We start from the raw sequence: 71,371 nt of genomic DNA, 5'->3' as shown, positions 1-71,371 counted from the left end.
ACAGGTCAAAGATTAGACCAGTATCATATTCAACATTGCCCGAAGAAATGAGATATATTCCTTGAAACATCTACGAAGTCTTTGTAAATCTAAAAGTTGAAAGATGGTTTCTCTGAGCATCGTTGTCAGATGTTTCATATACAACCTGAAGGTTTTGTAGTTTGCAACGGCACCAGCGCTACTTGCACAAGTGATTTCATTGGGCCAATCTGTGTTTTTTTGTAGTAAATGTGGAGATTTTGAGTAGGAAATGAGCCAAGAATTGAGGGTTCTGGGAGGTTGACCGTGTTGTAGTGTTTAGAACTTACGAGAATGTTGAGCTCCTCACAGGTCTAGCGAGGGAGTGTATTATGTATCGCGGAATTTAGTCCTTGAATTTCATGTGCATGGACAATTGCGCGGCTTGGTAAGTGAGTTTGCGATCGAAAAGAGCGCAAGGATTTCGATATTCTTCGTCGGAGATGGCTATGGCTTCAGCTCTGCCAAATGCTGGGCCCGCTTCGTTGATGAACCAGAACTCTGGGAGCCGTCGGCTTTCGAGTTCCAAGTCAACCATACTAGGGCACTCATTCTTGCTGAGACATCTTCCCAGCAAGACACGCTCCAGGGGAATCCAGTGGTAAGGGCTTGAACCCGTGCGGTACTTGAATGATAGATGTGGCACTCTGAAGTTTAGCAGTTTTGCACCAACGCTCGGAAAAATAATATCTGATTTTCACGGAACTCATGTTGCAAAATGCGGATTTCAATGTTGGAATTGTTGGAGAAACTGCCGAAAGTCGTCGCCTGTTTTATTTGTGCTTCTCTCTGCGTGAATTCGAATACCCTAATCCTATAGTATTGTATGACAGCGAAGTCGCATGATAAAGGACAGTCTTAGTTCTTTTGAACTTGAATCAAATAAATACATAAGAAAGAAAGAGAACGAATGAAGAAATTTCTCTCCGAGGGAGGCATGATTTTCCTTGCTCTTAGCATTAGTTGTATTGGTCTCGAAGTTTGAAGACAGATCGCAAGCCGGAAAATGAAAGGACCCTGCTGGACAATGCGAGCAATTTGCTGACAAATCTGTTGAGCGGGGGAAACATGGGAACCATGCCCATAGCTGAGGGTGCTGTGTCTGATCTCTTCGGACGACCACTCTTCTTTGCTCTTTACGATTGGTTTATGCAAGTACGTTCGGATGAGATTCCAACCTATCGTTGAGACTAATCCCATGCATTGCTTACTTCTATCAGAGGTTCTACTAATTTATGACCAAATTCTTGGTTCTTCTTACATTTCTGAGCTAAATAGATTAGTCCAGAGGTTATGTAGGGAACCGCGACTCTGGATCTGATGTGCTATGTTGTGGTTAATGCAGCATGGTCCAGTTTACAAGCTCGCTTTTGGACCAAAAGCATTTGTGGTCGTCTCAGATCCCATTGTCGCTCGTCACATCCTCCGTGAGAACACATTTAGTTATGACAAGGTTTGTCTTGGATTACATGGTTCCTTCCACGATTTCCTCGAACCGAGTATAGCGTGTAATGAATTTTTCGCTCTGAACTGTAGGTTTTGAACTTTAGTTTGCGATGTACATCCACTTTCTAGGCTTTGTTGTTGTGGCTTGACGGCAACTTTTGGATTTCAAGCTTGGCTGAATTGTTTGGGGTTTCCGTTTGCTGGACGGAATCAGGGTGTTCTAGCAGACATTTTGGAGCCAATCATGGGAAAGGGACTTATCCCTGCTGATCTTGAGACATGGAAAGTGCGAAGGCGAGGTCTGCCGTCTGTACCAGTCCTGTAACGAATCAACCCTTAGAATAGTTAGCGTAGCTGTTATTTTCAATCAGATGTTGATTATACTAATATTTTTACTTCTCTTTTCTGATTTAAGAGAGCTTGTTGTGCGCTCCCCGCAACACACTGTATCGTGATTCATTCCTTGTGTTATTTCAATTATATGCATTCCTGGTTTATAATACTCAACGGTGACTTAAATTACTTTCATGGAATGCAGCAATTGTGCCTGGATTCCATGCGGCCTACTTGGAAGCTATGGTTGAAGTCTTTGATAATTGTGCCGAGAGGACAGTAGAAAAAATTGAAGGGCTGTTAGACGCTGTTCAAAAGGAATGCAAATCGCAGATTGAAATCGAGATGGAATCTGAGTATTCTAATCTTGCACTTGACATCATTGGGCTGAGCGTTTTCAACTATGATTTTGGATCCGTGACGAGGGAGTCACCCGTGATTGCTGTAAGCGTCTCACATCTTCAAGTAGTGAGAGAACTTCTGATGGCCATTTTCGATTAGATAGCTGCCTAGTTCATGGTTAGCATTTGTATGTCTTCTTGGACGGAAGAGTAACACAAGGGGCTTTTTTGGGGTGTGTATGAATAGATTCCTTAACTCTTGTATGACACATCCATGTACGCAAAATACGTTTGGAATTTGGATTGATGTTGAAACAGTCATTAGATCAAGTCATTCACTGAAGGTGTTGTCTTTCCAAAAGTGGCAATAGCTTGATATTATTATGGTGTGATGAATTACATTGTCAGCTGTGAAGACTGTTGTAAATTGCGAATTTTCTGTTTCATTTGACGTTGTAATTTGATAGGATACAATTGTGATTGCTTGTTTTGCAGGCAGTGTACGGCACGCTTTCTGAGGCCGAGCATCGGTCAACATTCTATATTCCTTATTGGAAATTTCCGTTATCGAGGTGGCTGGTTCCCAGACAACGAAAGTTCAACGAAGATTTGAAGGTTATTAACGACTGTCTCGATGACCTTATTAAGAGGGCGCAATCAACTCGACAGGTAGGAATGGTTGTTGATACCCTGTGTTGATCACTTCTTATCTATTACAAACCTCAGCGTTTTTGTTACTCTCTTTGCATTCACGCAGAATTAGAGTTCCAGAAGGTTGAGATAAGTCATTGTCTAATTAACGCTAGAAAGGTAACAACCTTGATTTGCAGAAACTGTTGGATGTGACTTACTAGTGTATCTTTCGGATGTTGAGCACAAATACTTATTCCACCTAGCGGCAGCTCTTATGTACCAGATTGAAGTGTCGTTGTTTGTAAGCTTTTGCATTGGATCTGCTTCTAAATGATAAGACATTGTTATTTCTGATGCAGGAAGAAGACGTTGAATCATTGCAACAAAGGGATCTTTCAGCAGCCCAGGTATTTGATTAACATTATGTAATGTATTCATGTAGTTGGGTTCTCAGAGTCCTTGCTAAACCAAAGTTTATAAGACAATATACACGATCAAGTTGTGTTTAATTTCTTTGAGTCAATTTTGTTGTCACCAGTCGCTTGTATTAAGGTGATCTTGTTGTGTATGATTGATTGTCGGATCCTCGAAACCTAAGCGTCTAAACCTTAACTCGAGCAGCAAATCCTTTTTTGAAAGAACGAACTCATTGACGTGGTACAGAACTATTGCTTGTGATGTTTTAAAATTCTGAGTTTTGTTTATGTAAGTTGATCACGGGAAAAGTTCATTAAGTTGGTCCCCATATTGACCATCTTGGGTTCTTGTATGTGACAGGACTCCAGTCTGCTGAGATTTCTCGTTGATATGAGAGGAGAAGATGCTACTAACAAGCAGGTTAGTTATTTGACTACCTCAAATTGTATTGTTGTCGATTTGTAGCACTACTCTTGCGGGCGTGTTGGAGCAAACGCGTGGAATCAATGTGGTCAGCTACAGTTTTACATGTATCTGTGCTTGGTGGGTGATGGCACAGTTGAGGGACGACTTGATGACCATGCTCATTGCTGGTCACGAGACCACAGCAGCTGTTCTTACATGGGCAACCTTTCATCTTGCTCAGGTGAGGCTTCGTTTATTTTTCTGTTAATTTTTTCCCATAATATCTGGATCAGTCGTATGAAGTTGTTATGTTCGCGATAAATAGGGAATATTGCTGGATATTTTGTTTTCACTTCCGTTTTGTCGCCTATTCTCGCGCTTGTCTCCGGAAAACCACCACTTTAATGTTATGTGAATGGAACTTGCCTGCATATTGTAATGACTGGAACCCTCTGACAAATTGCTTATTTGGTTTCCAGAATCCTGATATGGTTGCCAAGGCACAAGCTGAGATTGACAGGGTACTTCAGGGACGAAGGCCAACCTTGAAGGATATCCAGAACCTAACGTCAGTTCTCTTATGTATCTGATGCTTTACTAAACGTAATTGATTATGTGTTTACAGTGCACTTATGTCTTTAAATGCCAACAAGCGGAGGATAGTGGCATTTCACATTTTTGTGGTGTGATGAAACTGATTACGAGAAACATATTTGCAGAATAATTAGATACCACTGAATACGACTGTATAAGTCAAGAGGAAAGTAGCATAGAATTCAGTGACATGAAGTTATAATTCTTACCGTTGAATATATTCAACTTACTTACTTTACCTATTCTCATGTACATAACTTTATTCAGGTATATAAAGCTGATTGTGGCTGAATCATTGCGCTTGTTTCCTCAGCCGCCCTTGCTCATTCGTCGCTCACTTCAACCCGACACTCTTCCAGGTTTGTTTTTTAAGCCAGAAATTGGATTTAGGTACCGGTGGCGTACTGCTTTGGTGGTATTCTGATTCATTCATCACAAATTTATCCTGCAGGTGGCCACAAGGGTGATCCAAATGGATATTCCATTCCGAAGGGAGTCGATCTTTTCATATCTGTAAGTTTCGGTAACATTTACGAATATCTAGCTGTTAGGCAAGTTGTGATAACATTGGGTTAGCTTGTTTACTTTCACTACGTATATTCCTTGTTTATTGATCAGTTCTACGCTATTTTTTGTGATCGTGATTGTGGCGTGGTCCGCAGGTCTATAATCTTCATAGGTCTCCCTACTTCTGGGACGAACCAGAGAAGTTCAATCCAGAGAGGTTTTTGAAAGCGAAACTCAGTGATGGCATTGAAGGGTGGGCAGGTTTTGATCCAAAACGTGGTCAGGGAGCGCTATATCCAAATGAGGTTTGGGAAGCTTATTTAATTGATTGTTGCACTTCTGCTATTACTATACATGTTTATGATGAAGGTATTAATGAGTTGTGCTATGCATGTACTGAATTCTTAATGTCGGTCTGGATGCACTTGCATGTGACAGGTGATGGCTGATTTCGCATTTTTGCCATTTGGCGGAGGCGCTCGAAAATGTGTGGGCGACCAGTTTGCCTTGATGGAATCTACGGTGGCACTTGCGATGCTGCTTCAGAAGTTCGAAGTTGAGCTTCGTGGGAGTCCCGAAGATGTGGAATTGGTGACTGGTGCCACCATCCACACAAAAGATGGGTTGTGGTGTAAGTTGAGCAGACGGAAATCCATCACTAATTTGAACTGAACTGAGGCAAGTTTTTTCATCACTCTATGCGCTGACCTCATGTCAAGTCCAACTTCGGATTGGTACTTATTACTTCCAATGTTTTAAGCTTTTTTTATTCTTTTTAACAGTGGTTTGTTTACCAGGATGCACAAACTTGCGAACATATTTGATTTATCTATCTACAATCATCAACCAGTTGGTGAAAATGAAAATCCTTTCATCAAACAGCCATCAACAATCAATCATCATTCGATCGAGTGTATTGTTTAGTGTACGCACTTGGACGATCTTTTATCCTGAGTTCTTGTAATTGCATTGTTGATTCATCATTGAATGTTTCTATTTACCAAATTTTAAACAAATAAAACAGGTCTAGTTCAATGCAATTTAGTACTATGTGTCCTTGACACGTTCTGCATATGGTCATTCACATGTGGATATGTTGACATTAAGACGGGTTAAATACGAACTCACTTCGATGCAAAGTTATACCTGGATGACTGTAAACTTATGCCAGTGTGAGGTCTGCTGGGCTCAAGCAGTCTATTTCAAACACTAGTATATTGCTCATCTGCTCCAGACACAACCTGGCAGCATGCAGATTTTATCCAGGATCTCTCATTAAAGCGAATCTCTTGTATCCTTCCATTTTTCGTCCACAATGATCCTCACATAGCGTGGTCTAGCGGACTACTAGTGTGGTTGAGCCCATGATTAGTGTGAGATCCACTTCAGCCACGCAATCAACCCGCTAACAATCGAATTTAATGTGCAGATACTTAAAAGGAATTGGGCCAATGCCCATCACTGTCACCTTGATCATCACATTTGAATATGTGGCAGACACAGGAAATGACACTTAAGGTTGTTGTGACAAATACTATTTTCGGCAGCGCTGTGGCGGATTCAGAATCTATCGCATTTGACTGAAGATGGTTGGAATGAGACGTTGAATGGTCACTCGCCTCATGTGGAGGTCCTGTCGAATTGGGTCACCTCATACAACTAATTCACCGCCAGAATCTGAATGAATTACGTTCGGTACTGAATTGAACTGATCTCAATGATATTCACATCCTGCACATGTTTTGAACACAGTTTTTATCATACAAGAATGAGGACCTCGCACTATGCCTGACGGCGTTACAGATATGAGGCTTCAATTCGACAATAAAATGTCAGGTAACTTGACAAATCTCTTGATTCAACCGCAGCTTGCCTACCACTTCGCCATCCAGCTCTCGCCTGAGCAAAATTCACAATGAACACCAACGGAGACCGTCAGCACTATGGCCACAACATCTGGCATTCAAGCAAGTTTCTGTAGTGATGTTGGTGTTCTGACGACTGATCCGGAACGATATTGCTGTTGAGCTTGCAGCACACATTTCCAAAAAACGACTCCCAAGCTTTAAATTTGGATTGATGCCAAAATTAGAAGTAATGCAAAATGAATTCTAGTGATTAGAGTTTCTGGCATGAAAACTTGGACAGTCCCTCAATGCAACTCCTCACACCACATCAACGTATCCACTGTCCTTGGCTCGTTTGGCTCTGCAATTGCTTAACCAAAACTGTTGTAGTGCTCACCTGCACCAACAATCCATCTCTGCTGCAAGTATTTGCACTGCATAACTACTTGTGTTGCCTTCAGTAAAAGCAGTTCACACAGTGAGGATGATTTTCACTTCCGATTGTTGATATTATTGTTGTTTTGTGAATCTTTCCGTCTTCTACACAAAAAGATGTCACTACTCAACATCCAGTTTAATGAGATATTGTCCGCCTGTCGTGCTAATAGAGACATATTTAACACTAATGAAAATCTCGTAATGAATGAATTAAAAAATATATATATATATATTTAAATTAACTACAACAAACCATTGACTTAAGTTATATATATAGATATATATATATATATATATATATATATGATGTACTAAAATCATTTGTAAAAACAATAATACTACTAAATAATCACTAACTTAAACCAACAATGAGAAGAAAACATTTCTGATTATTGACTAGATACATTAAAAAATATCAATATTAATCTAATTATTAACAAAAAATTGCAATTCTAAAATTTAAAAAAAAAAGATAAAAAAGCATATACCGATTATTATAGAAAAAAATTGTTAACTTTAGGATAATAGATTAAATAAATATTATTAAATTTCTAATATTCTTTTTAAATTTTTACATTACTACTCATATTAAAATAAAATAAATGAAAATCTAAAATAATTAAATAAGTACTCATAAGATAAAAATTAAACCTAAGATTAAAAATATCTTTAAAAAATTAAGACTTATGTTTTATTATATTCATATATAACTCAATTTTTATTTGTTAAATATTCAAATCAAAGAACCAAGTCTAAATATATACAAAACTTAACATTGGAGTAGATTATATATCTATAGAAAAATCTACTTTCTCTTAATTTCTATTTTATTTCTTTTTTAATACCAAAGATGTATATTTTAAATTATATATACTTAAGATAATTATCTTGTTAGCTTTTTAATTCTTAGAGAACAATTGTTTGATCTTTTTTTCAATTAGCACTTATAGAGGTAAGATTTAAGCTATTTTTTATATTTTCAATATTATTTATTTTATCTAGTATTGATTTCAGATATACAAACAACTTTTTAAGTAAAACTAACCAATCTAATATGATGTAATCTTTAAATTTTGTATTCTTTAGGTTTTTAACTTTTTTTCTTTAACTTTCAAAATATTTATTAACTTTTAATACATATGTAGAAATTTATGTTTTTCAACGTTACTATAAGAAATATATATATATATATATATATATATATATATATATTGAATTTAAAAAAATTTACTTGATTTAGGAAATATATTTTTAAATAATCAAAGCAAATTTCTTTTATTAATAGAGTTTTTTTAGCTTGAAATCCTTGCAAAAAATGTGTTTGGTAGTTGTACAAGTGTTTTTTGAATTTTGTTGAATTTTGTTGTGCTATTAAACAAGAATTGTAAGTAATAGATCCTAAGCACGTCTTTTCTTAATAAAATTTTTATTTGGAGTTATTTGGCATCTAAACCAGTTTCCAATATGATATTTCAATGATTGTAGAATTGTGCATTTGGTATTTTTGTAAATCATTTGGTCGGAAATGCAAAAGAGTTGATAGAAGAGTGGTTCAAAAGTAGAAGAGAATTATAAATTTTCAATATCACTCAAAGTTATTTTACTTAGATAACATTAACGGAGAAATACCTTATAAAATCCCAAAAGTATAACAATGCCTGATGGTTAAAAAAAGAATTTCTTGATTATTTTTTAACATTCTTCTCACAAAATGTAATAAATGCTTATTTTGAACAAGAAATTGTTGTTGATGATGGAAACTATTTTTTAATAATCTTAAAATCAATCACTAAAGAAATTTCTTAAGCTATATTGTTCAGTGAAAAAGAAGTGATCATTGGAAATATTACAATGAGATCCTTTTTTTCTTATTACAAAAAACTAAACAATCATAATAAATCCATCATTTTATATAAGGTGACTTTCAAGAAAATAATTTGATTTGACTATGATGCTTCTCTTTTAGTATATGGCCTATTGTTTTAGCACATTTCTTAGACAATGAAAGATAATTGTTATTGTCTTAGAATCACTGCCAAAATAAAATGTTTGTTTCTAAAAGAAACTTCAAATTTATCTCACATTATTTATGCAGCACATTGCAACTCATTTTTGACATTATGCATTCATATTGGACATTTTCACTTACCGCCAATGTTTCCTTTAATATTTTAAAACACTTCCATGTAGACTCTTGAATTTTTAGTTTCTCTTGTAAAAGCAATAATAAATTGCTATTATTTTACTTATTAGCAAATCATTATTCAATGTCACAATGAATTTTTTTAATTTAATGTGCTTCAATTGAAATAATAAATATAATTATGTCATCAAGCAATAGAGCAGCAACCATAACTAGTTGTATCCAAGGATCTTTAACAAGAATTACAGCCAAAATACTATCTAATATGTTTTATTGCATTTGGTGCCTAAAACATCAATTTAATCTTCTTATTAAAAAAAACCTGGTGTAGACATTTGTAACTTGAGTGGTTTTGATTTTACAACTTTGAAAAGAAAAATTGGTTAAATACATTGTCAAAAAAAATTCATATACTACATGAAATCAAATGACTGTATAATATTAGTATTTTATGCTAAGTAAAGTTTAAAAGTAGCTGTTGGTAAATCCTCAATAACTTTCTTTGCATGTTAACAAGAAAGAAAATAATGCATTTCCATCAAATACTTATGAAATTACATTTTATTTCAATGTTGTGCTCAGAATGATTATCTGCTCCAAACTAATGCCTCTATTTTTGAATGGTAATATTGCTATCTTTTAAAATTGATCAACAATTTTCAGATTCATGTTCTTTATATTCTTTATTCGTATTTTTTTTATTATATTATTTAATATGGAATAAGTAGGACAATATCCTACATTAGAAAGGATTACATATACACATACATTTATACTTGAGATTTTATATTTTATATTTAGATTTTTTCTTTTTTTGTAAAATAGAAACTTATAAAAAAAAAATCAAGAGATAAATTATCATTCATATATTTTAAGAAATTAGATTTTAATTAAAATAAACTATATTGAATCTACTTATAGTATTATTTATTATAAAATTTTATCTAAAGGCAATAACTTTTGGTCTCAAAATGTCCATAAAATTTTGCATCAATTTCAAATATAAAAATAATTTAATAAATAATATATATATATATATATATATATATTTAAAAAAATTATAAATCATATAGTCCACACAAACATATATTACTTTAGATTTATGTTTTTCTTTAGGCAACATTTTTTTTCTTGAATGTCACAACATATTATAAGAATTTTATATCTTTTATATATTTTTTTAATATCTTTACAAAATAAATTTAATATACATTTATACTACTCAAGATCATGTATCACCATAAATATAATATGTAACAATTTGTTTTTTGTAGTATACTACAATGTACCACTTGTTGCAATTTTTGTAGGGAATTATTCTTACAAATATGTAATGATGTTTATTTCTACTTTAGTACTACAATTACCAATGTAAAATGCATAAAGAGCTTCAAATGTGATATTAATTTTATTTATCTTTACTTAATTAAATATCTAATATATTAAAATAATTAAAAATTAAGCCTAAATATATACATATATATATTTGAATATTTATTCATTTGATAAAATATTTTAATTAATAAAAAAAATATTCAAATCATGTGCAAAATGAGAAAAAAAAGAAAAAAAAAGAAAAAAACACATCAATGATATTTTACAATCAACTTAATACATTAGTACATTAAACAAGTACGTTTTTTTTTTTTTTTTTTTCAAGTCTTTTATACAATACAAATAATTACTTCTTATAAATTTATCAATATTAAATAAACCTTTTTAGAATTTTCAGAATACCATTCTAAATAAGATATTAAATGAGATACAAAATAAATACTTTATTTATAAGAGTTTATTATATTGACCTACTATTACTAAAATTAAAACAATCGTTATTTCAAGTTGCTCCATTTTAGCCTTTTCTAAGAGTTTCATTTACTACCTCTCACCTCCTTGTCAAACCAACACATTATCTAATACAAAATTGAAGAATTATTGAGAGAGTGCAAAGCCTTAGATCATGTGGGAATAGACCAAAGAAAAGATATGTGGATTGATTTAAGTTTTAAGTTGGTTGATTTTATATTCTTTTATTTATATTCATGTAAGAAATTATATAAGTAGATATTAGAATACTTATTCTACTTTAAAGATATGCTTATTCTATAAAGTAGGGCCTTTTGTATGATTCTATAAGCCATTGTGTTTTACCTTATGCTTTATTTATTTAGATTTTTAATAAATTTTATTTCTCAAAACTCCTATTAAAAAATCTAAGATATTAAAAATGAATAAATTAAGGCACTCTCTTATTGTTAATGAAACTAAAATAAATAAATAATGGATGATCTATTCAGCATCTTTTACAATTAAAAATATATAATTTCTACTTAAAAACTAATCTGCACATTCATATATGCATCTAGTTTTTAATCTAATTTGAATATGAATAGTTTTTTAAATAATCATTTTAAAGTAGTGATTGGATACTTCTTTAGTTGATACAAAACTGGTATAAAAACCATGTCTACAGTACACTGGTGATATTTCATAAAATTATGTATCTTAACAAGATTCAATTTTAAAGTAAAAACTTAAAAGTAATCAGCCGATGGATATAGCAACAATGCCCAGCAATCAGTTGAATTCTATTCTTGCTTCAACAGTGGGTTTGTACAACGAGGTACTTCCATTTGCAGAAATCGCGGCAAAGTCACAAGCAAGAGTACATTTATAACTCAATTACCTCTAGACTCAGTGGCGATATCAATATAAAGAGGCTAGACGACGAAAGATGTTGACTTTGGGGTCACTAATGTTAGTTGACGCCGTTTGCGGAGGTGAATCTGCGCTCCAAGTGAATACCCCTTCATCGCCTCCTCCCTCCAACTCATGATGAATACGGCAATTTAACTTGTTTGCAAAATGAGCCTGAGTACTTTGGCTGCAATAGGCGGGGTCTGAAGTAAATGGTCGATTCCCTTATGTAGTAGATGAAGACTCCCTTAGATTTCGCCATGATCCAGAGACTGGTGCCGCACCGCTCCGGCGTAATACTCGCCTGCCGTATCCCGCCCACTAGAAGAGGCCGGTGAGAATTCCCGAGCGGCATCCGCAAACTTTCAGACGTTACCGCCGAATGAACCGATTAAGGATTCGTTGTGCCTTTAATTTGTACCACCCTAAATGAAGAATATCGATAGGGTCCTCATCTTGAAAATCCTGGATGAATGACTCAGAGGCGTTGGTTGAGGGCGAGTATGAACTTTTCGGTTACCATCTCTCTAACGTCGTCAGACATGTATGTAACTAACCGGACCTAGCTCTTACTAAGATTCGAAATGGTTGTGTCAGAATTTTGGTTGAAAACTGGTTTGGTTCTGAGAAAAACTGAATAAAATTCCCCCCAGCTAGAGAGGTCTTCTGAGTCCCTCAGCTTGAATAGCTCAAGAAATGTAATTGTATATTTTTATTTTGTTTTGAGGTCGACGAGCAAGTTCAAAGACGACCCTTGGCAATTTTGGCGGGCTTGTGTTCACCTAAACAAAAAGAATATGCGGCTGAAATAAGAGGACGAACAAGGATTCTACTGATCACAGAGCCAATTACCTGGCTGATCGCTTGGGTTGTATAATTTAAACGGTATCCATTTGGCTTTACACTTGGCACCGTTCTGATGAAAATTCGTGATTGCCACCGAAAACTAAAAAAGCACTCAAATTTAATTTGTTAATCTCTAACTTAGGAACGATCTGGAACTGGAGGGGCTGGTACCTTTAACGGGAGCAGTATGGTCCTTGGATTGTGCCGTGGACTCCTCGCCTCCGAGGGATGCTAAGAAAACGCCGAACACAAAGAATGTAAATTTATTACTGAATAAGCCTGTACATTTTCAAAGCAATTCTTCCGCTCCACGTCAGTCGCTCGTGCTATTTCCAGGAACTTTATATAATTCACATGTTCTTCCTCGTTCACTCAGAAGTCCTCGATCAGTCGATGTGTGGCGTAGGAAACCAGCTCAATATAATATGTTCATGACGCATGCCAGTGTCCTGCCTGTGTACCTTAAATCGCTTATACGCATTCAGCTCTTCGGATAGTTTGCAGTGTCGTTCCTTCGTGTATCATCCACAGTCATCTGTGACAGTATAGTTTGAAGCATTATCATGCTTCGGTGTTAGGATTGGTGCACTTGTGCATATCTGCACAGAAACATCTCGATGTCTTCTGGGGTTGCTGTTATCAGGAACGAAGCATCAAGCAGGTAGGGCGACGGGGTAAATGATCTGAGCTGGGCTTTCTACGCCTTTCGTGCTTTTTCTACGTGGTTTTGCACTCTCAAATCTAAGTCAGAATGACTTCAGCCATGAGAAAATCTGACACACGGCCTGTGGACCTCGCACTTCTGCTCGGGTTGATTATCATCGTCGCGTCGACCTGGACCTGCGCTAACGCAGGAGCGTCTACAAATGATTTTACGGTTGATGACTCAGATGACCGGGATTTCGACTCGTTCGCGTCGCAATACTACACGGCCTCTGAGGAAAGTGGAAACGACATTCTCGACACAGAGTCGAACAGTGATTACATTGATCCAGGATCAGATCGAATAACATTGGCTTCCAATCACCCTATCCAGCCGACTCCGGTGTGGAGAGGCCGGTTCGTTCAGGCGAGAGGCCAGCAGTTCGTGTTGAATGGAAAAAGGCTATTTGTGAATGGCGCTAATATGTACTACCTAATGACTTTAGGTTCGTACCCTGAAGGAAGGCGTCTGGTGACGGAAATCCTAAGGGAATCTGCTGGCCTTGGTGTTACCGTCGTTCGCATCTGGGCTTTTGCCGATGGTGACGCTAACTACAACCTCCAAACGCGGCCCGGCGTCTACACAGAAGCTGTATTCCAGGTACTTGCTGCATAATAACACATTTCCAGCTTTCTTATTTCGCTGCATCCCGAGTTCTTACCCAGTGCATACAAATCCTAACTGGTTAATACTGCTCTCTTCTTCACAGGGTCTAGACTATGCGGTGGCCGAGGCCAAGAAGGTCGGGATTCGGCTGATTCTGAGTTTCGTGAACAACTATGCCGACTACGGTGGCAGGAAACAGTATGCCACATGGGCGCAACGCTATGCAGGGAAATGGAACGCTAAAGAAGACGATTTCTACACTGATGGCACCATCCGGCAGTGGTATAGGAATCACATCAGGGTACGGTTGCACATCTTTTTACAAATGTGTGGTCTATGCTGATTGCGGTTGACAACTATCAAGTGCACATTTACAGTCATTGGTCAGTCAGGTGCATTTCATGAACCGATCCGCATCGGTCGATCCCATCTCTAATACTTGCGATATTGGTGATAACAGAAAGTTATTACGAGGGTTAACACGTACACGCGAGTGGCCTACCGCAACGAGCCTGCCATTTTTGCTTGGGAGCTGATGAACGAGCCCCGTTGTGAATCGGACAAGAGTGGGAATGTCTTGCAGGTGGGAATCTGTACTTCACATATGCATGTTCTGCCTCTTTTCTTCCCATGCTTGAGTATATTGCCAGTCACGAGTGCCAACGCCCCTAAAGCGGTGGATTGGGATTCCCTGTGCTGCAGAGATGGATTCAGGAAATGGCTAGATTCGTCAAGTCCCTTGATAGGAATCACATGCTGGAGGTCGGACTGGAAGGGTTCTACAGCTCGCAGGTGGCTCCGGATTCGATCTATTCACAGAAAGCCAATCCCGGCCACCCATCTAATTATGCTTCTCAATTTGGAACCGACTATGTTCGCAACAATCTAATCCCCGGGATCGATTTCGCCACCGTGCATTCATACCCCGACAGCTGGTAATCATGCAGAATTACTCCCCACATGAAATTCCTCCGATAGTGTCTTGTCGTTTGCAGTAGTTGTTTCTCTAGCATTGACCGCACAAACATTTGCGGCGATGCACTGACCCTCTCAGAACGTCCCTATGCGGAATCCGAGAGTCACGAAACTAGTCGATTACCGAACTTACACATGCGCAATCGATTGAATGCAGGTTGCCCAACCGCAGCGAGTATGATAGGAGGGCGTTCATGGCGTTGTGGATTAGGACCCACATCAGCGACGCGAAGTACAAACTAAACAAGCCTGTATTGTTCGCTGAGTACGGGAAGTCGGACAGGACCCCAGGCTACAACCCCAGCAATCGATACAACGACATGGCGGACATGTTCAACGCGGTGTATGCGTCGGCGAGAAGCGGGGGCCCAGCCGCGGGCGCGATGGTCTGGCATTTCGTCCCTAAGTCTCTGAAATACAATCTCGCAGATGGTTACGGCATCGTTATATCGGAAAATCCAGCGATCGCCACGCTTATGCACCGCCAGTCGGCCCGGATGGCGAGACTGCGCTAGGCCCACCGACTACTGTCCATACCAGCATGTATATTAGATCTCACTAAAACTGCCGCACCATCACCATTTTTGTTGTAGCAGCAGCATCATGTGTTGATTCTATTGCTACAACCTGGAGCCCATTTGGAGGCAAGGCCGATTCGCAAAGCCGCACGGTTACCTCCATCTCGTGGTTTCCCCCTTTAGACTAGCCCATTTGAATATCGATCCTTCCGAGAAATGATATCAAACTTCTATACTTACATAATTAATGAGTGTATTCTTTATCCTTTGTCCTCTCTGTAGATGATTGTTATCACACTGTTCGGTTAGTTTGTTGAGAAGAACGATGTTATGTTGTCCTTGTGTGAGTGCCGCTGTTATCTCCATGATGAGAATCAAATGTGTAGTTTTAGTTCTATCCTCAAATTGTGTGCGTATTGATGCACACTTCTCATTGACTTGAGCAGATTTCTCTTTTTATGCGCACTTGAATGTTGATACTTTTGTGAACTTGTGGTTGGAACAAACAACAGCAAGCATTCGTATACTGGCAATGTTTATGTTGATTTTCTATTTCTTGTGAATTTTCTTAGTAAAAATTATGAATTGGTGTTCCTGTTATTTATTCTGAAATCTTTGGGTAACTTGGTGGCACCTCCCAAACAATTGTATACTTCCAATTGATATTCAAATAATTTTTGTAAGTAAATTCATAAATTTTTAGCTTGCTTGTACATGTTATCAGAAGAGAAGGCAGAGTTGGTTATCACTAAATTTTCTACCTGCATGCCTTAGTTGCTAGTAGGAGAGAAGATAAATGATTTAAATCAATTAAACTTGTTTTGTTGTCAAGATTGTGCACTGTAGATTACATAGATAGGATCAACCATAACCCAACAAGAAATCGTGGATAACTTATATTTTTACCATGACGTCATTAGCAACCATAAGAAAATTAATAACCACAACATCCATATTATGCATACCATTCCCTGCCAATTAGACTTGATAAAATTGTGAAGCATATTACAATTTAATTACATAATTAGATTTGATATTTTGGATAATCACTATAAATTAAATTTTAAGCATGAAATTATTATTTTTGATATTTTATAATAATTGCTAGTATCATATTATATAATTTTATTGTGCACATTTTTCAAAAATTCACATCCATGTAGATAAGTTGTCCAAGTATAAAATTCTTATTTATGATGTTAAGAATAATTCTTTTAAGTCTCATGATACTTCTAAGTTTGAGTTCAAGAATAATCTATTCTATTTTGAAGGTCAATTATATATTCCAAAAGGCAAAATACAATTGTGTGTTCTACAATCTCATCACAACTTTCTAGTAGTCAAATATTTTGGATACAACAAGACTTTAGAGCTAATGCATAGAGATTTTTTGTGGCTTCAAATGTGGAAGGCAATTAAAGACTTTGTACATTCATATGACATTTATTCAAGATAAAAAATTCATCATCAACAACCTTATAAGCTTCTTCAACAATTACTTATTTTTAAAAAATCATATTCTTCTATTTCTATGGATCTTAGTGTATATCTTTCAATTTTAGGTATTTATGATTCTATTTTTGTGATAATAGATTGTTTCACCAAGATGGAATATTTTGTACTATATATAAAATCTATTGCAAGTAAAGAAACAACTAAGCTTTTCATTGATAGTATGTATTGCTAAAATGGATTACTAAAGGATATTATATTAAATAGAATGACTTATTTTGTATTAAGATTTTAGAGAATTCTTTTTAAGCTTCTAATGATAGATATAAATCTATCTTTGGCTTTTAATCTTCATTTCAATAGACAAACAAAGTGCATAAATCAAGTTTTTGAGCAATATTTGAGGTGTATTATCAACTACCAACAAGATGATTGAACAACTCTTTTTTCATTAGTAAAGTTTCTTATAATAATATAATATATTTTTCTATGCAACAAACATTTTTTTTTTTTTGCTAATTATGATTATCATCTATAACTTAATACTTTTGATTTCTCAAAAGTTGATGATCTTGCCGCAAAATATTTGACAAATTATTTATTTAAACTACATACAATAATGAAGGCACAACTAAAAGAAACTCAAGAACAAAAAAAGACCAACGCCGATACCTATCGCAAAGAGCAACTTCAATTCTATATTGACAACAAGGTAGGTTATTTCATTGCAATATCAAGACTAATTGCCTTGGTGACAAGTTGGATTAATGTAGATTTGGACCATTTCATATATGTGAATAAATCAAATTTTAACCAATCTAAAAAAAATTTAAAAGAATTTACAAAAAAACATAAATAATTTCTAAATTAATCTCAAAGAAATGTAATAAAGAAATCCTAAAAAAATATAAAAATAAATCTTAAAGAAATAAAAATTATCTTTTAAAAATATTATAAATAGAAAATTTTAAAGAAATAATAAAAATATCTTTTAAAATTAATAAAAATAGAAAACTTAAATAAATCCTAAATAAATTTTAATCAAGTCATAATTTAATCTTAATTGAAATCTTAATTGAAATCATAAATCTTGGAATGTGTTCATTAAGAGATATTGGAAGATTAAGTTCTTGGAAGGACTAAAAAACGTAGTCTAAATAAAGTTGACTTTATAAAATTAAAACACGATTTATTTAGAAGTGTGAGCCGAAAAACTTAAATCTCCTAAGTGTCAAAGAATATACAACTAAGTCATCATTTAGTATCTTGGATCTTCGAAAAACAAATATTCCTCACATGCTTTATTATCACAGAGAAAATACAGATCACATGCAGAAGCACAAACACACCACAGGCTATTCAAAGTAACCCATATCATAAGCCTGCAGAAAGTTATTTGGCAATGTGAAGGTCCAGATCTCAATTCCCTGCACTTTTGTACACTACTTAGTTTCAAGGTATTCAGCACAAACGCGGTTTACACAGGAATGTTGTGGTGATACGTTACAATTGGAACTGTAGAAACTTTGCAGACAATACCGCGACCTGGCATGTTTGGCACTGAACCTAAAAGTGCAGTTAGGCTGTTTGTGCAATGCACCATTTTGTTAGATCTTTGTTGTTGAGCTGCTTTTGCATGTCATGACATCCTTCGCCTTCTTGTAAACAAGCTTGTTTATCAACGAAAGATCTGCTGTACTGCTCGACACGAGTGGCCAGCGTATGCGAGCATTGGTCTTCTTGCCTTGCTGCTCAATCAAGTCTGCATTCTGATCATTCAAGAGGGTATCTGCGTTGAGACATGCAACTGAAGCAGATTAGGGTTTCACTCGATAACCTAACATGGTAAAACAAAACCTATCCTTCTCATTGATATACGTCATATCAGAAGGCAGAGTTGAAGGGTTGGGATAATGTTTCGGTAGGCAGCTGATGAGTTGAGATTTTCTTATCACAGCCTCTCAGTTCTAATGCTGTGAATTTAAGGTAGAAAAGATGAGATTGAAGCATTTTTCACCTAGTAGAGGATCTGAAGATGCAGGTGGTGTCAGCAACTTTCTAGTTGCAAGCGAATGTTGAGCTCTTAAAGTTCTGACCACTATCTCCTTTTCTACCTCCTCCCTTACACGATTCCTTGGCTTCCTTTGCAACCTTGAATGCCTGGACCACCTGGTGGTACATTTCGCATCTTCTCCACCTTTTCCTTCTCGAAGTATGGAACCAGCGCCGCTATCTAAGTCCGAGTGAGGGGGCAATGTGGGTTTCCGTAGACTTGTATCCCATGCGTTTTCTCTCAACCTTCTCGAAGCTCTCCTGCTAGGAAAGTCATTCTTCTGGAGGGACTCAGAGTCGAGGGCGTCTTTTGATAGAATTTGAAAGTTCTTGGTCTTTGGGTCGCTTCCTCTCCTCTGCGTTTTGCTACTAATCTGCAGCATGAGCGCGGAAGAATCGCCAGGTACTGCTGCGGTAGGTTTCACAGATAGTGACGGTCTTGTGACCGCGGCAGCCTTTGAATTGGCAAACGGTGCACTCAATCTAGCGTGGAAGTTGTGACGATGTTGCTCCCCTAAGTGTTTCAGACTCATAAACGTCCAAGATGAGAATTCGTTGAATTCGGCGGAATCAGAAGTTTGGGTTTCCGAGAAGCTCGAACTACTCGATGCAGCATTCCTGGGAAGGTCACGATGAAGAGCTGGGGTGGACAGAGGCTCTTGTAGCTCTTGAAGAATGTGTTTCGAAGGTTTGTACGATACGAGTTTGGTTTTCGCCTCTGGAAACTTCCCACTGTACAGGTGGAAGCTGACAGGCATTCCGAGATGCTTTTCGAAGCGACCTGTGTTTAGAAGAGAATTGGATCTTCCCAGCATGTAGCCATCGGTACTGGCAACTGCCATTACTCCCATCCTGACAAGCAGTGGTAATGGTTGTGAAAAAGTTGCACGCTCCCCAAAGAATACCAATGAGCGACACGCACTATCGACTTATTTCAAGTACAGAACAGGAAGATCATATTTTCAAGTTTTGGCTAAGACGAATGGGAGCGTCTCAATTCAAGAAGGAGATGAAAATAAGACTAGAAAACAGCAGATGTGTAAAGAGAGATGAGTGCGCACCCTTCACAAAACCAGCAGGGATTGTTAGAGTTTGTTGAAGTTGAATGGCTATTCTTCGTAGATGGTTCCATATGCAAACCTGACCCCTTGCATCGTGGACACTTCGATGGCTCTCCGTCTGCCTTGCCAAACGCCTCCGCAGCATTCTCCGCAAGCAAACGGGCTGATTCGAGCTGCACATCAGTTGCAAATCAGAACGGACATTTGATCATTGAATGTCGGAAAGTACAGTAACTTGTGAAGCGAATTTCGAAGCAAATGCGCATTCTACAACTGCGTAGTGTCACGGTAGCTTCAGAGTTCGAAGAGTAATTCTCTTGTGCACAAACTTCTATTGTGAAAACTTCACACTAGAGATAGAGAGATTGCATACTAAATATTTGTGCCACTAAACATTGATACTGTAATAGTAATTTCGCACGTTTTTCTTTTCTTAATAAGAACCGATAGATGAAGCGAAATGGAATTACCAACACGCCCATGCCGCCCAGAAGCAGGAATCAAACTTCAGGTCCCATGCCTTTCAATGAGACAACGAATAACAATACACTGAGGAGGACGTGGTTATAAACTCTGGTGAAGTGTTGTGCAACAGAAACCCACCCTCCCCTCAGGCCAGGAGCAATTACGCAATAAAACACAAAAAAGAAAAAAAAAAAAAACTTGGAATGCAGTACACGTTTCAGTAACAAATTGAAAACTTGACAATTGATACACATCACGAAATCTGTGATGACCTTTCTAGAAAACGGAACGGTTTCAAAGCAACCGTGATCAAATCAAGAGGTCTCCTCATACATGGTGACCACAACACGTGATCTCTATTCCTTGAAACTCTATTAAACATTCCTCTCACGAAGAAGATTGAGACATGGTGAGGAACTAAGAGCACTAACTTTGAACTCTCGCTGCCAGAGAGCACCTAAAATTAGTATTCACAAAGCACGGACAAGATAAGCTAATTGTACCAGTAGCAAATTCCCAGCGCAAAAATTCCTCGAACTCCACAACCAACACGATGCCCCTTCTTCCCTACAGAAATCACAGATTCTGATTCACCGAGCACTGCACCTTACGTGAAGGAGATTCTGATACCCTGCTATTGCCGACGTCGAGTATGAGTGGCAATTCTCTAAGCAGTCTAATGAACAATGTTCCTATGCAGCAATTCCAGTGATGGATATCGACCCACACGCTTGCGATGCCCTTCGTGCAGCTGTAAATGCGATCCGAGGCGCTGGAATTGGGCGTGGCGATCAAATGTAGACCTCCAACGTCAATCCACTGGAACATGCGGCCTCCATCGAGCCTTTCACTACCGCCACATACGTGTACGTATGTATATGGGTACTACTCTCACAGCTTTCGTTCGCGGAATTAGCTGCTATGTTTTTCAACTTAAAAAGGGTTTGACTCTGTAATTCACATTTAAAATACACACCTGAATATTATCATCGGCTTTATAAAAGCGGAAATACGATTTTATAATGTAATAGAATGGATGAGAACTGCGATGGAAATAGTCAAAGTGGCACGACCTTCTTCTCTTGTGCACTAAGGGTTCCAGACAAGACACTAGGGTGGGATTCGCTTTTGATTCCTTGGCATAGGATTTTGTGGTGCAGAGCCGATACTCGGGATTGGGATTGAAGACAGGTCGATGGGACCAAGGTGCCACCAGGTCTAGGGCATGTGATCCTCTCCTCGGTGTTTCACCAGTTAAATCGCTCGTGAATTGCTTTGACATACTGGGCTGGTATCGTGCTATCCTCTCTGCGAGCTGCGCAATTCTCAGGTGGGTCTTTGTGTTGCTATTCGGGTTCTTGGAAGAATTTCTGTCAAGGAGACGTGAACACTGGAAAATGGTATCATGAATGTCCTTTCGTTTGTTAGGTGGGTTTGGAAAGCAATATTCTGCGAAGAGTATCGTAACCCTATTTTATAAACCAACAACCAGAGCTTCGCAATTGGGTTTGTCGATGTGAATTCTGATATATATTTGAAGAGCTTTGTGAGGGAAACTCTACAACCAAGTGTTACAAACTCTGCTCTTATGCCTGTGCATCAGGAAGACTGGATTTTGTGACTTTTCTACGAAGCTCGGAGATTGCGATTCGGTTCCAGAAGTTTGTTCTTTGGAAGGTTGTCGTCGGGGTCGACAGGGATGATTTGAAGGGCGTGGCCTAGGGTTTGTGACGATACATTAAGAGGATTCGGTTTTCGTTGGTGGCGATTTGACGAATGCTTGATTTCGACACGCAGAGCCGTGTCCTTGGATCGGGTTCCCGGTGGTAGAGTTCGGCTTTAGATCATGTGTAATTGGTGAATAGTTGGTGGCGGCAGTTGAGGAAGACATCGGAAGCTCCAGTGTGGTCTGCCCGTTCTGATTCCATGAGCTTGTGTAAGTTATATTACGTGCATTCTCTAGGAACAAGGCCCGTGAATTGGAGATGGTTTTCGAGGGAGAGGCTAAATGTTAGTCGCATCGTACGAGTATCAGGGGGACCAAAGAGTACGACCAGACAGGAAAGAAGTCAGAGCTCCTGGCCTGACGATGATGGAGAAAGCGATGGAGTAGGAGGAATCAATCCTTGGGATTCAAATGTGGAGAGTGTGCGCAGGAGAAACCGAAACCGTTTTGGTGGCCGAGAGGCATCTTCACCAGCCACCACCACGCCTGACTGGCTGACGCCTAAGAAGGGATGGACTTTCAACTCCGATGAGAACAAATCGGAAGAGACTCGGAATAAACCAGACGAGGAGCTGCCGTGGTGGAAATCCTCAAAAGGTGACGGCGGATATGATGATGAAGAGGCGGATGAGGAGGAGGAGGAGGATTATGACGATGAGGAGTATGATGGCTTTGGCGTAAGATCTGTAAGTCGCAAATTCACCTAAAAATTCCTTTCTCAAGAATGTCATTCTTGTTTTTTTAATCTGACTATTTTGGTTCCCTTCCGAAATTGTTAATTACATGAAACACCAGTAGCCATGGAGGTAATTGCAAGTGCAGTTCTAGACTGTTTATGTACATGAATGATAAGCCAGCCTCCTGTCAACATCCCATCTCACTCTTTCGAGTATTGTTTAGAAGTCTGAAGAAAACTGTGGAGAAGTTCTTAACGTAACGTAAAGCCACTTGATCAGTATTGATTAGCCACTAAGAACTTGATGATGTATCCCTTGGATATCAGTGTGTAGCTCCGTTCTTGATCCGCTGTTCATGTGCGAAAAGTGGGGCTTCTCTAATTGTTGTCTACGTTCTAGCAGCAGCACCTATGTCTTGCTAGCGAGATCTAATCTGTATTCGGGCTATTAAGTGGCTTCTTTGTTTTGACAAAATACGCATTTCGAAGGGGAGTGTTTCTTGGGATTATCCGAATCGCATTAGTGGCTTCTGTATAGGTCTGAACGTGGCTCACAACTTTTGCAGGACCAGCTGTACTCTTCTCTGCGCTGGGGAATACCCGTGTCCTTTGTAGTCTTGCCATGGTTACTCGGCAACCCTTTTATCCTTTTGCTAGGTCTAGCTGCAGTTCCTGCTGTTCAGAGAGCCGTTGGCCCAGTTGTGAGTGAAGTTTGGGAAGCAATCTTGGATCTTTCAGAATCTCCATCAAAGCGAAGGCGCAGAACGGAAACTGATGAACCCGGCTCCGATGAAGTGGACGATGCATATTCAAGCTGGAGTGGCGAACGTGATAATGCACGACCTTACAGATACAAAAAGTCTGCTGTTGGCGAACCCAATACCAAGGGTACCGCAGAATCTTTCACATATTCAGATTCAACTTCAAATATTAACAGAATCATATCAAGACGGGGAGGTCAACCGAGTAGAAAACCCGGAGAGAGTGTGAGCATGGGAGGGTGGGATGATTTGGAAGATGATAGGAGCAGGAGGATGCCAGTGCGCAGACAGAAGAGGCAATCAAAGTTAGGGTGGAAAAGCAGAAGCAGGAGGAAAGAGAAACCACTCTTCGTTCGTTTATTATTTGCTTTGTTTCCATTTCTTCGAAATTGGGGTGGATGGCTTTCTCTCTTTCTTCTGTTTCCTTTCCTGGGTAATATTGAGATTAGTCAATTTATATAAATTTTTTAATTAAACCAACATGGTGCAAAATCTATTGTAAAGATGTAATAGTAAATATGTAATAAGGAATTCATCAGATGGATTGTGAGGTGCTTTCATGAGTGAAGAGAAAATTTTGTTTCATGCTGTTTCATGACTGGAGAAAATTTTGCTGATTTATTTATTTGTTTATTTATTCATTGGAACAAGTAGAGGTAATTCTATTGCTTGGAAAGTGCTGCATGCTTGCTTTTTTTTTTTTTTTTTTTTTTTTTTTTTGTTTTGTTTTGTTTTGTTTTAGTTATGGCCAGTAAATGTTGTGGCCAGTAAATGTTCTTGCACAAAAGTTAACAATTTTAGACATTGTTTTTATATCTAATAATATTATGAATTACTACATGATTGTGTAAGTGTAATTTTTTTAGATATTACAAACTAAAAAAATTGCATGATTTCTACTGTCCTTGTCTATTTCACAAGCATGGAGTTATTTGCTTATTGCCTTGTACCCATTAAAATTTGTGCATATGTGTTACTTATCATACATTGACTCTCTGAATTTTATCTTAATTTTCATATACTTGTATATGGATCTAATGAAGAATGAAAGATATCTAAATATTCACTTGTTGCAATAGTGGTTGACATCACAATAATGAATGTAATGTAAGCTTATAAGTACAGCAATTACTACACCACCAAAGATAACGTACATTAGATCTAATAGCTCTAAAAAGCACACATAAAAAAAAAGCTTGTTGCTTCTATAGTTTTGGCCATTCTTACTTTGAGTACAATTTTCTTTGCTTTTGTTACATAGATGCTTCTCTACCTAAGAATCAATATGCTTCTACTATATTTTTCTATAATTGACAATTTTTTTTCCATTCTTCCAAATATGATAATAGTAAGAAAGCATGTTTGAAGTTATGTTTGAAGATTTATATGTTTTGGCATATTTGCCAATTACCTTTAGGTGAAATACGTTTTATCTATGTATATCCAAGTATTGCCATCAGGTAGCATGGCAAACTGAAAAAATTTCATGTGGAGTTTATCAATACAGTAAATTTACATTCATAAACAACATTTAAAGTCTAAAATCAATTTCATATGTGTAATATTCTTTCAACCCAAGTTATGTAATGATTTATTTTTTATAAGATATATAATAGTAGGTTTTATAAACTAAATCATTCAAAAGAATATTTGAAACAACAATCAAATTGCACTCAGTGATAGAAGGTTTGTCATTCTAATAGTTTCTACTTAAACAATTGTGCAACCACTTCACTTTCAATTCCAAGTATTAAGCAATCACATTTTATCCTTTCAGTGTCTAAAATTTGTACCTTTATTAACAACCAAATCTCAAAAGAGAATTTCACATTCTAGCTACAACTATTATGGCTCAGTAGTCTTCTTATACACTCAAATCTAATCAAATCCAAACCATCATGCATCAAGTTTAAAATGTGGTAGTTTGCAGTACAATGGTTTTATACTTCATGATTTCTATTCAAAGATCTAACATGCTAAAGAACTTTTTGATAAATCATAATTCAATTCTTCTATTCACAATGGAGAACTCAAAGGATGCTCTTAAGGTTGTCATATGCCACAAATCCAATTGTTGCAGAAGGAATCAACTACAAAAGCCCCATTTGTCTTGTCAATAGTAAAACAAAATTAATCTTGCTATTGACAAAGCCATGAATTTTGCAGAGTGCAAAAAAACATGCAAACCCAGCATCACGTGAAGTCAATAGAAGAAATTTAGTATCTAATACTAGTGAAAAAAAACCATGAAGTTGATGAACAATTACAAATCGTTGAAGAGATATATTCACTTTCATATAATTAATGCGAAGCCGAACAAACAATTGCTTCCATTCTTACTCACGAGCAATTTTGAAGAGACCATCAAGAGTCCTTTTGTACTAAGTACCTACCAAAGCATTCTTAGGTTGCACCTATATTTGATGTTGGACAATATCAAGAAAATATATCATAATTTGACCTATAACACTAGCTATTACTCCACAAGTGAGCTTAGCAAGTAAAGATGATGGAGATTCTTCATGTAAATTTCCTTTCATTTTTTCATACATAAAAAATTTCAATCTTGTATATGGTAGTATGCTCCATATTGTAGGGTCTGCATACAATCCCAAAAGTCACAACTATATATATCCAAAATTTCTTAGTATGCAAAAATGTAGATTTTTTATCCACCACAAATTGTTGAAAAGAGACAATTAACTACAAAGGATATAAACATAGCAAAAGAAAGTCATGCTAAAATTACCATAAGTATAGTTAGATTAATAAAAATGAGAACTAAGTTTGTGTTTAGTCACACTTATAAAACTCTCTAATACAAGCCTCAATTTCCACCCTCTTGGAAGACTCTAGAACATACATCTTCAATGTCTTTGTATGGTATAGAAAGAACATATCTAAAAGACAAGATGTCTCTCAAACAACTAACATACATAGTAAAGCACTTATTATCATATAAAATATATGGTATTATTATAAAGTATATTATTCCATATGGTGAAGTTTATAACCATCCAAAATAGTAAGGATATGATGTGGTAGAGTCAGATAAAACTTCATATAATAAATATTTTCAAAATCTATTCAATATTCAATTATTTGAATGAAGGTGACAACAACATATGCAATGGCTTGGTATACATACTCTTCAAGTGTAATTGAAGAAGAAACTAATTAAAGAAGCACACACTTGGAACTTGATATTCTTTTATTCTAATCTTAGTTGATATATAAAGAGGATGTAAGTAAGATTCAATGGATAAGAGAACATAATAATAGTTTTACTAGCCAAAGAACTAACAATAAGATCAATTATTGGTCCAATTTGTACAATGGGATATCCTTCTATAATCCAATGGTAGTATTGCTAATATGTGGCAAAGTGAAGTGCGACATAAGGAATATTTTTTTAAAAATTGGTACCATATCTCTTGTTAATAACAAATAGTGAAGAGTTAAAAACTAGCCTTATTATCAATCTATAATATAAGACCAACTATCATTCGCCTACTACATAAATAGAACTTAAGATCTAAGAATAAGCAACAAATTATGGATAAATTCTAATTTCAATTGACAAGAGGAAAGTAAAAGCATAGATAAGATATGAACTTGTATAAATTGTGTATGCCTTCTATTTTTTTAATGTAAGAAAGAGATCAAAATACTTCCATGGATTGAAAGTATCTATGCTTGATTTATAAAGCCTAAAACTTGATCAGAGATTTTCAAACATTTTACAATTCTTTGATCATGAAACTTCAAACATGGTAACAACATTAATTAGCATATAATTTATTCGAAACCTTAATTGAATAGATCCCAGTACTCATGAAATTAAACTTCTTATTCTAAACAAAAAAAAACCTAATCTAAAAGAGAATCTTTATATGCTCTAAAGAGGCTATAGCAGTCTTGAATAAACCATCGATGATACTTCTAGGAATAAGGTACTTCACATACATGGAAATAAATCTAAGGACAATATTTTGCAAAGATATCCTCTCTACCTCAAAATTGGAAGGTGTCTCAAGAAAGGCCATGGCTAAGCCATAACTAGATTGGTATGTTTTTATAGTATGAACAGGTTCTTAATAACTTCTTTGATTTCAATAATTTCCAAATGCAAATAATTTTTTGAAACTTGTAATAATGCTTATTTGATTCAAATGTTGAAATTATAATTGCTTAAATTAAATGTTAAATTATCTAATATTAAATAGAATATTAAAATGGACCTATTTGGCCTTATAAAATTTTAATGACTCTCATGAAACTATGAAAAGGCTTTGCTTCTATATTCAAACAAGTCACCAAATCAGCCAAGCTTCTTTACAAAGAAAATATTGAGGCATAAGCCATAATTGAAGCACCTACACATGCCTTTATCAATAATTGAGAGCATTAAGATACCATCTTGTAGCTTTCAAAGCCTTCTGATAGGGATGCTTTGTCAATCATCAACATATAAAATTCAATCCTATAAAAGACTCCATTGATGCAATTCAAAGAATTTAGTTTATAAAATATTTCAAATAGGAACAAGTGACTCTCACAAAATACTTTCTAACAACTTATGTTTCCAAATATATGAAGCTTGAAGATAAATGCATAATTGAGAGTAATCAACTTGACTTTCAATCACATAGCGTGCAAGAGATCTCTACCATGTTAGAAATAATCACACAAGTAATCAAACATAAAAAATATATTGATTCAAATATTGTATCCTATACAAGGGGCATGATCTAATTAGTTGCTCTTTCTTTGATAGGATAAAACTTATATACATGCAATTTAAACAATAATAATATTTTTTATTTTTATCTACCAAATTTTTCAATTCACTTACTTCTAATATGATATGAGAGCAGCATTTTGAAAACGTTTTATAATAAAAACATAAAAAAATACTAAAAACATAAATAAAAAATAGAGCATGTGTAAAAGACATTTTACATAGAAAGTTGGTGCACCAATAAATCTTCCTTTTGTTTTCAAAGAAACTTGGCTTTAAGTAGCCTTACCACGGAAAAATGGCCTAAGTTTGATGGCTTAGGATACTTTATTTGGAAGAAAAAAATTCTAATGAAGTTTGAAGTGAAAAACTTGTGGGATGTAGTTTTAAGAAAAGAAATACAACCAACACCAATTCAAGAAGTGAATGCAACATCAACTTCACCATTAACCAATCAAACTGAAATTTTTACCTAAAAAAAGAAGGATCATATTGCTTTAGTAGCAATTTGAGGTTGTATAGAAAATCTTTTTTTTCTTCATGTTGGAGTATCTAAGATAGCCAATGAAGCATGTTTGGTTTTTGAAAATATATACTTTGTCAGTGACATAATTACTTAAGTCTATCTATAAAAAGAATTTATCACACAAAAGATGAAACTTAAAAAATTAGTAACTCAACATATACACAACTTCAGAAATCTGCTTCAATAATATAATTTTGTAGGAGTTATCATCTCTCTTCAAATAAAACTCTTCACTCTCATGAAGTCTATGCTATCTTAGTATAATATTGTAATTCAAAAGCTTTGTGCAACAGGGATAGTAAGACTCCTTAAACTTATTTCAATTCTTTAATAAGAAGAGATGGCCATGAAAGGGTCTTTTTTTGATTCACATGTTTTCATTATTGGATGCAAAAAAAAGACTAAATGACAACCTGACAAATCTACTCCAAAAGATTATAAGCTTTCAAAATCTTGCAACAAACCTACAATTTCTTTTCTATATTGCAAGAAAATAGGACATTGAGATTTTGATTGTTTTAAAAATAAAACAAGAGTTGCTGCAAATTCAGCAACAATAAATCATGACAACAAGAACTATAAAGAAACTTGGAAGTAATAATAAGTAGAAGAATTGCCTCGTATTTTTTATATTCATGTCTACATCACATAAGTCTTCTACTTGGTGCAATTGTCTATACTTAGAATGTCCAAAGACACACAATGGATCATTGATATTAATGCCATCCACGACCTGACATATGATAAACATCATTTTATCAACTTCAAACCATTTCTACATGGTGATAGCAAGGTTTACCTTAGCAATGACACTACTTTATCTATCTATAGCCAAGGTGAAGTAGAGATTTTAATAGAAAATAAAAAGACCCTTCATCTCTTTAATGCTTTATATGTACTAGATGTACATAAAAATGTATTTTTAATATGTGACTATAACCTTAAAGGTAGTGGTATTTTAATTAAAAATCAGTGATTACTCCATCCTTTGACAAAATATGACTTCAAAGGATATTAAAGGCCCTAATCTATCTCCAAACTAGCAAATAGAAGAAGACAAAGTTGATTTTAGGATCAGCAAGCTAATATTGCTTCTTATGCAAATAGAGTCTTTTAATCCAAATAGAAAATAGACTTTTGATGATTATATAAGAAAAATGGATTATGGCCCATTATCAAAATCTATAGCTCATATGAGTTGGCACTTACCTCCTTCCCATATCTTTTTTGGTCATGAAATAATGACTAATTATATATAATATTCAACAATTCAAAAATACAATTGTGACATAAAAAATCTAAAACTACTTCTAATATTATCTTTGATATTTAAATATCATCTACTTACTAGGACGCAAACGCCTTAAGTATAAGTTATCTAAATTCAATCTAAAACTTTAGAGATTTGTTACATTTTTTGGCTATGAAGTCTTTTAAGAAAATAACTTTGTAGACGATTTAGAAAGAACGAGTTAAAGAAGAGATTGATATATTCATTTCTCTCTCTTGTAATGGAGTATGGATAAGCTATTTGTATTGTTGATGCATAGAAATAGGTAGTTGGAGCCATGTTTGAAAAATTTCTAGAATTGAGGTTAAATTGATAGTCTATGTCGGATTTACTATAGAACACTCTAAAAACAACTTAGGGCAGTTATTTAAGTAGAGCCTATCATTTGGAACATTTTAAAAAGTTCCAAGATGATTAGACAAAATATAAATAAGACTAACAAAGGCTATTTGGATATCCAATCAGGTATAGCTTTGATTCTTATTTTTTTTTAGTAAAGTTTGGTTTTATATTTTTTTTGTTTAATTTTGTTCTATTTTTATTTTTTCTATTTTGTCTTTTATGTTCTTTTTTATTTATTCTTGTTCAATTTTATTTTGATTTAAGTTATTCTACTTTGTGATAATTTTTATATTACTATAAATTGAAAAGATCTTAGATCTTAGAGATAGTCCAATCTTATTTCATCTATATTCATCATATGATTATCATCCATAAAAAAATAGATGCTAATTTGGCCTAATGGGTGATTTTCTACAACAATTAAGGTGGAGATCTAACAATCTTTAATATATATACTTTCCACATTCCAAATGAGCAAATTCTCCTATGACAAGCATTAATTTAAATATTATTACAAGGTTGTCGATAGATGATATGGAGCAATTAGAACATAGTAGAGGTCGCAAAAGATAAATCTTCTATGTACAATAAAATACTATTTGGGAGAAAAAAAGTTGAATTTTGATTATTCAAGTCATATTTAAAGATTTCAAACTGTTGTAACTACACCACCCTCATTTTCTTCACTTGAGACAATTGACAAAGTGATAGTTCAAAGATGTTGGCTTATCTAGATTGTATATACTTCTTCATACATATACAAGGCTTGTGGATTACTTGGTGATGGAATACAAGATAATAGGCAATTTCATGGTTTTGGATCATATGCTTGTAAAATTTTTCATTGAATTTTAGGTGGTCTAAGTAATGAAAAGTTAATGCAAAATAAATAGTTGGTACCTCAATGATCTATAAATTTGTAAGTAGATAGTCATATTATGGTATAGATTTCAAATGGACCTATAATTTTTTGATAAGCTTAAACACCTCTTTATATGATACAAAGAGATATGTATCTATAAGACTTAATAAAACTAGTTTAGAAAAGTTGCTCTTTGAATTTGGCTTCAATAAATTCAAAAGGCCCCCAACATAACTTAGCCTATTTCTATTTATAAAATCTCTTCTTTGAACTATTGGAAATAGCATCTATATTTGAAACTACTGAAGTCAAGAATGAATTTGGACCATGGTGGAAAAAAAAAAAGAACACTAATAGTCTTAATTTTTATTGGGCAATGAAACACCACTCTTCTATACCTTTGTTTGAACTATAATACAAAGATGGACCAATGTGTCATCATCAAAATCAATTAGAGGATATTTATCATGAATTTTATAAAAACCTTTATTTACGGCATCTTCATGACACAAATACTATTCTGCCTCAAGACAAAGTATTACTAAAAATCCAATTTCGTATCACATTGGTAATTTAAGCTAATCTTAAATCATCACTCATAGCTTTCAAATTGTCACAAGCATTGAAAGAAATAAAAGTTAAAAAATTTCTTTATCCAAATAATATTTTCACGAAGTTTTTTATGTATCTTTAGCCAATATTTAAGCCAAAATTCCTTCAAATGGTTAATAAACATTTTTGTCACGATTGCTTGTTTTTAAAGATTATTAAGAGGTATATCATTTTATTTCACCAAGGCAAGAGGTAGAGCTTGCTTAATATTCCTATTTTGTTATACTTATTTATTTACTTTTATCAAGTTCTTATCCTTGATAGATTGACAAAAATACACTTACAATATCAGAGCCTTGTCTTTTCTTCATTAAGAGTGGATTATTCGTATCTCTTGCTAAGACATAAATATATTAAAAGTTGTGAATTATCCCTTTTTAAACTGATATTGTTCTTAATATCTTCTTTGATGTCTAGTCTTCTCTTCTATATAACTTGAATATATATATATATATATATATATATATTATCATGGTAAAGCTTCTTGAAATGAAGAATAGAATGGCACTAATGCAAGATAAATTAAAGAAGTTAATGCTTACGATGCATCAAGTTAATTTTGTAATAAGGCAATCGATCCATAATATTATATGCTTCATAATTTTGATAACTTGCAACTGATATCAAGTAGGATGATGTTGTACTTATTAGAAATTTTTTCTAAGGATTACAATATGAAGTAAAGAAAATAATGCTTAACTTACCTCATCTTCAAATATTGAGTCAAGCAATTGACTTTGCTATGAAGTGTTGTTGGAGTAGAGAGAGTTTGCCTTAAGAAAGCACTGGGCTCCTAGTTGCCACTAATTGCTGAATCAAGTCTTGATATAAGAAAGGCTAAGTTTTTACACATATATAACACTTTTAGGAGTAATTAAACTAAATATATAAGTCTTAAGTTTCCAAAAACACCCAAAATATGATAAAAAAATTCTAAATTCTTATATATCTTTATGGAATATTATTCCCAAACTTCAAAAACTCATATCTTCCAATTGGATCGTCCAAATACACTCAAATTTTACATGAAGTACATCAGTACTTCTAAAAACTATCACAACAAATTTCAACTATAAATTTATTGAGAATCTTAAGATATCACCAAAATCCTAATAGTAGCTTCAAACCCTAATTTTAAAATACCTATATACAAATTTCTTTATATCTCACAAATTAAGCTCTCAAATGCCACAAAATTTATATTTATAGCTTTTTAATATAAAAATCTACCTTCTCTAAAAGGTGTGAGTCAAAAATTCATCTAGAAACTCAAGTTATACCTCTAACCAGTACTATGAACAAAAACACTTACTTACTACCTTTGTTTGGATGTAGTGACTTCAACCTTCTATAAATTCTTCATTTGAACTCCAAATTCATTGAATAATACATAAAAAGTGTAGTAAAAAAAGTATTCTCTCTAATCTCAATCGTTGATCTTTTGTTGCTCTCTATAAATATATGTTATGCTCCAAATAGTAATAGTAGGTACAAAATTGACACCTTAACTTTGAGTGCCAATAATTTCTTCATAAAAACTCCAAATCACACAAAATTTGCATCCAATCCATATCCAAAAACCTAAACTTGATAATTCTAGCCTCCAATGCTCAAATGACCTCGAAAAAGAAACCCTAATTCCTAATAAGCCCTTGGACAACCTCCTTGAAGTCCATTAGGCATGGCCTTTAATCAATAGGAATGAAGATATCTATTCCTTGCCTTCATCTATCCATGTCTTGCTTTCATCCCTCCCAATAAGCCTCCTACTAGTTTAGATTTTCATCTTTAGGCTCTAATCGCCTCTCAAGGCTTCATACTAAATATTTAGGTTTTATAATTTTTTTAAATGCTATAATAAAAATAAAATAAAATTCAAAATAAAGTTTCTTAAATCCAATCTCTTTAAATTAATTTATTAATAATTCTAACATACACCAAGACTTATGAATATATTATATGTCATAATTAATTGTTACATACTATAAGTAATTACAATACAATAGTGTGAGAATTGACTTTTTGAATTTTAATCTGAAAGTTTTACAAGTGGGTCTCAACATTACTTTAAATCAATGACAACACCAATGCCTCTTCAATACATATATTTGAAAGTAGAGGATATGCAAATTGATGTGGTATGTTTTAAACCTCGTACTGAGCAAAAAAAGACTTGTGGCCATTAAGAAGAATTGTGCTTATATTATGGAAAATCTAAGTACATTATTCAACATTATCCAAAGAAGTGATACAATTATAAAATGAAGAGTAAAAATATCAAAGAAGTCAATATATTAGAAAATAAATTTGTCTAGTTACAATAGGGATTGTGTTATTGGAACCTTGTACAATACTTAATGTAGGTCCTATTCTCTCCTTAAAAACTTTTCTTTGTTGTATATTAAATATTATTTTAGGACTTAAACATTACAAAGCCTCTATTTTGTTAGATTCAAGAGCTTCAATATGTTTCTTAGATAAAGAATTTGCTAAAAGACTTAACATATCTTTAATAAAAAAAATAAATATATTCATATAGAAGTCATATATGGTCATTTGTTGTCTTTTAGAAATGTTACTCACAAAATCCTTCCTATAGAAGTAATAACCAATGGTCATAATAGCTTTGTGGTATTTAATATCATTAAATCTCTTAATCCAATAATTTTAGGCTTATTGTAGTTAAAAAAATATAACCTTTGAATAGATTAGATTTCTTATACTCTTGATTTTTCTAAAAGTATAATCAAGTGTGTAGTTAATCAAGTAAAAAATCACAAGTCTAGTATAATTAAACTTATGTTTGTAGGTGCAAGAGCTTTTTTGCATGGTGCAAAAGAAGGGTCATCTTATATCATTTATGCTACATCCATTTCTATTGGTGCAAAGATTTCAAGTGGCATTCCAAGCCAATATCAAGAATTTTAAGATATATTTGAGAAAAAGAATGCAAATACTCTTTCAAAACATCATTCTTATAACTACTCAATTGATCTTCAAGAAGAGGTACAACCACGATCTGGATCAATGAATAATTTATCACAAAATGATTTGGATGAACTCAAGAAATATATTGAAGAAAATCTAGCCAAGAACTTCATATGCTATTCCAAATCTCCAGTAGGAGCCCCAATTCTATTTGTGAAAAAGAAAGATGCATCATTACAAATGTGTATTGATTATTGAAGACTCAATAAGGTCGCCATCAAGAACAGGTATCTACTACCTTTAATATCTGGACTTCTTGATTAATTGAATCAAGCTAAAATCTATGCAAAAATAGATCTACGATGAGCATATAATTTGATATGCATCAAAAAAGAGATGAATGGAAGACTGCATTTCAAACCAAGTATAGACATTTTGAATATAATATCATGTCTTTTAGACTTACAAATGCATCAACATCTTTTCAACATCTTGTAAATGATTTTTTTTGAGAGTTTTTGGATGATTTTGTTGTCAGTTATCTAGACGACATCTTGATTTATTTTAAAAACATAAAACAACATGAATTTTATCTTTGTCATTTGTTACAAAAATTAAGAGATAGAAGATTCTATGTGAAGATAAAAAAGTATATATTCTACACTATTCAAATTGACTTCTTAGCTTATATCATTTCAAATGATGAATTTATGACGAATTTAAAAAATTTCAAACTATTATGGATTAAAAGATTTCAAAAACATATGAGATATCTAATGTTTTTTAGAATTTGCCAACTACTATTGAATCTTCATCAAAGACTTCTTTCAAATTTTATTTCTACTTATATATTTGACTTGTAAAGACAAACTTTAGTGGAATCAAGAATCAGAGGCAGTATTTGAAGCTTTAAAGACAGCCTTTGTTTTTGTATCAATCTTGTATTGTGTTGACTTTTCCAAGGAGTTCTTTATGGAAACATATGCTTCAAACTTTACTTTAGATGTCATATTATTACAAATAAGAATAGATAATATACTTCATCTAATAGCTTTTCATTCCAAGAAATTTTCAGCAGTCGAGATTAATTATGAAATCTACGATAAAGAACTTTTTGCAATTATAGATTCTTTTTAAGAATGGCATTATTATTTAAAAGGTGCTTCCAATCCAATCATTATATATATATAAATCACAAGAATCTCAAATACTTCATGTCAGCATATATATTGAATCATTACCAAGTTCGTTAGAGTATGTCTTTATCAAGATTTGATTTCAAGATCATATATCGACCTTAAAAATAATAAGGTTTATTAGACATTTTTTTTAGACATTCTTATCTTGCATCAAAAAAAAGACATGTATCTTTTTATTAACAAAGAATGTTTTTCTTGAAATCCAAGCATTTATTATCTTTGAATAATAAAATCAATATTGATTGTTGATTCAATCTTTATCAAACAAATTCAATCAAGTATGTCTTCTGATCCTCTTGTTTATCATATTAAGAATCTTTCTTCTAAGTCTCATGATGCTTCTAAATTCGAATTAAAAAACAACCTACTTTATTTCAAAGGATGCTAATATGTTCCAAAAAGAGAAGCACGTTTTCATGTTCTTCAAGCAAGCTACAATTTTCCAACAATTAGATATTTTAGATACAAGAAGACTTTAGAACTGATATCTGGAGATTTTTGGTGGCTTCAAATGTGAAAGGCAGTCAAAGATTTTATTCAATCATGTGATGTTTGCTCAAGTTTAAAACCTCTCCATCATCAACCTTATAGACTTCTTTAGCCATTACCCATTCTAGAACAACCATAGTCTTCTGTTTCTATACATTTTATCATAGATCTTTTAGTCTTAGATTCATATGATTCTATATTTATAATAATAGATCATTTTATGAAGATGGCACATTTTATACCATGTACAAAATCTATCATAGGTGAAAAAATAGCTAAGCTTTTCTTTGATAATATCTACTAATATCATGGATTGTCCAAAGATATTATATTGGATAAGAAGACTTAATTTGTATCAAGATTTTAGAGAATTCTTTTCAAGATTTTAAAGATAGACATAAAACTATCTTCAACCTTTCATCCTCAAACTAATGGATAGATAGAACATGTAAAATAAGTTTTAGAGTAGTATTTAAGGTATATGATTAATTACTAATAAAACGATTGAGAAATTCTTTTATCATTGGCAGAGTTGGCTTATAATAATACGGTGCATTTTTCTAAGGAACAAACAACTTTCTTTGCCAATTATGGTTACCATCCATGACTTGATACTTTTGACTTTTTAAAAGTTGATAATCTTGCGATGAAAGATTTGGCAAATCGTTTGTCTCAGTTATATGCAATAATAAAGGTACAATTAAAAGAAGCTTAAGAATGACAAAAGATCAATGTGAATGCCTATCAAAAAGAACAACCATAATTCAATGTAGGTGATAAGAAATAATTACTTCATTATAATATCAAGACTACTCATTTTTGTGATAAATTGGACTACCATAAGTTTGGATATTTTCTTATTTATAAACAAATCAATCCAGTTGCTTATCAATTATATTCATCAGAGTCAATGAAGATCCATCATGTCTTCCACCTATCTCTTATTGAACCATATAAGATTGTGAATATACTAAGAAGAAGACAAGCCCTACTTCCTTCTAAAGAAGTGAATAATAATAAAGAGTTTAAAGTGGAAGAAATTTTGGATTAAAGGTGGCGTCAAAATAAATTAGAATATCTTATCCATTAGTACGGATATGATACTAGTAATTGTACATAGGAGTGAATAGAGAATCTTGTAAATGCAACAAAGACAATGGAGGCTTTTTATCAATGACATCCATCAAAACCAAGATGAAGAATAGCAAATCTTTGCTATAAATAAAATATTATTTATGAAAGATTATATTCTATCTTCTATCTTTGTTTGTAGTTTTTATATAATTGTGGCGTCAAAGAGATAGAGAACCAATAATTAGCAGACTTAACTCAAGAGCCATCATTTGTTGACTTATCAAAGGAGATATTGTGATTATTATAACCTTCAAGACGATGTAATAGAGATGAAGACTTTTAAGAATGACATATCCTTCTTAAATAAATGGTGAGATACAATGCCTTTGGTATCACGACATAAGAAAAGATTCTCAATGTTTGGTGATTTTATTGGAAGTAAGCATGACTCCTAATGGTTTTGTAAATTTTTTGTTTGAAGGAAGTTAAAAATATTTCAACAATGATTAAATCACAAGGTGGTCTTTTTGCTGTCATATCACATGATTTGCTATCTAGGAATATAGTGGGTATCTAGTTGTAGGGAGTTTAGCTTAAACTTTTATATGTATCTTGTCTTAGCTTCTAAAACTCCTTTATTTTGCAAAAAATTCAAAATATAGAAAAATCCCTTCAAAACATATTTTTTCCACAAAGGATTTTTTCTTTTGGAAATTTAGAAATTCATAACTCTTGTTCTAACTATTCAATTTTTCTCAAATTTATAAGATAGGTAGAATTCACCGTTAAGTTTTATTAAAAAAAAAAATACAATTACAAATTCACTCTCAATCTTTTGGCATCTAAGAAATCCTAGTAGATACTCTAAACCCTAATTTACAAGTATCTAAGTACTATTTTCTTAATACCTCAAGAATTCAATTCTCAAATGCCAACAAACTTATGTAAAAAGTTTATTAGGATGAATATAAACATTTCCTAAAATTTTGAGCCAAAACCTTATCAAATTGCTCAAGATATAGTTCAAGACACAACCACTAGTAAATCAGGTCACTTACTACCCTTAGATTGCATGTGCTAACTTCAAAATCCAATATCTTTTTCATCCCAACTTGGAATCCAGCAAGCAATGTGCAAAAAGTATAGCCGCAAAAGTGTTCTCTTCATTCACACTTGCTAATCCTCAATTGCCCTTCGTATGCGTGCGTTATGTCAAAAGAGTGATAGTAGCTCCCAAATCAACACCTTAACTTTGAGCACCTATATCTCCTTCATATAAACTCCAAATCATATAAGATTTGTACCAAAACCATAGCCAAAAACCTAAGCTCTCTAAAACTAGTCTTCAAAGTTCAAATGGCCCTTAAAAACTAACCCTAATCTCTAATATGGCCTCGGGCAGCCTCCTCAAAGTCCATAGGTCATGATTTTTGACCAATAGGAATGAAGATTTTCATCATCCATCTCCATTCATCTATATGGATATCCTAAACTCTCTTTTTGCTATCAAAATCCCTCTTCAACTCTTTTTTTTTACAAGATTTATTCAATATATGCCCTAAACACCAAATTAAAGAACCAAAATAAGACTTCAAGGATCACCAATGTTTAATAAAGGTGACTCTAAATATTAAAAATTACTACCAACAAAAACAATCTCAAAAGCCACTATCAAAAAAAAAATAAAGTTATAAAAATTCTAATAGTAATCCTTTTAAACAACTTCTTTTTAAAGTAGTAATTTAATTACATTCTACAACCAATTAAAATCCAATAACATGGCTCTCACCACGTTATTAAGTAAATTATACATTAAATATATAATCACATTATTTTCACATGGTAGCCAAACTACAACACAACACTGTCCTGGAATGAGACATTATCAATAGTTGAGTGGATCTATCAACTATCTTCAAAGAGAATAAAGAACAAAATCAGTGACAAATACAATTTGCTACATCTTAGACTTCTTCAATATATGATTATCACTCTTTGTGGAATTTGTCCATACAAAGAGGAGACATAATATCAGGATTATATACCTACTCATTAATTAGGTAAGTAGAATTAAGTAAATATAAATTAATTTCATAATATCTTCTAGAGAAGCCTCTTAGAAGCTTCCTAGATGCTGTTTTATCTTTACATATGTTTGTTGTTGATTAATAGGTTAGAAACTTGGTCAACAAGCTACTTATGTATCATGTGTATTGATAGCTTGCAAAATAAGATAAATATGTGGTAGCCATATAGAAAACTTGCCTTACAAGTTAAGATATGTGTCATGCAAAGTCAACACGTTTTTGGAGGATCTATAAAATTTGGCCACATAGATCGTAAGTAGATAGTATATATAGAAGTAAGAATGAAGCTTTCTTCATTTTTTTCAATTCATTTCTTCTTTCTAGTTTAGATTCAAGAATCTCTAGTTTCCTTGTCTTTTAAAAATAGCTATTTTAGTTTCTTTTTGATATACATACTTCTTTATTTTTATTTTTCTATACTTATTTATTTAATTTCATCAAGTTCTTATTCTTCATAGATCAATCAAAAGAATTTTTCTTCTTGGATTGGTAAAGATCCAAATCAAAGTACAATATGTCAATAATATGTCATTAATTCTACATGGCAAAGAAGTTAAAATAATTCAAAGTCATGTCCATAGTGCCAATAAATAAATCATTGTTCTTTTATACTAATAAAGTGTTTTTGAAGTGATGCTTGCATTTAAAACACTTCTTGCACCTTTTTCCTTCTCACTTATTATCTACATAATTAAAGGCCTAATTTGGAAGGTCAAAATTCAATGTATCATTCAAAGACCACAATAATATGCCATCCTACTCTTCTATAGTAAAATTAGTAAATCTTAATGGAACCTATGTCATATCCAATGGACGGACTGGATAGAATTTATATAATACACTATCTACTTAGAAAGTCCCCTCTTGTGTAAACTCCATGTGTCACTCACTTTAGTGAAGGACAAATGACGATTTCTATTCTTGGTGAAGTTTAAGTTCAAGTAGAATAATATATGGAACCATAAATAGTTTCAAAAAGAAGTGGGCCTCTTATAGCAACTCTAATATAAAGTAGTGGTAGTAAACTAGTAGTAAGAGCACATCACAAGACAAGTAGATTTATCATGCCTCATATATAATGAAAGAACAATAGAAACTATTATGGACCATTTTTGAAAATATTTGATCTTTTAATATGCATAAAAGTGTATTAGCATTATATTCAGGTAATTAGATCACTTCTATAGTGTAGTATCTTGGTCCTTACTAGATTAGAAATAATTGTTATTTGCCCACCATATTCTAAGATGCTTCTACTAAGTGGGTAAGTTTTGGCCATTATTATATAATATAATGCTTTAGAACCTCTAGATAGCAAGGAATGATAAATTTTTTAATATGAAAATGTAGAGCCATGCAAAATTAGACCATGCTATTTGGCAAGGCCTTTGCAATTATAATAGAATTACTTGGCATAAGACCTCGTATAAAAATCTTAAATTGTTACTTAAGGCATTTGGTGAATTTTATAAGAGATGGAGTAATTATAAGACTTTATATCCCAAAATAGATTTTTGAATAACACAAGTTAACTTAATTGAGTAGTGGCAATTTTATAGTACTAGAAAAGATATGGTAGGTCTTTTTTTCTCCTCCCTTCTATTATTAATGATATGAGTGGCATATATTCTACTTTTTTAATACAATTGAACAAAGTTTGATTTGTGCCAAAAAAAAAAATAATAATAATAAAAGGGGCATTGAATAAATTAGTGATGTTCAAAAATTAGTAGTGGGTACAGGATTTGGATAAAGTTCGGGGAAGATCAAGCCAAAGCTATTCAATAAGGAAAACGTCCTAAAGGGGAGGGCTCAGTAATCACCCAAGGGGCGCATTCACACTGGCAACGGCACCGAGGGGGGCCAACAACGATCCGACCGAATGAACGCGTCGGCCGCGCCGAGGTTGGTTTCGCCGCATCGGGAATGAGTTAAGCAGCGCGTCGTGACGCGAGCGCGTGTGCGATAGCAACACAGCGAGCACAGTGCTAAGTGCAACTGCGAGGAGGGAGCTCGTGCGCGGGGGATTGATTACTGGAAGGGAGAGCTTCGGGGCCCACCACTATGAGCACGGTAAGCAACGTCGTCACTGCGTGGGCTCGCTCCGACACGGCAGCTTTAGATGATGACGATACGATATCCGGAGTGACTTTTGCTGTGATGGCACAGGTGCAGCGAATCAGTCGGGCGCATGGCGAGACGGGACCCGGCAGGGCGCATTGTAACAATGTTGTACAGACTTGGTTCTCAATTCGAGGAACAGCGTCGTGTGTGTGTGCCACTGTCGCTGAGAGGATCGGTGGGGTCCTTGTGATTAGATCGTCCCTGGCGATCTCCCTTGGCAGCTTCGTGCCTTGTCTTACGCCTGGTGCTCGTTTACGTTTGTGGAAACATTCTGTCTGAGTATCCTGGATTCATTGTGGTGTAACTCTAGTTCATTGAGTCGTCGCAGGCTGTCGGGTCCGCTCCACAATCGTTTTTTTGTTTTTTGTGTTTGTTTGTTTGTTTGTTTGTTTTTGTTTTTGTTTTTTGTTTTTTGTTTTGTTTTGTTTTTTTTTTTTGTGTTTTTTTGTGTTGTTTAGAGTTGTGTGCCACGACACTCAGTCGTCAGTCATCAACGCGGGAATGAGCGGCGAGTGCAGGATCATCACAATCCTTGTCCTGACTTGTAAGTTCGTCGATCGGGGATTCATGAGCGACTGCATCGCTGCAGTTACTCCGTTTTTAGCTTTCAGACGTCTGTAGTCAGTCTGCTCCTGTGTTTCTCTTGCGCTGATGGATTTGGCTTTAATGTGCTAGCTGCATTCGTTGAGTTGCCCTGTTTCTCGATCCGGCTGGCTTGAGCGTCTCTCCTCTGCTCTTTTCCTCGCTTCGTTGATTACTTAAATTCATGCTATCTTGGCAGGCTGTGGTCGCTGTTACCGATCCTACTTCTGTCGAAATGGAATGCCTCCCTTGCTTTGATCTGCATGTAGGCTGTTTCTTATCAGAGGGTTCGTGATGTTTGTCAGTCTGAAGCGCTGTGTTCTATTAGGGTTACTTCAGTTTCTCTAATCCAGAGGGAAATCATCTGGTAGGTAGCAGGCGCTTGATTCAGAAATCCTTGGAACGTAAGTTAGGGTTGTCGCGGACCTGATGTTGTCCCGATTCCCTGGGCAGTTTCTTTTATGTACTATCAGGAAAACCGCTTCTTGGTGTTTTCTCCTTCTCGGTGGCCTATTTAATTTATGAAGTGAGAACCAATCAGGTCCTTTTAATAGATTTTAGGTTACTCACATGACATAGAGCAGGAGAGAGTACTTTGGCGATGTCGAGATTCTAGCAAGTGCGTCCTGGATCTTCTGCCTCAATTATGAATTTGAGTTCAGAGACCTTCTGCCGCGGACAAGAGCGAATAGGGTTTCAGATTCTGTGACTTGCTCAGCATGTGTTTGTTTAGGCGACGCAAGTTGCCGAAACAGGCACCTTCATATGCACCATCGCAAGCATGGACTCTCAATTCGGAAACGGCATTGAGGAAAGCACAGGATGATAGCAGCTTCGATTTGAGTACAAGTTACACGGTCAGTCAATCTGAGTTGTCGAAGGAATCAAAAGTTTCTAGAGAAACTGCAAATTCTTCAGGAAGTACATTATCTTTGGCGAGTTTGAAGGGTATGCTGTCTGATGGCGCACACATTTTCACGTACAAAGAGCTACAAAAGCTAACAGGTAATTTTAACCCAGCTAAAAACCTCGGAGGAGGCACGTTTCGTGGGACTATTTCGGGGAAGAATGTCACCGTAATTGTGGAGAAAAGGACATGCGCGGACATCGATTTTGTTACTGAAGTTAAGAGCATTTGTAACCTACATCACTCCAGTCTTATAAAGCTTATTGGGGGCTGCATGAGCGGGGATCAGTCGTATTTGGTGTATGAATATATCGATGGTGCAAATTTGCGGCAGTGCTTAGGCAGCGCTATTGCCCCCGGTTTCACAGCGCTGAAGGCGTGGACAGAAAGGATTCGAGTCGCCCTTGAGGTGGCGAAGGGGATCGAATATCTTCACGAACATGCTTCACCCCCTTTTGTACATAAATACATCAAAAGCAGCAGCATCATTTTAGACAACGAGCTTCACGCGAGGATTGCCAACGTGGGAGTTGCGAGAATTCGAGGAGAAACGGCGACAGAGCCTGATTTAGCCGGTGCCCGAGAGGCTAGACAACTGCCCAGGAACCGTAGTTCAGCACGGGAGGCGCAAGGGCTACACCATGGGCGGACGTTTGGGCGGCCGCGCAGCATCAAGATCTCGGGAACTCATGGGTACATGGCCCCTGAGTATACTCAAACTGGTGTCATCACCTCGAAGCTTGACGTTTACGCTTTCGGCGTTGTTTTATTAGAGATGCTTTCGGGACAGGAAGCCGTGAAGCTCCAGCGAAGCCCTGGTGAGAACACTGTTAAGAAAACTGTATTGCCTGAGGTGATAGCTGCCATATTTTCCGACAAAGATCCTAGAACTAGGGTTCGAGAATGGATAGATCCACTGCTTAGAGACAATTTCCCTCTGGAGTGTGCATGTAGAGCGGCGCTTGTAGCCAGAAAGTGTGTGCTTGCGAATCCTGACGACAGGCCAGCTATTCGCAATGTGACGCTCAGTCTTGAACGAATATACGTAGCTTCGAAGCAATGGGAGGACAATATGTTGGCATCCAAGAACTTGTTGACGTCTACTCTCACTGCTCGTTAAAATTCCCTGTCATCATTCATGGCCATGTCCACGGGTGCAGCCCTAGACCGCCAAGTGTGATATACTTGACTTTTTCTCAATTTTGATTCTGAATTCTTAACTGTTGCATTTTTCTCTCGCGGTCTCATTCCCCTCCGTCTGTTGCTTATTTCTGATCAAGTTTCTTGAGCTCAATGATTTCTACTTCTCTGGAATTGATTGAGATTTGCAGTGTCGTTCTTAACTGGACAGATTACCAATGAGTACTGAGGACTGCACACCTAGAAGATCAGTAGTAATGCACGTCTCTTCTTGCATCGAATGTTGCCATCTTTTACCCAATATTTGCACATTAATAAACCTGGAATAAATCAGGTAAAACGAGCTGGAAGCATCAGTTTTCGTGTAACTCCGCCATTGGGTTCTTTCCAGATCGTGATACTCTTAGGTGTTATATGCCATATTTCCACACCCAAGTTTGTGCATAATCGTAGATCGCTTCGATGTTATTCTTTGTTGGGATTTAGTGTCATCTGGCTGTCATTCCTGGTATCTGAGTAGTTCTCGGTGTGCAACGCATTTCTTTTGTGACTATTCTACAAGCTCTTCGTGAAGCTTCGCCATTACACTACGTTTGACGATTGTATCACTTGATGTCGCATATACTGGAAACATATATAAACCTGAGCCCTGTTCTGAAACTCAAAGGTCTTCATTTCATCTTCGCAGGCTGACAATGGATATTCACGAGGGATCACAAGTGGCAAAGCAATTTTCCAGAAGCACCATGCATTTAATAGATAGTCCTCCGCAAACCCTGGAAGTCTTATGGCAAACCATGCATTTAATCAGTGCTCTTTTTATGGGTCTCCATGGCCGAATCTCACGCTCTATCTCCGAGTTCAAGCCGGTGTCGATTTACCTACCTACATTTGATCTCTAAGGTCTCTGCTGGTTCATTTGTTCTTCGTATTAGTATCCGAAGGAGAACTAGCTCAATTTTTAGGGCAATTACAAACGGCTCGCTTATAGAACCTTAGTGCATTTGTGATCAGCGCAATTCTGCAATTGTAGCTGGATGTTGAGACCGATTATGGCCCGTTTGATTTTTTATTGCTCGTTTCTCAATGCGAGGGTTTTGAAACGTATTGAAAATCTTGTATTTCGTAACCACAAACTAGATCTACGAGAGATTCATCAAGCGTAGATTGAGCCGACAAAGAGCCCCGTTGGCTGTTGAAGGGTAATTCAGAGAAGACCTTAATCCTTGGCGTGGGAGGGGGTGTGGATCTTAGCATTCCTCGAAGTCTTCGGACACGGTCAGCAGCGAAGGACGGCAACAAATTCTTCTGTCCAAAAATGGCAAGTTCTTCATGCTCTCCTACAATTTCATGTCACAGTGCTTCGCAGGGCCAGGAAGGAACCAGGATCCGTCATATTCTTGTTTATTCAGGTTTTGGTAGGTGAGACCGGTACATGTCGCTTGAGAATTCTTCAAGGGCTCAGCATGGCGTGGCGTGGCTCTCACATTCATTTCCAGGAGCTGATATCTGTGTTTCATGAATCAGGGAGAAGATACTTCCATAAGAGAACGACTAACACAACTTGCTCAGATATCAATTAGTGAAATACTTATAGTTTCTTTCTTTGTGTATCTTTTCAAGAATAGTCAAAGTCGTCACAAAAATGCAGTATTGGGGTTTATCGCAAGTGCTGTCTGCCCAATGCGGTGCCTAGTTGGCTTTAAAGCGGATGATACACCTTTTTAAAAATACTCTATTATGGACGTTTTCTCTCAATTACCGGAACTTAAAAAAGAAAAAAAAAAAAAAATCATATGCGAAGTCAAACTTTGTAATTAAGAATAAAGTTAGGCAGGGCTCGGGGTAGCTCTAAGTCTGTATTCCTGGTTTACGGTGTGTATGTGGTAATTTACAAGTGTAAAATAATTGCAAATTGCTTCTTGTAGCTTGGCACAGCAAACATAGGATCTTTATTTTACATCATCACCAGTTACTTCGGGAAAATTTGCGTGGAGAACGTCTGCCATGATCGGGATCGAGCAAGTGTTGATAATTTAATGTTAAGTTGATTGGGTCAATATCGATTTACCTGCGTGGCGAGCCCAATGTTTTAATCAAATATTGTCGCTTTCGAGATCCTTGAACGAAAAGGGCATGAATTTGTAGCCATCTCCGGCATAAAATTTGTTCTGGAACTCCACCCAGTGTAGCCGCAATGCATGTAAGAGAGCACTCAGAGACTCCATCAACAGGAGTACTCCAACAGTAACGAAAGCAAACATGACTAATCCAGTTAGCCTCACAAAAGGGTTTGAATACCTGTTTACACGCAACAGCCACTCCACACAAGTCATTATATATTCGACTCCATATCAGAAAAAGCAGAGTCAACGGCGAAGCAACCTATCTAGTTTTCCAGATTTGCACTTGGGTTCAAAAGCAGCAAACTCATTTGTGTATGCAGTGAAGAATAGAACTTACGAAAATGAAAGCACCAGGAATTTCTCGAAAAACACAGAGGAAAGTTGCGCGTGCGCCAAACTGATCCATGTATTATCTCTTTTCAGGATTTATAATTTATCGGTACATAATCTAACTATTCTCATTAATTTGAGATTGAATAGAAGAAAAGTAGATACATCAGGCTGTTAGACTATGTAAGGTGATCTGTGACATCTGAAACCGTAGAGAAACCAAAGTGTCTGACTCTATGTTGAAGTATTTTAGAATTTCATAGAATTGTTCGAACCTCCTTCCAAACATTCTTCTAAAAGGTAGTTGATCCTTTTTCCCTCACAAACGAAGAAAGGGTTTGTGAGCCAGACGTTTCACTTTATGGACTCACTAATGACTTGGTACTTGTAAAATAGTACGACAGATCGCAATAGCAGTTGGCTTACTTACTTGACTCCCTTACTTGATTTGTAGCACTTACTCGCCTTTCGATTGTAAAATTTACAAATAAGAGGGAAACAGAAGTTAAACCTTAGTGCCCAAAGCCGCAGATATGAGGCAGTGTTAGAGACCGTTCCTAACACAAACTCGATTGTATGAATCATTTGGTGTACAAAAATCTCGTTGAAGTTGAATTCCTCTTCATGTTCTAGATCCACTGATTCAGTATCCGAGCCTCCCAATACACCATATATCCTACCTTGCATTCTCTGTATTTCTTACACAAATTGAATGCCAATTGGGATGAGAAGTATGAAATTGTTCATTGTTTCATGAAAAATTTAACTTGAGGAATCTTGCAGGCATCAGAGGGTATTGCAGAATCGAAACAACTCGCAAGGAGATCTAAATCAGAATCGAACCTGCTCATGCAGCTTTCTTAGCTTGAAAGGCTTTGGGAATAGCATCCAAGGCACCGCCGCCAATGCTATCATCACCAACATTCGCTAACACCAACAAAAAATTACGTCATCACACAGTTCCTATACAGTTGTGAGAGGATCATCCATGTTATAAGAACAACTTTGAGATACTGTGACAAAAAATCAGACGTCGAGAGAATTACCAAATTCCTTTAGTAGCATGTGACTTGTAAGACTGGTTTTATATTTATAGCTTTTTACTTTTTGACAGTTGCGATTCTAACAGTAGCGTGACGTCGCTAATCTCAAATCGGAGGTTACAACCGTGGACAATGTTCCAGTATTACCTGAAAGTAATTTTGACCCCAAAAGAGTTGATTCTCACCCAGCGGTTCACTGGGGCTCAAAAACATATAAATCATGACGTGGTAGAGGTCGGCTTTACTTCCTTGGCACCATTTTATGACGATGAGCATGGACAGATAACCGAATAGCGAATTTAGGAACAACAACTGCGGCACAAATTGATACCTGCCATAACTTAATATCTCAGAAAATTGTCTTTTCGCATGTGGCGCAACGTAAGTAAGTGGTTTGTACTTACCAATGTTTTTTCAGAACATCACATATCATTCCGGATGCTATCAGGAAAAGTTCTGGTAATTAATGCTGATTTGCCTGAATATCTTCATTTCAGAGATCAGGTCAAACGGACTTGTAACTACACCTACGGATAGGTTTCGGATCCATGTTGACAATTCGAAACAGTGAAGTTCTACTAGAACAAGATGCAACTAATCAGAATGCCAAGGACTACATGTTTGGAAGATATGAATCTGAGATTACCCAGAGTAGAGTGCTGGGCACAACTCAAAAGGATGATGTGATATTGACGGTGAGGGAAAGACAACCTCACCAGAAGTCAAGTTTGCTGTGATTAAAATCGGCATTCCACCAGCTCAGCATAAGGCCCAAGTTCAGCTGAGAAACTCCCATCAAAACTGACATTTTCATTTTTAAGGAGTTGGTGAAAGGCAGTTCTGTCCTTGAGCCATGCCAAGCAGGATCAAGACCGAATGGGTACGGTAACTCCGACCACTTGACAAGCCCGATTCTTGATGCATCGCTGCGCATAATTGGACTCTTGGTTGAACTCAAAGCATTAGACTGGGACTTCATATCCATTTGTTATCCTATATGATGAATTGTTCAAAAAAGACTCTACTGCAGACATCCTTCCACGAACATATAGCTCTTCAGATGGAATCAATTGATGTAATCAAGATCATTCAATCATTCACCATAGAACTAAAGTAAATCTAGAATATGGGACGGTCTCAACCCAATTTAACCTTTTATGTTAAGACCCCTTACATGTGCTTTAAAGTGAATATAAGAATATACCTGCAATCGTTTTCTCTGCATGAGTAGGCGGAGTCCCAAATAAAGATGGGTACTGAAAAGAACTCATTGTATATGAAACCCGTGTATATTGAAAAGATAGACATCAAGAGGATAATATATCGCCCTCCAAAGGCCATGGTCATGAAGTCTCCCAGTTTCTGTATAGATTGCATTGGTGTTAGTTAGCGAGCATATTCTTATCACAGAAATTGAAAAGTTCAACAAAGACTTCCATCAAATTAAGCGCAAGCGGATGAGGATCCGTATTTTACATACTTTACTCTCAAAATGATTTTCTTTCAAGATCAAATACAGGGCTGCACTAAGGAGTGCTATGCCATGTCCCCAGTCGCCAAACATAACCGCAAAGAGGAATGGGAATGTAACGATCGTGAAGCATCCAGGGTTCGCTTCTTGATACCTTGCCACCCTACACAAAAGCTGGTATGTAAATAATGTGTTCAGAATTTTTGAACATGCTGGTCCTTAGACTCTGCTTTGATCTCTGCCTCGATCTTTGAAAAGATTCACAGTGTATGTCGTTTGTATTCGATCGAAAAATGCCTACTCTAGATTTCTTGGAATTCCTATTTCCATCGACATGTTTTGTTGAAACTTACCTGGTCACTATTTTGTGGTTTTCCAAATCCGTGAATCCATTTAAACTTGTAGAACTGGTTACGAAGAGGATACTATAAATTTAGGTAGTTTTAGGAGATACTCATCTAGGGGAGGTGCTTCAGCAAAGTTACCCATATGCATTCACAATTTCTTGGAAAGGTGCCGTGAATTTATTTGTTTCATAGAAAGTCGGAGGTGACTCCTTTGTCTGCACAACATGGAAGATAGAGCTGAGCTGAGAGTTGCTGTCCACTGTCGCTCTCTGCAGTGCATCTTGAATCTGTGTCCCGTGCCAGAACGCATGCCGGAAATCAAGACTACTTACAGAAAGTAGATCATATTTAAGTGTCATAAGCATGTTCAGGTTATTAATGTATGAGGGAACTATGGAGTAGAATGTAGATTTAGTTGATGATGAATTTCGAAGTTGATGAGAAGCGTTTTCATCATAAACCACAAGATGGAGTTTCAAATTTATAGTGTGGTGATTCCCTCGTCATCTACCGTGTGAAAATAAGGCCCTCAGAATATAAAATTTTACAGGAATCCTATCGCACTGAAAGCTGGAAGGGACTAAACGACAGAAACAGATGACAACCCCAGACATGAGATTCTCATTCTTCAGAATGTATGAAAACATAAGGGCATCTTGAAAATTAAGGAGACATTTCTAACCTGGGGCTTGGTTTTCACCGGGCACCAGCCCTCTGCAACAAGGCACTTACTGGTGACATCAACACTCAACATGTTCAGCGCACAGTATACTGCTTTTTCTCTTCTCACCTACAACAAAAACATTGCAATTGAAGTGCAAGTGAGGTCCGTCGCACCTCTCTTGCAGTGGTCAGCTAATGAGTGGCTTACGTGCTAATGCAATTCTAAAGCTACTAACTGGATAAAGTACTCTAGAAAAGTACTTTCATATAGCCCATCAGTTGGAATTTTACACAACCCCAACAATGCAATCAAGTCCTTTGATACGCATTCAGTTAAATACCTCTGCTAATTAAACTAGAGCCTCACAGACACCGCCTTCTTTTTGCAATTATAATTGAACATAAGTTTTTCTGTAGTTCGCACATATAATCTGTGCTATCCACCACAGGCTACACCTTCAATCTGGACGATGATGAGAAACTCAGTCCGAGGTACTAATACTGCTTCCAACCTTCTAGACTTCATGCTCGAAGCCAATGTGCTTGACGAACGTTCCACCTTCCTACTTTGCTGGTTGTGATGGATGGAGAGTATTCTGACAGGTAAATACTCTTTGTTTTTCTGTCTTTGAGAATATTTTTCTCTCCCGAGAATTAACGATGCTTTTGAATATCCATGCCTCAATACGAAGTGACACATACTGATCCAGACTACTTAAACTGGTCTTGTCAACTTCCTAAAAGGACAAACATTATTGCACACCTGGACAGACATTGAGCCCACCCTTGATCATTTTCTAACAAGATACTAAACAGAGGTTCCAAGGTGGACTCTAGAACAAAAGAGCTAAGAACTCGTTTGGGTGTAAAGAAACAATTTCTTTCGTGAATTGTGTTCATAATCGAGTCTATACGTACTAAAACCTGACGAGCCAAATGCATGTGTTACAAGAGGGATAATAACGTTACCATGCCAATCCAATGGTCGAGGTTGTAACCTAAGTTGGTGAACACATTTTGCCGATGGACAACACCAGAATTCAGTGTCGCTTGGAGCTCGGACAATCTTGTAGATACCTGTACCACAATTTTTATTCAAATAGAGATTTCCGTTAGATTTTTCACATAAAATTTCCAGTCTTCCTTGAATAAGTCTTAGGAGTTGCATTTTACTCGACTATGTGAAGCATAACATCAAGTGACCGAGAGACAAGTCCATGTAATTTAGACGATGAGGAATGAGTATACTACTTTGAGTAGAACATTTTATAGACCACACAGAACTTAGGACGTTTCTCTAGTTGGATTTGCGCATATCAATCGGCTAAATTTTGACAACAAAGATATCGGAGACTTGATCACCTCGACTTTCATTAACCCTTGTCGTGCGGAATCCTCTGGAAACGGATAACGATTGACTCCAAAAGTTTCGCATATTTTTGTTATCTTCAGTCGTGCTCGTTCCCCGGCAAAGAAAACAATGAAGACCACTTTTTCAACCTGCACCGGCATTGAGCAAATTTGTGATAAATTGCCCACAAACGCAATCGGGAAGAGGACACATGCTGCTCATTATAGGTACACGCCAATCATAATATACTCGCCACGCCACACGTTTATACAACCAGGGCTCAACTAGACGTTCGACGTCATTTTAATGATGAGGTCTAAACAGGTTCATCACTGATTTAGTCCATTTGAGTCACATATCAAATCATTTTGACTGATTAAAAGAAACAAGGTAATCTGGCGGCTATACACCATTCCAGAAGCATAGAGAAGCATCACCTGTTCACCAGAGGCGGGATCAGCGACGAAATCAGCCTGTGTTGATCGCTTGAAGTACATATTACCACGAGTTGCATGGAAGAGGATACGCTCAAAGGAATGACACTTGGAATTGACCACCAAACCGGCAACAAAGCCTAATTGGGCTTGCTTGGATGGGTTGATTGAAGCCTCCTGCCACAAAGATATTTTAGTCATGCAGTTCAGTGAAATTACAAAAGCTCACGCACATGAACACTCTTCGGCATGACAGAACAACATGTGCACCAGAGGACATTGGTGTAGAAATGCAATAACTTCTCTCAATGCTGCAAGTGGGACCTCGTGGATGTGTTTAACCTCACATGAACTTGCTCAAGCAAAAAGGGATGGTTCACATCCTCAGCATCTACAATCAAGTCTGGTTGACGTCGCTGAATGTCAGCGGTTCTTCTTGCAGAGTTGAAAGAAGTGCTTGTCTGCATTTTCAATAGAAATTACTCAATCTACATGAGGATTAGGAACATCAGCAAAAGCAAGTCTATCCATCGTCACAAGGATTGTGCTCTTTGTTCTTGAATTGTCACATAACTTGAAACCAACAGGCCATTTACCAGGTTATAAGAGGAGAACAATTAAAATGATAATCGAGTCTACGTTAATAAGATCACACTGATATCATATTTTTTTACTTGGCATGTTCTCCTACTCACTACTTTGGGTCAACTTCTGGAAAACTATCGGGTTGAATGAGGATACCTTGTGCAGCACCAAGCCCATCTCCATCAGCTCACTATAGCTTCTTTTAAGTTTTTCGCTGTTGCAATTGGACTCCAGAAGCTCTGTTTCCAACTCCGTCAATTTCATCTGCACCCGAACGTGCGCTGTGTCAATGCCCACTCGCTTCATCCCTGGGATTGGTAACTAAGGATAACTGTGATTTAAATAGAGAACAGCACGATCAATTTCATCGTTCGTGAATCTCTTCTACTGCAACCTCAAGTTCTTCTAGCTTGAGTTCTCTTTCCAAAGTGTGCCGGCAGACTGGCGTCTGTTTGGCTCTTAACAATTGGTCTTGAAACCAGCGCAGCTTCCTTGCCATTTCCTCGCATCTTTTCGTCTAGGATAAAAACCTCAGAGACACCAAATCAATGTACAGCATGTGCGTCCGTGGACGCAACTTCTAGTACAATCCAACTTCATACCAATTAAATACCCAAGATTTTGAGGATTTTACCACCATCAGGTTAGTTGGTGCAGTGATTAATCCTTGATTTAGGAGCACCTAGGAGGTAGTGTCCTAATTCCTTCTTTAAAGTTTTCGGACTTCTTACGAAGAACTATCGTTGTTTAAATGGAGTCAGGAGGTCTGCCATTCCCTTTCGATACAAACAGCTCTCGGATCCCACAATGCAAGAGAAGTATTAGAATTGCGGGCCACCATGTTTCCCAGCAAAACGATGACAACAAAATTTACATACTTGAGAAGCGAAGGGTCGTTGAAACGGACTTTTCCCGGAATTGAGCTGTAAGCAGAACCGTTAACATGGTCAAGGGCGAACTCTTCAATCGTCAACATGCTAACAGTGCAACATTGTCATCGCTTCACAACGAAATTTCATTCACGACCTTAAATGTCAATGTTGAAAATAAGATCTAAACCAGACATTGGCCACCACAATCCAAAGACATGAAGCCCTGGGATCTCAATCGTTGAAATCAAAGAAAACTCATGAAATACAAAATCCGGGAGCAGATAAAGTCTCACATCTATGAGTTGGATAAGACCAAGTTCTGCCAAATAGGTAACGGTATTGTGGGCAGCCTCGACTGGTATGATGAGCTGCACTTTGTTCATCTCCTCCGACCGGAATAAATCCATGCGCACCATTTTCGGCACTAGTTTTCTCCCTCATCACGAGGCTGCAGCATTCTATCACCACCAGCGATCAGTTCCTATTTGCGATGGCTAAAATGCCTCTCCCTCCGACAAGCTGAACCCCCCTGGACTACGAGCCTCCTCCTCTGTCTGCTGAAATCCCGACGTTCATGTCAAATAACACCAAATTTTACGTCAATGTAGTGAAATTAATACGAAAGAATTACCATCGGTGAGGTTTCCATCAGTAATATGCCAATACAGATTGTGAAGCGAACACAAAACACAATTGCAAAATAGAGACTACATTGGAGCAACTAAGGGACCAAGAAACGAAGAAACTGAACCTGCCAGATGACCCGGCTAACTGCCGGGTCATGAACTCCGACCTCTTCCTTCTCCACCCGACTTTTCGAAGGGTTCACTAACTCTTCTCTATATGGCTGTTTACCATACTTTGTCGGCAGCTACTAGACAAAGAGATGGATTATAAGAAGTTTTTTTTAACATAAATATGTGGCCTACTCGTGCTTTAATAGAATTGGACCAGTATGACTACAAAAAGAGAAATATAAGAAAAAAAAACAAGGTAAATTTTACAAAATTTGACTAATTATGTAAATCAATGTAAATATATTTATATGCATTTGTCTTTGTGTATCGGTTCAATTAAAATAATCCATAAATAGAATTATTTCTATTATTTTTTTGATGTAGTATCATTTTTGTTGTTATTATTATTTTTTTTCTTAATTATTTTTAATAGTATTTAAAAGATGATTCTTTCTTAAAATTTACCACTTTAATTACAAAAAAAATCTATTTTTATTAGGAAAAAAAATTAAAAAATTAAAAAATTAAACAAAAATCTACAGTAATCTAAAATAATTTTTAATATCACTAATCTATTATTATATATCACAACCTTCCTTATTTGCTCTTAGCCTTTGACAAACAATTTTTGTACCTCATGCATACATTATATTAATTACTCTAATAATCACAACTTGAATCATATTTGAAATTATTATATTAATTACTCTAGTAATCACAACTTGAATCATATTTGAAATTATTATATTAATTACTCTAGTAATCACAACTTGAATCATATTTGAAATTATTATATTAATTACTCTAGTAATCACAACTTGAATCATATTTTGAATTTTCTATTTGGAAATACACTAGATACCTAGTTGTAGAGAGTTTAGCTTTAACTTATTAGACAAGTTCAAATAATTGATGTAATCTTATTATAGAGGCCAAAAAAATACAATAGTACTAAAAGATATTCTATTGATAAAATCCTTTTATATTTAAGAAGCTTTATGCATGAAGCTTTCTAAAATATTTAAGAAATGCCCTAACATCCTTTGCTATACCAAATCAGTACTAACTATTTGCCGATAAGTTTGATTTTTCTTAAGCTCAAAAAAACTCCATAATCTTCTTGCAAATATCCATCCTTATATTATAATTTTTCTATAACTCTATATCTCCATCTTTAACATATATATAAAATCTTGGCTTCCAAAAATCCCTTTACTTTGAATAAAATACCCAAATTGTAATAAAACCTCTTCAAAACATTTTTCTCTTGCAAAAGATTTTCTTCTCCAAACTTTAAAAATTCATATCTCTTAATCCAACTATTTAATTTATCTCAAATTTTTAGATAATTTAGAATTTATCCTTAAGCTTTATTACAAAAAAAATGAACTATAAATCTACTAAAGATCATTTGATATCTTAGAATTCCTAGGAGGTGCTTTAAATCCTAATTTACAAGTATCCACACACAATTTTCTCCATATCTCAAAAATCCAAACTTCAAATGCTATAAATTTTATACATAAAGTTTATTAACATAATCATACATATTTTTAGTAATTTTAAGTCAAAATCTTATCAAATCACTGAAGATATAGTTTGTAATACAACCACTAGTAAATTGGATCACTTACTGTTCTTAGCTTATAAGCATTGGCTTCAACTTCCTATAACTCCTTTATTCAAATTTAAAATTCATCAAAAATTATATAAAAAGTATAGCCAAAAAAGTTTTCTCTTCAATTTTAGTTTTCGATTCTATATTACATTCTATAAGTGCTCGTTATATCCAAAAGAATAACAAGAGGTACAAAATCAACACCTTTATTTTGAGCGCCTATATTTCTTTTATAAAAACTCTAAATCATACAAAATTTATAACAAATCCATAGAAAAAAACCTAAACTCTGTAATCCCAACCTCTTAAGTTCAAATACCTCTCAAAGAATAACCCTAATTCATAATATGGCCTCAAGCAGCCTCCTTGAAGTCCATTGAGCATGCCTTTTGGCCAATAGCCATAGAGATTTTCACCATCCACCTCCATTCATCCGTATGGATGCCCTAACTACTCTTTTTGCTACCAAAATTCCTCTCTAATATTTTTTTTTATAAGATTTATATAATATATGCCCTAAATATCAAATAAAAGAAACAAAACAACATTTCAAGAGTCACCAATGTCTAATAAAGATGGCTCTAAATATATAAAACTATTATCAATATAAAATCAACTTCAATAATAGTCCTTTTAAACTAACCATTTCAAAGTATTAATCTTACTATATTTTGTGACTAACTAAAATTTAATAATGTAGCTCTAACCTTATTATATAGTAAATTATATATTAAATATTTATGTGTATTATTTTTACATAGTAATCAAACCACAACATGATAAAATCTTCCTAATTCATCTAAAAATAAGAATCTTTAACTTAATCTTAAAATCCAAATATTCTTTTTTTATAGACTTTTCTACTATCTAATTATTCTTTCAATCATCTACACTAATAAAATAGATTATATTGGCCTACTTTAATATTTATTTATAAATATTTTAAGCAAATTAATCTTTAGATTAAAAATGATTACAAAATATTTTTAAAAATTAATATACATAGTACTATATATGTATATATATATATATATATATATATATGTATATATTTATTTATTTATTTATTTATTTGAATTCTTTTTTAAATGTTATTCTAATTTGTTAAAAAATATTAGATTATATATTATTTTTTATAAAATCTATTATTTAAAAAATATTAGATATTATATAACTATTTAATATATAATCTTTTATTTCTTTTTATTTGAAAAGGTTGTTGTTTTATTTTCTTTTTGCTGCATTTTTTTATTTTATTCTTTAAAAGATTTTTATTTTAAGAGATCTATATGCCATTACAAATTATTGATCTTTGCTAGTTTTCCTACAAATAATTATTGAATATTGAACTTATTTTAAGACTTACCTTGCTTTAAAAGAAATTAATATTTTAATCATAGCTTACTGATTTTATATCAAATAATCTAATTTAAGATTTTAAAATTTAAAAAAAATACTACGGACCTTTTTTATTCTTCAAATAAATTCGTAAGAACTAATTTAGGAGTTCTTTTAATTTTTAAAATTTTTAATATGATTTTTTAATCATCATTTTACCAACTTATTTTTTTAAATATATCATCCAATACATTGTTGTTCTATTTGATATTCATAGTAGCTATTTTAAATCTTTTTAATATAATAAAATTACTTTAAAAATAATATTTTAGTATAATTTATATGATTTTGTTATGTAATTCAAAAAATTATATTCTAAATGGATTGAAAGACTTAAAAATGATCTTCAAGCAATAGAATTATTAAGGGATTATAAAAGATAATATTCTTGTTTATTAAAGAAGGAGAAGCAATTATTAAATCCACATAAAGTAGAATTTTTTTTCCAAGTAGCTAATGTAGAATTGCAGGAGAAGTTAGAAATGATATTTGAAGATAAAAAAGAAGGTGAAGGATTGACAAAAAATTAGAAGAAAGTAAGAGAAGTAGTAGGATTTTTTGTAAAAAGAAAAATGAAAGAAAACATGATGGATATATCTTGCCATGTATACCAAACACATAATATCTTTCCATGTATTTGAAAGAGGACATGTCATTCTTAAAGATCTTCATTTTGATTATATTATCTTGAAGGTTATGCTAATCGTAATATTTCATTTGATAAATCAACAAGTCATAGCTCTTGAGTTGAATCTATTGGTTATTAGTTCTCCATCTCCTTAGCATCACAAATGTATAAAAGCACCAAAAAAAAGTAAAAAGTAGAATATTATCTTTCCTTCATCTTGTTTTTTTTATAGCAAAGATTTATTATTCTTTATCTTAATTTTCATAAATATTATTGATAAAAAGCTTCAATTTTCTTTGCTATATTTGCAAGATTCTTTAGTAGCTTCTATGTGCATTCACTTATATCATATCCATGCCAATGAACAAGATATTTCAACCTATTGTGACACTGCTTTGAATTTAAGACTTCTTCTACTTTAAATTTTTTATTATTATCTACTTCTATAAGAAGATGTGGTATTTGTCTTCTTTTCAAGGTATTTATTGTTATATATGGCTTAAGAAGAGATACATGAAATATGGGATGAATCTTCATAGAATTTAATAAATGTAATTAATAATCAACAAGATTGACTTATTTACAAATAGAAAAAGGTCCAAGCCTACGGTGTTGTGATGTAACATGACTAATAGGTGAAAGAGGTGAAGAATCTATTATATTATAAAAGATTTTACTTCAAATATTTTAGCAAATTATCTTAGGAAATAGAAAATATTCCAAAAGAAAGTAGAATTGAAGATTTAAATGCTACCTTTTTACAAAGTAGACTTCTACTTACTTTGTAAAGCCATAAATAAGGCAAAAAAAGATAGATTAGAAAAATAAAGAATATGAACATATGAAAGAAGAAGATAGGAGTTGATTGAAATAAAAATTAACTCAAAAGGAAAAAATTTAATATCTAAAGAGGACTAGTTATCAACCTAGGTCAAAATCAGACCTTGAGGCACAAAACCAAGTACCTATGGCAACTCGGAGGTTTTTTGGTAAATTAAAGAATAGAATTCGAAATTAGACTTGATAAGGTTTCTTTGAGCATTAATTTTGAAGAAATTGAGTACGTAATGACTTTGCAAGAGCTTTGAAAAATCACAGTTGTTTTAGGTGACTCTAGAATTTGTGAAATAAAAGAAGTTTTATGTTTTGGAGAATTTCATGAGTTTGGTAGTAGATCTATGGTAAGAATTTTGAAAACTTATGAGAATAATTGTTTAAAATATATGTAGTAAGTTTAAGCTTGATCAAACAATTAAATTGAAGGTTATTGAATCTCAATTAGGTTGAGGTTTTGGAAATTTGACGTTGAGAGGTAGTTAGGATTTCTAGAATTTTTAGCAATCTACTAGTTGGATTGGAGTAAAATTTATGTATGAAAATAATAGACTTAAATTACTATACATATGTAAAATTTGAGAATAATTAAATGGTTTGAAGAAGAGATATTGGTACTAAAAATTCAACATTTAGATTGGAGTAAAAGGCCTGCCAAAACCTAAGTAAATTTTAGGATTTTTCTTCTATCTGGTATATTTGATTATCTTCAAATTTTGTATGCTTATTGCCAACTTAGTTGTTAAAAAGTGTGTAAATTTTTAAGCAAGATCAAGAGTTCAATTGATAGATATTGAGGTTCTAAACTATACTAGGATTAGATTGAGTAGGGTTAGAATTTGATTTAAGGTTTGATTTAGAGTTTAGGATTTATCTAAGGTTTGATTTAGGATTTAGGATTTATTTAAGATTTGGTTTAGGAATTAGGATTTGATCTAGGATTTGATTTAGGATTTAATATTTGTTTAGGATTTGATTTAGAATTTAATTTAAGATTTAGGATTTATCTAGGCTTTGATTTAGGGTTTGGTTTAGGATCTAAGATTTGATCTATTATTTGGTTTAGGATTTAGGATTTATGTAGGATTTGATTAAAGTTTATTAAGGTTTCAATCAAGGTTGAATTAAAACTTGGTTGAGATTTATTTAAGATATATATGTAATTATTTTAATATATTTTAGAGCTTCTTAAAGATTTTTTAAAGGTTTATTGTGGATTTTCTTTCAACTCCTTTAAGATTTCTTATTGTTTCTTTTTTAATTACTTTAAGATTTCTTTTAAATTTGATTAAAGCTTGTTTAGTATTGTTAAGTTTTAATTAGAATTTATTTAGTATTCTATTAGAATTAAGATTTTTTTGTTGCAATTTCTATTCTACCTTCGGCAACCAAATGCCCAATGTACTCTCAAGCAAGACTTTAAGTTATACAACAATGGTAGTCCCACTTGTCACAAGGACAAGTAGTCTTGATATTATAATGGAATAACTATATCTTGTCATTCATGTTGAATTGTCGTTGTTCTTTGCAATAGGCATCTGCATTGATTTTTTGTCATTCTTGAGCTTCTTATAACTATTCCTTCATTATTACATGTAGCTCTAATAAATGATTTGCCAAATCTTCTATTGCAAGATTATCAACTTTTAAAAAGTCAAAAGTATCAAATCATAGATGATAACCATAATTAACAAAGAAAGATGTTTGTTGAATAGAAAAATATATTGAATTATTGTACATAAATTCTACCAATGGAAAAAGAGTTTATCTAATTATTTTAATGATAATTGATATTACACCTCAAATACTGCTCTAAAACTTGATTCATCTATTCTATTTGTCTATTAGTTTAAAAATAAAAAGCCAAAGAGAGCTTTATATCCATCTTTAAGATTTTAAAAAAGTTTCTTCAAAATCTTGATATAAATTGAGTCCCTCTATCTAATATAATATCCTTGAACAATCTATGATAGCAATAGATGTTGTTAAGAAAAAACTTAGTTGTTTCTTCACTTGTAATAGATTTTATTTATGATATAAAATGTGCCATTTTGATAAAATAATCTATTATCACAAATATAGAATCATACAAATTTGAGATTGGAAGATCTTTGATAAAATCTATAAAAATAAAAGACCATAGTTGTTTTCGAATAGATAATAGTTGAAGAAGTCTATAATAAAATAAGACTAGATTATCTCAAAAATCTAAGATAATTTTAATCCGTTATAACATAAATCTCATTACAAATTAAGAAAAAATAAATTAGAATAAAACTTAACAAAATTAAATAGAATAGGACATAATGGACAAAATTGAGCAAAAAGAAATAGAATAAAATAGAACTAAAAAAAAAGATGCAAAATCAAACTTTATTAAGAGAAAGGATCTAAAGTCATAACTAATTAAATGCCTAAAAAGACCTAGCCAATCTTATTTATATTTTATCCAACCATCTTGGAACTTTCTAAAATATTTTTAATGATGGACCGTACTTAATCAACTGCCCTAAGCTCTTTCTAGAATGTTCTATAGTAGGCCCTACTAAGTCCACTAAATTAGCATCAATTTTAGAAACTTCTATAAACTTCTCAACATGGTTCTAACTATATATTTTTATGTATCAATAATATAAATATCTTATCTATACTGCATCACACATAAGGTCGATGATGAGAAATTTTGGATCTTGAACAAATATCATATAATTGTACAAAGTCTTTGACTGCCTTTTTCATTTGAGGCCACCAAAAATCTCTAGATATAAGCTCCAAAGTCTAATTGTATCCAAAATGTCCAGTTGCTAAAAAGTCATGGCAAGCTTAAAGAACATGTAATCAAGCTTTGCCTTTTAAAATATATAAGTATTCTTCAAAGTAGAATAGATTATTTTTGAATTTAAATTTTAAAATATCATAAAACTTAAAAGAAATATTCTTAATATCATGAACAAGAAGATGAAAATACATATTTGATTGAATTTGCTTAACAAAGCTTGAATCAACAATCAATATTGATTTTATTGCTCAAAGATGAAAATGCTCTAGCTTCAAGAAAATTATTCTTTGTTAATCAAAAGCTGCATTTTTTTCTTTTGATATAAGATAGGAACATCTAAAAAGAGCATCTGATAAATCTTGTTGTTTTTTGAATCTATAGGTGATCTTGAAATCAAAGCTTGGTAAAGTCATATTTCAATGGGCTTGGAAATAATTCAAAATACATGTTGATATGAAGTACTTGAGGTTCTTATGATCTTTATATACAATAATTGGAGTAGAAGCGCCTTTAGATAATGATGCCATTCTTGAAATGAATCCACAATTGTAAGAAGCTTTTTGTCATGGATCTTGTAGTTAATTTCAACTACAAAAAAATTCTTGGAATAAAGGCTACTGAATAGAGCTTATGATCTTCTCTTATTTGTAATAAGACAACACCCAAAGCAAAGTCTGATGTGTTTGTTTCTATAAAAAATTCCTTAAAAATATTGATGCAATATAAAATTGATAAAAAAATAAATGCTATCTTCAAGGCTTCAAAAGATATTTCAACTTCTTTGTTCTATTCAAGTTTGTCTTTATATGTCAAGTATGTAAGAAGAGCTGTAACTTAAAAAAAATTCTTGATGAAGATTCAATAATAATTGAAAAAATTTAAAAAATATTATACATCTTTGATGGTTTTTGAAACCTTCTAATTTATAATAGTTTGAATCTTCTTAGGATCCATCATTAATCCTTTGTTGAAAATAATGAATCCTAAAAAATCAACTTAAATAATATGGAATATATACTTTTTTAGCTATGCATATAATCTTGCATCTTTAAATTTTTGTAACATACAATAAATATGAAATTCATATTTTTTTGTATTCTTAAAATAGATTAGAATGTCATCTAAATGACAGACAATAAAATCATCAAGAAACTCACAAAAGATATTATTTATGAGATATTAAAAAGCAAATGGTATATTTGTGAGTCCAAAATACATAACATTATATTCAAAATTTCCATACTTAGTTTTTATAAGCACTCTTCTAGTCATCTTTTTTTTTCATGCAGACCAAATTATATGCTCCTTGTAGATCTATTTTTGTATAAATCTTTACTTAATTGAATTGGTCAAGAAGTTTGAAATTAAAGATAAGGGATACCTATTCTTCATGATGATCTTATTAAATAATTGATATTTTATGCTTATCTGCAAAGATCCATCTTTTTTCTTCAAAAATAAGGTAATAATTTCTATTGGAGATTTCAAATGACATATGAAGTTTTTAGCTAAATTCTTATAAATGTATTCCTTTAGTGTAGCCAAATCATTTTGTAATAAGCTATAGATTGGTACAAATGATACTTGAGCTCTTTCTTATAAATCAATTAAATAATCATAGGATCAATGCTTTGGAAGAATATCTATATTTTTCTTTTTAAAAATATCTTAAAAATCTTGATATTGATTAAAAATATCATTTAATATTTTTTCAAAATAAAAAAAAAATATGGCATATATAACAAAAGATGATCTTTTTTTTGTTGCATGCATCTAAGTTCTTATATCTATCAATAAGGATTTAGATGTATTAAGCTTATCTATTTTTACTTCACTATTAAAATTTAAGATTAAATTAAAAGTTAAGATTACAAGGAATTCAATCTATTTGAGGATTATATTTTTTTAACCATGATAATCCTAAAATAATTAGATTGGAAGGAGATCTTATCACATTGAGTATTATTGTATTATTATAATCTTTAATTGTTACATCTAAAAGAATAGTCTCATGAGTAACATCTCTAAAAGACAACAAATGACCATCTATGTCTTCTATATGTATGCATTTAGGTTTTTTGACTAAATATATTTCTTATTTTTTGACAAAGTCTTTCGCTATAAAACAAGTTGAGTCTTTTGAATCTAATAATATAAAGACTTTGTGATTTTTAGGTCCTAAATACATATCTATTGTAAAATAAGGTGAAGGATCTAAAAAGAAAATATGATGTTAACTAGATTTTGTACATGAATCCAACTGCATGGTTCCTATTATAGCTCGAGAAAATTATTTTTTTACACATTTTCCTCTTTGGTAATTTTGCTCTTTATTTTATAATTACATTTCTTCTTTAGATAATGTTAAATAATATTCTTAGCTTTTCTATGATATAAGCACAAACCGTCTTAAGAATGTCAAGTCTTTTCTTGCTTAGTAAGGGATTTAAAATATACCATATCAATTTACATTGATTTGAGCCTTGATATATAAGTTTTTAAAAATTTAAAAACTTTTGTTATTATTTGGCTTGTTCATCTCTAGCCAAATCTTTGTTCTTGATACCTTTTAAATAATTTATTATTGTATGCAATAGCTTGAGCAATAAATTATTTGAAAGATTTTAATTTTGGCATTATTATTAATAAATCTTTTATATTATCCTTTAATCCATATTGAAATTGATTGATGAGGGCTTTATCATTCTAGTCTATATTGCAAGTAAGGTTTTGGAATTCAGCAAAATATATAGTAGCTAACCATGATCTTTATTGCAAAGATAAGAGCTTCATCTCTACTATTCTTTCTTAATCACTATCTCTAAATATAGCTATAAATACTTCTAAGAATAAATTCAAATCATAAAGGAGTCATAAATCTTTTTCTATTAATAATGCAAATTAAGAAAGAGTACTTATAGATAGAAGTGTGTCTATGAATCCAACTTAAGTAAATCTATCAGGATATTGGAAGGAATGAAAATTTAAATAGAGCTTTACTTGTTACAAAAATCTTCAAAATTTTGATCTTTTTCCATCAAAATTATTAAGCATACTAATCTATATTACCATTTTACTTATAAAAGCAAAACTTCCTAGATTTGGTTGTGAAATCAAACTAGTTTCTTTCAACTGTATAATTTCTTGATGTAGATTTTGAATTTCTTCTATGAGCTTAGGATTAGTGTTTTCATAGTTGGTGCTAGTGACACATGAAATTTCCACTCTAAGAATATTCACAAATTTGTGAAGACCCACAATAGTTACAAATCTATTCTCATTCCTAGTAAGTGTAGCATCTTTGATTTTTTCTTTTTATTTCAAACAACTTAAAAAATCCACAAGTCAAATTAGAAGAAGATAATCTATAATTTTTAATATCAAATAAAGATTTCTACAAAGAATGATAATCTACTTTCTTTTAAGAAAAAAAATTAGTGTTAGAAAATTAAATAATTTATTTAAAGATAGGTAATCTGCAACCTTTAAAGTGCAACAATAGAAGTAGGATAATCTACTCACTTTTAAAATAAGATAAGAACAATAAGTTAGCACTCTTGTCAAATTATCAAAGATATGATCCTCAAAGAATTAAAATATCAATACACTCTTGTGATACTGGAAAAGACTAAAAAATCACTTAAAGATAATATAGTATTAAAATAGAATGGCTATTGCCAAAGATAAGAAGATTAGAAAGTCTTGAAGTAAGACTAAGAACTAAAAAGGTATTGGCAAGAGTGAAGAAGGATGCACACTTGCTTCCATATATACTCTTAATTTGGAGCTACGTTGTAATATCCTATAAGATCTCTAAAATGTGTTGACTTTGTAAGATACATATTTTAACTTGCAAGGTAATTTTTTTGAATGTACGCCACATAATTAGCTTGTCCAATAAGATATCAATACATAGTTAATTTATTGACCAAGTTTCTATCCTATCAATCAACTACAAATACATATAAATCAAAAATAATATCTATAAAGCTTCTAGAAAAATCTATTTTTATCTATTTTTACTTAATTATATAGATAAATATTATAATAAATATATATATCCATGTCAAATATGTAAGATGAAAGATTTATAAATAAAATTTACAAAACTTAAAAAAAAAAAGTCAATCATCAAAAATATCAATAAGACAAAAATCAAATTCAATAGAAGGTATAAAGCATAGGTGCATGTGATATGACAGCATAGATCATTTAAGAAGGGAGTATGAAGATTTCACAAAGATATTATACAAAAGATTTTTTTTCAAAGATAGTATAATATACTTTAAAAAAATAAAAAATATTAAAAATAAAATTTGATAAAAATAAAATAAAGATATTTGTAAGAATTTTTTTAAAGTGTACATAATTTTAAATAATAAAATATCAAAATAAAAATTGGGAGAAAATCCAAAAAAAATCTAAGCATAAATTATAAATTTTGAAGAAAATCTAACTCCTTATTATCAAATGTAATGAAATATGGTAAAAAAAAAATACAAGAAATAATTCAAAATATTTTTAAAATAATATTTAAGAAAGTGCGGTTGTTGTTTTATTTATTCTATAAATTCTCTTCAAAATAAACCTGTAGAAGAGGATTTGAACATAACAAAAGACTAATTGCAAGAGCTTATACATTAAGATCACACAATTAACAATATTTCGAACTACTAAAAACATCAAAGAACACTACAATGCTTTCTCCTACTAACAACTCTTTCATCAATTGATAACAATAATGTACAATCTTGCACTTTCAAAAGATCGTTGAAAACACAAAAATTCCATCCAACACTAGAAATAAAAATCTTCTATTTCAACCAATCTCACTTCATACAATTTTTGTAATCACAGACTTCTTCTCTCGAAACACAAACAACTTTCAATTAACAACAATCATAATCTTTCATCCAGAATTAATCTTCCATAGAATCTAATAACAAATTTCTAATATCTTTTCATAATAATTCAATCACACAGTACTCCAATTACATACTCAATATCTCATAAATCAATCTCAAATTTATTCCACAAATTCATGACACAATATTCAAAAACTATCTACTACTCTTCAACTACAAAAAAAATAAAGAGATATCACCAAGCTAACTTGGCTTATGACTATCACAATCTAGCCTTTCGAATATCTTCTTCAACTTACTTATGCTTTACTTTTGAAATTCTAGATTCTAACCGTTATTCGCTACTTAACTATTTTTCACAACTAACTCAATCATCGGACCTACTGAATTAACAATCTTAGGACTGAATAATCTACTTTATCCATATCTTACAAAAACAAATTTCTACACATTTTACATAGTCCCACTTCTAACTATGCAACATCCTTGCAAATACAGAATTAATATATATTTAAAAAAATACTACTTAACAAAACTTTACAAAAGTACTATCTCTTTGGTCCACCTAATTGTTCAATTTTCGCATTATTCATTGTTGGTTCCACCAATTTTGGTTCCAAATGCAAACTTTTATCCTCTTCCAATCCTTCTATTGGCTTCTTCCTCAACTATACTAAAAGGTCTTCATTGTACTCTCTCAATTCACAGACTTGAGCTTCCAATTTCAAGATATGGGCATCTCTCAATTCCAACTAATGCTCATACTAACTAATCCCTTCTAGAACTTTGAAAACTGACAACATCGATACTTATGACTCACCAATATTGACTAAATCATCTATCAATTTTGTCACCTCAACATTCAAAGTCTCAATTTCAGCCTTCAACTGCTCCGTTTCACATCTCTATTGGTCACTCAATATCGCTTTCTCTTGCGCCAATACCTCTATTTTTTTCCATTTAACTTGCAATTGACACTTGACTTTCTTCCATTTCAAATTCCATGTCTAGTAATTTTGAAGTAATTCTTCTTGTTGACCTTCTACAATCTATAAGATGCATTCTTTTTTCTTTATCCAAGTCTCTTGTTTTTGTAAAAACCTCTACTCCAATGTCAACTTGGACTTTGCATTCTCTTGGATGATCTGTTCTTTCTTTGCAATTCTTTGGTTTTGTTCCAATATCACCTTTTTGCTTGCCTCCAATTCTTATTTGATAGTGCCTTTTGCATCTAATACTTGTATCATGCAATATACTTTTGAAATGTGTTTCAATAAAGCATTCTTAAGATGTATGCCTTCTGATAGTCGACCTTGTGGAAATGCCAATTGATTGATATCTAACAAAATTGGGACTTCATTCTGCTCCTCTATCGCTAAATAAATTGGAGCCAATTCCAGTGTAACTTCTGGAAGTCCCTCTTGTGCTAATGTACCACTGGTTTCCCTAATTTCATGTACTACATGTCACGGCCATAATCATGTAAGCTAATAATTACATATAGAAATAGGTAGAAGTAAGTAAAAGTAGATAAAAGTAAGTTAATTCTATAATATTTAATATAGAAGCTTCCTAGAAACTTTCTAGACGCTGCTTTGACTTCATAGGTGTCTTTAATTGACTTTTTGGATTAGAAACGTGGTCAACAAGTTGGCCATGTGCCACACATGTTGTTAGCTTGAAGATCAAGCTAACTATGTGGCCCACACGTAGAAAAACTTGCCTTGTAAGTCAAGGCATGTGTCCTACAAAGTCAACACATATTGGAGGTCCTATAGAACATTGCCATGTAGCCCCTAGTTAGATAGTATATATAGAGACAAGAGTGAAGGCTTCTTCACTCTTGTCAACTCCTTTCTTGCTTCTAGTCCAGGTTCAAGAGTCTTTAGTTTCTTGTCTTGTGGCAATAGCCATTCCAGTTTCCTTTTAATATACCTACTTGTTTATATTTTGACTTATTATATCGAGATAGCCTTTTTGTGTATATTTTCTCTCATCGAGTCTTTGTCCTTGACAGATTGACAAGAGTACACTTACAATATCAGAGCTTTGTTTTTCTTGAGTGAGAGTGGATTACCCCTTTCTCTTGACAAGACATAAGCGTATTACAAGTGTGCGGATTACCCACTTCTAAACTGATATTGTTCTTAGTATCTTCTTTGTTATCAAGTCTTTCTTTTCTTTTGTCTTGAGCAGTATCAAACAAATTTTTCTTTTTAGTGTCATTATAGTAGAGCTTGTTGAAATAAAGAGTGCAATGGCACAAATGCAAGAGCAAATAAGGGAGTTAATGCTTGCGATGCATCAACTCAACTCACCAACACATGAAAGAATAAAATAGCAGAAAGTAAGGATATAGAGATGATCGGAGCTGCTTCAACATCTATAACAAATCACGTTCCTTCTCCAATTGTACAACACCTTGTAAGCACTAGAGAACCAAGAATTGCCTTATCCGAGAAATTTGATGGTACGAGATCAAAGTTTCGAGGGTTCATCAATCAAGTACAATTGGCAATTGAACTTCAACCGCAAAGCTATCCAACTCCAGGATCACAAGTCAAGTTTATTGGCACTCTACTTTCTGGTTCTGCATTATTGTGGTTTTCATCTTTTCTTGAATAACGAAATCCAATACTGGATAATTTGGAAGCTTTTTTGGCAGAGTTTCGATCTATGTATGGTGAACACGATGCAACTCGTGTTACAACAAATAAGATCCAAAAATTCTGCGACAAGGAAATCGCTCAACAACAGTGTATGCTTCACAATTTTGACAACTTGCAATTGACATCAAGTGGGATGATGCTGCACTCACCAGTCAATTTTTTTATGGATTGCAATACGAAGTAAAGAAATTGATGCTCAACTTACTTGATCCTCAAACTTTGAGTCAAGCAATCGATTTTGCTGTAAAATGTGATAATCAACTTTTCGAATTTCGATCTGAGAATCATTCACGAGAACCTCAACGTTATTACTCAATGGCAACATCAACATCTTTGCCAAACGTACATTCGGAAGTAGAAGACATGCAAATTGACGCGGTACGTTTTAAACCCCTAACTGAGCAAGAAAAGATTCGTCGTCGTCAAGAAGGATTATGTTTATATTACGGAGAACCTAAGCACACTGCTCAACATTGTCCAAAGAAGCGACGCAACTATAAAATGAGGGGTACGACGGTCAAAGAAAACAACATGTCAGAAAACGGATTCGTCCAGCTACAATAGGGACCATGCAGCTGGAACCTTGTACAATTCCTAATGAAGGTCCTATCATCTCCTCAAAACCCTCTCCTTGTTTTATAATAGACTTATATTTAGGACCTAAGAATTACAAAGCCTCTGCTTTATTAGATTTAGGAGCCTCAGCATGTTTTTTAGATGAACAATTTGTTAAAAGTCGTAAAATACCTTTTGTACAGAAACCTAAACCAGTACATGTAGAAGTCATAGATGGTCGTCCCTTGTCTTCTGGAGATGTCACTCATGAAACTCATCCTATAAAAGTAACAATAGACGGTCATGATAGCTACATAGCTTTTAACATAATTAAATCCCCGTCCAATCCAGTTATTTTAGGTTTATCCTGGCTAGAAAAATATAACCCTCGAATAGATTGAAATTCGCAAAAACTTGACTTTTCCCAGAGCGTTATTAATAATTCTACTAACCAAGTAAAAAATTATAAGTCTAGTATAGTAAAACCCGTACTGATAGGTGCAAAAGCATTTATACACGCAGCAAAAGAAGGATCAACTTTTGCTATTTATGCTGCACCTATTTCTGAAAACGTAAAGACTTCAAGTGGCATTCCAAGTCAATATCAGGAGTACGAAGACGTTTTTGAGAAAAAGAATGCAGATATTCTTCCTGAGCATCATCCATATGATTGTTCAATCGACCTCAAGGAAGGAACTCAGCCACCATTTGGATCAATTTACAGTTTATCGCAAGATGAGATGGCTGAACTCAAGACATATATTGACGAGAATTTAGTGAAGAATTTCATACGCCATTCAAAATCTCCAGCAGGAGCTCCAATTCTATTCATAAAGAAAAAAGATGGATCTTTACGAATGTATATTGATTATCGAGGACTCAACAAGATCACAATCAAGAACAGGTATCCATTACCTTTGATATCAAGACTCCTTGACCAGTTGAATCAAGCTAAGATCTATACAAAAATAGATCTAAGAGGAGCATATAATCTAGTACGGATCAAAGAAGGAGATGAATGGAAGACTGCATTTCGAACCAGGTATGGATATTTCGAATATAATGTCATGCCCTTTGGACTCACGAATGCACCAGCTGCTTTTGAACATCTCATGAATGATGTATTTCGTGAATTCTTAGACAATTTTATCGTCTGCTATCTAGACGATATCCTGATCTATTCTAAGAATGTCGAAGAACATGAAATACATGTTCGTCAAGTATTACAAAAACTTAGAGATGTAAGATTGTACCCCAAGATAGAAAAGTGTGTATTTCACACTACTCAAGTTGACTTTTTAGGATACATCATTTCAAATGATGGTCTCATGATGGATTCTAAGAAAGTCCAAACAATCATGGATTGGAAGATTTCAAGGACAGTAAGAGATGTCCAATGTTTCTTGAGATTTACCAATTACTATCGGATCTTCATCAAAGATTTCTCACGAGTTGCAGCTCCACTTACACGCTTGACTAGTAAAGATAAATTTCAATGGAAT

The 71,371-nt window shown here is 33.9% G+C and overlaps 6 protein-coding genes across 25 annotated transcripts; 4 read left to right on the top strand and 2 right to left on the bottom strand.

The window, feature by feature from the left end:
- The first annotated feature begins 140 nt into the window (after positions 1–140).
- On the top strand, positions 141–5,734 carry LOC112281394 (cytochrome P450 97B2, chloroplastic). Of its 2 annotated transcripts, none has more exons than XM_024517858.3 (15): positions 141–619; positions 999–1,173; positions 1,364–1,471; positions 1,679–1,763; positions 2,003–2,241; positions 2,634–2,807; positions 3,131–3,178; positions 3,549–3,608; positions 3,748–3,834; positions 4,073–4,161; positions 4,455–4,546; positions 4,639–4,700; positions 4,850–4,999; positions 5,133–5,372; positions 5,492–5,734. In XM_024517858.3, the coding sequence occupies exons 1-14, from the start codon at positions 462–464 to the stop codon at positions 5,364–5,366; spliced, it is 1,761 nt and encodes a 586-aa protein (XP_024373626.1). In that variant the 5' UTR covers positions 141–461; the 3' UTR covers positions 5,367–5,372; positions 5,492–5,734. The 2 variants fall into 2 exon arrangements, with proteins under 2 accessions (XP_024373626.1, XP_090106228.1); XM_090250102.1 differs by having other exon boundaries at positions 422–619; positions 852–1,173.
- A 7,318-nt stretch (positions 5,735–13,052) lies between these two features.
- LOC112281069 (mannan endo-1,4-beta-mannosidase 5) lies at positions 13,053–15,730 on the top strand. Its single transcript, XM_024517236.3, has 5 exons — positions 13,053–13,968; positions 14,078–14,275; positions 14,435–14,557; positions 14,677–14,909; positions 15,107–15,730. Exons 1-5 carry the CDS (start codon positions 13,417–13,419, stop codon positions 15,462–15,464), a joined length of 1,464 nt encoding a protein of 487 aa, XP_024373004.1. The 5' UTR covers positions 13,053–13,416; the 3' UTR covers positions 15,465–15,730.
- A 2,462-nt stretch (positions 15,731–18,192) lies between these two features.
- Positions 18,193–21,476, bottom strand: LOC112281418 (uncharacterized). Of its 7 annotated transcripts, none has more exons than XM_090250097.1 (5): positions 21,001–21,476; positions 20,503–20,581; positions 20,033–20,205; positions 18,937–19,823; positions 18,193–18,708 (listed from the first exon to the last, which is right to left on the bottom strand). In XM_090250097.1, exons 2-5 carry the CDS (start codon positions 20,512–20,514, stop codon positions 18,527–18,529), a joined length of 1,254 nt encoding a protein of 417 aa, XP_090106223.1. In that variant the 5' UTR covers positions 20,515–20,581; positions 21,001–21,476; the 3' UTR covers positions 18,193–18,526. The 7 variants fall into 7 exon arrangements, with proteins under 7 accessions (XP_090106223.1, XP_090106226.1, XP_090106222.1 ...); XM_090250100.1 differs by having other exon boundaries at positions 20,503–20,605; positions 21,104–21,254; XM_090250096.1 differs by having other exon boundaries at positions 20,503–20,605; positions 21,001–21,253.
- A 148-nt stretch (positions 21,477–21,624) lies between these two features.
- Positions 21,625–24,200, top strand: LOC112281417 (uncharacterized). The gene is made up of 3 exons (XM_024517911.3): positions 21,625–21,827; positions 22,101–22,909; positions 23,466–24,200. Exons 2-3 carry the CDS (start codon positions 22,424–22,426, stop codon positions 24,120–24,122), a joined length of 1,143 nt encoding a protein of 380 aa, XP_024373679.1. The 5' UTR covers positions 21,625–21,827; positions 22,101–22,423; the 3' UTR covers positions 24,123–24,200.
- A 19,036-nt stretch (positions 24,201–43,236) lies between these two features.
- LOC112281678 (protein LYK5) lies at positions 43,237–44,644 on the top strand. Its single transcript, XM_024518472.3, has one exon. It carries the CDS (start codon positions 43,237–43,239, stop codon positions 44,542–44,544), a length of 1,308 nt encoding a protein of 435 aa, XP_024374240.1. The 3' UTR covers positions 44,545–44,644.
- A 704-nt stretch (positions 44,645–45,348) lies between these two features.
- On the bottom strand, positions 45,349–54,523 carry LOC112281677 (V-type proton ATPase subunit a3). Of its 13 annotated transcripts, none has more exons than XM_024518465.3 (20): positions 54,418–54,523; positions 54,080–54,234; positions 53,793–53,837; positions 53,309–53,431; positions 53,071–53,178; positions 52,677–52,790; positions 52,333–52,506; positions 51,907–52,044; positions 51,514–51,621; positions 50,564–50,671; positions 50,020–50,168; positions 49,544–49,697; positions 49,268–49,425; positions 48,780–48,989; positions 48,211–48,394; positions 47,864–47,947; positions 47,532–47,710; positions 47,028–47,087; positions 46,636–46,865; positions 45,349–46,073 (listed from the first exon to the last, which is right to left on the bottom strand). In XM_024518465.3, the coding sequence occupies exons 2-19, from the start codon at positions 54,200–54,202 to the stop codon at positions 46,661–46,663; spliced, it is 2,424 nt and encodes an 807-aa protein (XP_024374233.1). In that variant the 5' UTR covers positions 54,203–54,234; positions 54,418–54,523; the 3' UTR covers positions 45,349–46,073; positions 46,636–46,660. The 13 variants fall into 13 exon arrangements, 12 of the variants coding, with proteins under 12 accessions (XP_024374233.1, XP_024374234.1, XP_090106217.1 ...); XM_024518466.3 differs by having other exon boundaries at positions 54,080–54,244; positions 54,418–54,519; XM_090250091.1 differs by having other exon boundaries at positions 46,636–46,735; positions 54,080–54,511.
- Positions 54,524–71,371: the final 16,848 nt, after the last annotated feature.

This window comes from Physcomitrium patens, chromosome 4 (assembly GCF_059467195.1).
Source record: "Physcomitrium patens ecotype Gransden chromosome 4, ASM5946719v1, whole genome shotgun sequence".
NCBI lineage: Eukaryota > Viridiplantae > Streptophyta > Bryopsida > Funariales > Funariaceae > Physcomitrium > Physcomitrium patens.
Note: the sequence above shows the minus strand (reverse complement) of the source record. Positions and strands in the feature narration are given on the sequence as shown.

Excerpts from the sequence above, each read along its gene's own strand:
- LOC112281069 (XM_024517236.3), top strand. The coding sequence starts at position 13,417 with ATGACTTCAGCCATGAGAAAATCTGACACACGGCCTGTGGACCTCGCA. Across the intron at positions 14,276-14,434 it reads GGTATAGGAATCACATCAGG|AAAGTTATTACGAGGGTTAA; the intron begins GTACGGTTGCAC and ends TGGTGATAACAG. Across the intron at positions 14,558-14,676 it reads AGAGTGGGAATGTCTTGCAG|AGATGGATTCAGGAAATGGC; the intron begins GTGGGAATCTGT and ends CCTGTGCTGCAG.
- LOC112281678 (XM_024518472.3), top strand. The coding sequence starts at position 43,237 with ATGTGTTTGTTTAGGCGACGCAAGTTGCCGAAACAGGCACCTTCATAT.
- LOC112281677 (XM_024518465.3), bottom strand. The coding sequence starts at position 54,202 with ATGGTGCGCATGGATTTATTCCGGTCGGAGGAGATGAACAAAGTGCAG. Across the intron at positions 53,432-53,792 it reads AACGACCCTTCGCTTCTCAA|ACGAAAAGATGCGAGGAAAT; the intron begins GTATGTAAATTT and ends TTTTTATCCTAG. Across the intron at positions 47,948-48,210 it reads GGGGTCAAAATTACTTTCAG|CGAATGTTGGTGATGATAGC; the intron begins GTAATACTGGAA and ends TGTTGGTGTTAG.
- LOC112281394 (XM_024517858.3), top strand. The coding sequence starts at position 462 with ATGGCTATGGCTTCAGCTCTGCCAAATGCTGGGCCCGCTTCGTTGATG. Across the intron at positions 1,764-2,002 it reads ATGGAAAGTGCGAAGGCGAG|CAATTGTGCCTGGATTCCAT; the intron begins GTCTGCCGTCTG and ends CATGGAATGCAG. Across the intron at positions 4,547-4,638 it reads TCAACCCGACACTCTTCCAG|GTGGCCACAAGGGTGATCCA; the intron begins GTTTGTTTTTTA and ends TTTATCCTGCAG.
- LOC112281418 (XM_024517913.3), bottom strand. The coding sequence starts at position 21,325 with ATGTTCCAGTGGATTGACGTTGGAGGTCTACATTTGATCGCCACGCCC. Across the intron at positions 19,824-20,032 it reads CCCTGCTGGTTTTGTGAAGG|GATGGGAGTAATGGCAGTTG; the intron begins GTGCGCACTCAT and ends ACTGCTTGTCAG. Across the intron at positions 18,709-18,936 it reads ATCTTCAGATCCTCTACTAG|ATACCCTCTTGAATGATCAG; the intron begins GTGAAAAATGCT and ends GTCTCAACGCAG.
- LOC112281417 (XM_024517911.3), top strand. The coding sequence starts at position 22,424 with ATGAGCTTGTGTAAGTTATATTACGTGCATTCTCTAGGAACAAGGCCC. Across the intron at positions 22,910-23,465 it reads ATGGCTTTGGCGTAAGATCT|GACCAGCTGTACTCTTCTCT; the intron begins GTAAGTCGCAAA and ends CAACTTTTGCAG.